Raw genomic sequence first — 62715 nt, 5'->3', positions numbered from 1 at the left:
CATAGAATGCATGTATGCTATAGATCAATCCAAGTTACGTGAATATAAGACATTTAGCTCACTACACAACCTGCAAAAAGGTTTCTCATCCAACGGCTTGGTAAAGATATCGGCTAGCTGGTTCTCGGTGCTAACATGGTACACTTCGGTATCTCCCTTTTGTTGGTGGTCTTTCAGGAAGTGATGCCGGATGTCTATGTGCTTAGTGCGGCTGTGTTCAACAGGATTATCCGCCATACGGATTGCACTCTCATTGTCAAATAGGAGTGGGACTTTGCTCAGATTGTAGCCAAAGTCCCAGAGGGTTTGCCTCATCTAAACTAGTTGTGCGCAACACTGTCCTGTGGCAACATACTCGGCCTCAGCGGTGGATACGGCAATGGATGTTTGTTTCTTAGAACTCCAAGCCACCAGAGACCTTCCTAGAAATTGGCACGTCCCTGATGTACTCTTCCTATCAACCTTGCACCCGGTATAATCGGAGTCTGAGTATCCAATCAAGTCAAAGGTAGACCCCTTTGGATACCAGATCCCGAAGCAAGGCGTAGAAACTAAATATCTAAGAATTCGCTTAACGGCCACAAGGTGACATTCCTTAGGGTCGGATTGATATCTAGCACACATGCATACACTTAGCATAATGTCTGGTCTACTAGCACATAAATAAAGCAATGACTCTATCATAGACCGGTATGTCTTTTGATCAACAGACTTACCTCCTTTGTTGAGGTCGACATGCCCGTCGGTTCCCATCGGTGTCTTCGCGGGCTTGGCGTCCTTCATCCCAAACCTCTTGAGAAGATCTTGAGTGTACTTCGTTTGGGAGATGAAGGTGTCGTCCTTGAGTTGCTTCACTTGGAATCCAAGGAAGTAGTTCAACTCACCCATCATCGACATCTCAAACTTTTGAGTCATCACCCTGCTAAACTCCTCACAAGACTTTTGGTCAGTAGAACCAAATATTATGTCATCGACATAAATCTGGCACACAAATAGATCACCATCACAAGTCTTAGTGAAAAGAGTGGGATCGGCTTTCCCAACCTTGAAAGCATTAGCAATTAAGAAATCTCTAAGGCATTCATACTATGCTCTTGGGGCTTGCTTAAGTCCATAGAGCGCCTTTGGGAGCTTAAACACATGGTCGGGGTACCTGTCATCCTCAAAGCCGGAGGGTTGTTCCACGTATACCTCCTCCTTGATTGGCTCGTTGAGGAAAGCGCTCTTCACATCCATTTGAAACAACCTGAAAGAGTGGTGAGCGGCATAGGCTAATAATATTTGAATAGACTCTAGCCTAGCCACAGGAGCAAAAGTCTCCTCGAAATCCAAACATGCGACTTGGGCATAACCTTTTTCCACAAGTCGAGCCTTGTTTCTTGTCACCACCCCGTGCTCGTCTTGCTTGTTGCGGAACACCCACTTGGTTCCCACAACATTTTGCTTGGGATGTGGCACCAGGCTCCAAACTTCATTTCTCTTGAAGTTGTTGAGCTCTTCCTGCATGGCCAACACCCAATCCGGATCCTGCAAGGCCTCTTCTATCCTGAAAGGCTCAATAGAAGAGACAAACGAGTAATGCTCACAAAAGTTAGATAATCTTGAGCGAGTAGTTACTCCCTTGCTTATGTCAACCAGAATCTGATCGATGGGGTGATTTCTTTGGATAGTCGCTCAGACTTGAGTTGGAGGGACCCGTGGTGCTTCTTCCTCCATAACTTGTTCTTCTTGTGCTCCCCCTTGATCACACTCCTCTTCTTGAGGTACCTGTTCATCATCTTGGGTTGGGGGATGCACCTGCGTCGAGGAAGAAGGTTGATCTTGCTCCTGTTGTTCCAGTGGTCGCACATCACCAATCGCCATCGTGCGCATTGCGGCCGTTGGAACATCATCTTCATCTATGTCATCAAGATCAACTTGCTCTCTTGGAGAGCCATTAGTCTCATCAAATACAACATCGCTAGAGACTTCAACCATACCCAATGATTTGTTGAAGACTCTATACGCCTTTGTATTTGAGTCATACCCTGGTAAAAACCCTTCTACTGCTTTGGGAGCAAATTTAGAATGTCTACCTTTCTTCACCAAAATGTAACATTTGCTCCCAAATACACGAAAGTAAGAAACGTTGGGTTTGTTACCGGTAAGGAGTTCATACGAGGTTTTTCTTGAGAAGGCGATGTAGGTAGAGCCGGTTTATGGCGTGGCAAGATGTGTTCAAAGCTTCCGACCAAAACCGCTCTGGCGTCTTGAATTCTCCAAGCATCGTTCTTGCCATGTCGATAAGCGTCCTGTTCTTCCTCTCTACCACACCATTTTGTTGTGGTGTGTAGGGAGTGGAGAACTCGTGCTTGACGCCTTCTTCCTCAAGATACCTCCTCCACTTGCAGATTCTTGAACTTGGACCCGTTGTCGCTTCTTATCTTTTTCACCTTGAACTCAAATTCGTTTTGAGCCCTCCTTAGAAAGTGCTTTAGGGTCCCTTGGGTTTCTGATTTATCCTGCAAAAAGAACACCCAAGTGAAGCGGGAAAAATCATCAACAATAACAAGACCATACTTACTTCCCCCGATGCTAAGGTAGGCGACGGATCCGAAGAGGTCCATGTGAAGAAGCTCCAGTGGTCTTGATGTTGTCATCACATTCTTGCTGTGATGAGTGCTTCCCACCTGTTTCCCTGCCTGACAAGCTGCACAAGGTCTATCTTTCCCGAAACATACATCGGTTAGTCCTAACACATGATCTCCTTTTAGAATCTTATGAAGGTTCTTCATCCCAACATGTGCTAGACGGTGATGCCAGAGCCAGCCCATACCAGTCTTAGCCATTAAGCATGCATCTAGATCGACATTCTCTTTCGAAAAATCAACTAAATAGAGCTTGCCGTCTAATACACTCTTAAATGCTAATGAACCATTACTCCTAAAGACAGATACATCAACATTTGTAAACAAACAATTGTAGCCCATGTGGCACAATTGACTTACAGATAGGAGGTTGTATCCTAATGACTCTACTAAAAATACATTTGAAATAGAGTGCTCGCTTGTGATGGCTATCTTTCCCAAACCTTTGACCTTGCCTTGATTCCCATCTCCAAATATGATTGTATCCTGGGAGTCCTTGTTCTTGACGTAGGAGGTGAACATCTTCTTCTCCCCCGTCATGTGGTTTGTGCATCCGCTGTCAATTATCCAGCTAGAGCCCCCAGATGCATAAACCTGCAAGGAATTTAATCTTTGGTTTTAGGTACCCAACTCTTGTTGGGTCCTACAAGGTTAGTCACAATAGTTTTTGTAATCCAAATACAAGTCATGTATCCTTTGCATTTGGATCCCAATTTCCTAGCCACTGCTTTTGCATTCTTATATGAAAGAACAAAAGAAGCATTACAAGCATGGTAAATAGTAGAAGGTCCATTGCACATTTTTATAGGAGTATGAGACACAACATGATTTCTCCTAGGCCTACTTCTACCATGAACAAAAGTAGAACTAGAGGCAATCATAGCATGTGAGTTATAAGCAGTATGATCATAACTCCTATTGTAATGAATGCGACTAGCAATCTTCCTATCATAAATAAAGGCATGATTCCTTTGAGGACTACTAGCCATAGGGGCCTTCCCTTTCTCCTTGTTGAGAATGGGAGCCTTTTGGCTTATTAAGTTCTTGGTTTCCTTTTGAAAACCAAGTCCATCCTTAATGGAGGGGTGTCTACCAATAGTGTAGGCATCCCTAGCAAATTTTAATTTATCAAAATCAATTTTGCAAGTCTTAAGTTGAGCATTAAGACTTGCCACCTCATCATTTAGTTTAGTAATAGAAGCAATGTGTTCATTACAGGCATCAACATTAAAATCCTTACATCTATTACAAATAACAACATGCTCTACACATGAACTAGATTTATTAACTTCCTCTAGCTTGGCATTTAAATCATCATTTAAACTCTTTAAACTAGAAATAGATTCATGGCAAGCAGACAACTCAGAGGATAGCATTTCATTTCTTTTAAGTTCTAGAGCAAGAGATTTTTGAACACTAATAAATTTGTCATGCTCTTCATACAAAATATCTTCTTACTTCTCTAGCAATCTATCCTTTTCATTTAGAGCATCAATTAATTCATTAATTTTCTCTACTTTCGCTCTATCTAAACCTTTAAATAAACTAGAGTAATCTACTTCATCATCGGAGGATTCCTCATCACTAGAAGTAGAGTACTTAGGAGAATCTTGAACACTTACCTTCTTCTCCTTGGCCATGAGGCAGGTGTGGCGTTCGTTGAGGAAGGGCGACGACTTGTCGAAAGCCGAGGCCGCCAGTCCCTCATCGTTGGAGTCGGATGAGGAGCAGTCGGAGTCCCATTCTTTTCCAAGATGAGCCTCACCTTTCGCCTTCCTATAGCTTTTCTTCTTCTCCTTCTTCCTATGTCTTTCTTGTCCCTGGCCATTTTCATTATCGGGACATTGAGCAATAAATGACCAGTCTTACCGCATTTAAAGCAGGAGCGCTTTCCCCTTGTTTTATTCTTGTTGGGGTACTCCTTGCGTCCTTTAAGTGCGGTCTTGAAGCGCTTGATGATAAGCGCCATCTCATCTTCGTTGAGGCCGATAGCCTCCACTTGAGCTACCTTGCTTGGTAGTGCCTCCTTGCTGCTAGTTGCCTTGAGCGCAATGGGTTGCGGCTCGTAGATGGGCAGAGGGCCGTTTAAGGCGTCATCTACATACCTTGCCTCCTTAACCATCATGCGCCCGCTTACAAGTTTTCCGAGTATCTCCTCGGGCGTTATCTTTGTGTACCTGGGATTTTCACGGATAAGGTTCACAAGATGGGGATCAATAACTGTAAAGGACCTGAGCATGAGTTGGACAACGTCGTGATCCGTCCATCTTGTGCTTCCATAGCTTCTAATCTTGTTGACCAGGGTCTTGAGCCTGTTGTAGGTTTGTGTTGGCTCTTCACCCCTTATCATGGCGAATCTCCCTAGATCGCCTTCCACCAACTCCATTTTGGTGATCATGGTGGCGTCGTTTCCCTCATGAGATATCTTGAGGGTGTCCCAGATCTGCTTTGCATTGTCCAAGCCGCTAACCTTGTTGTATTCATCCCTGCACAGAGATGCTAGCAAAACAGTAGTGGCTTGGGAATTTTTATGAATTTGCTCCTTAATAAACTTGGCATTGTCAGTACTATCAAAGTGCATTCCTTTTTCAATAATCTCCCAGATACTAGGATGGAGAGAAAATAAATGACTACGCATTTTATGACTCCAGAAAGAATAGTCTTATCCATCAAAGTGGGGAGGTTTTCCAAGAGGAATTGATAGCAAATGAGCATTAGAGTTGTACGGAATACGAGAATAATCAAATGAATAGTTTTGATTAACCGATTTTTTCTTTGACGAGGAGTCATCGTCGTCGTTGTGTGGTGAAGAAGACGAGGCATCACTGTCATAGTAGATGATCTTCTTGATGCGCCTCTTCTTCTTCCCGTCTCTTTTCTTGTGACTCGAGCCTGAGTCGGTTGGCTTGTCGTCTCTGGGCTCGTTGAGGAAGGACTCATTTTCCTTGTCGTTGACCACCATCCCCTTTCCCTTAGGATCCATCTCTTCGGGCGGTTAGTCCCTATGATACCAATTGAGAGCACCTAGAGGGGGGGTGAATAGGTGATCCTGTAAAAATCAAACACTAATAGCCACAAAACTTAGTTATGAGTATTAGTATGGCTAAGTAGCTTGAAGCGAGTTCTTGTGAACACAAACAATCACAGAGAGATCAACACAAGACACGCGATTTTTATCCCGTGGTTCGGCCAAGTAACACTTGCCTACTTCCACGTTGTGGCATCCCAATGGACGAGGGTTGCACTCAACCCCTTTCAAGTGATCCAATGATCAACTTGAATACCACGGTATTTTCCTTAGACTTTCTCCCGTTTGCGAGGAATCTCCACAACTTGGAGCCACTCAACCTTACAATGATGATCACAAAAGAAGCACAGAAGTAAGGTAGGGGAGAGCAACACACACAGGACTCAAATCCACAGCACAACCACGCACACAAGTCACAACTCGAGATCGAAGTACAACACACGGAGTTCGCAACTCAAATGGAGCTCAAATCGCTAACATAGAGAATCAAATGCGTGAGAGGGGAGTCTGGATGCTTCTGAATACTCAAAGAATGCTTGGGTCACTCCTCCATGCGCCTAGGGGTCCCTTTTATAGTCCTAAGGCAGCTAGGAGCTGTTGGAGATCAACATGGAAGGCTATCCTTGCCTTCTGTCGAGTGGCGCACCGGACAGTCTGGTGCGCCACCGGACAGGTCCTGTAGATGGTCTGGTGCTTGATCTCCTTCCAAATTTGGCATATCCGACCGTTGCTCCTCTGGGCTGATTGGCGCACCGGACACTGTCCGGTGCACCAGCCGACCGTTGGAGCAGTCCACGTGTCGCGCGAAGATTGCGCGGCCGACCGTTGGCGCAGGCGACCGTTGGCTCACCGGACAGTCTGGTGGCCTTTGCTTTTTCCGAGGGCGACGAGTTCGCCGTGGATGACTCACCGGACAGTCCGGTGCACCACCAGGCGGTCTGGTAAATTATAGTCGTACGCCGCCGTCGAATCTCGAGAGCGGCCTTTTCACCGGGGACCAGCTTGGCGCACCAGACACTGTCCGGTGCACCACCGGACAGTCCGGTGTGCCAAGCCGAGCTGGAGTTGGCTGCACAAAGCCAAGTCTTTTTCCAATTCTTTCTTCCCTGTTTCTAGCACTTAGACAAAATATGTTAGTACTCAAAACAATGTACCAAGTCCAAAAACGTACCTGTTATATGATTTGCACTTCTTGCTTGTTTAGCACATAGCAACTCGCTCACTATGTGATGGACACTTAATCACCAAAACATTATAGAAATGGCCCAAGGCCACATTTCCCTTTCACTTGTCAATTTTAGAAATCAAACTAGCATTATCATTTCTGAGTTTGACAAGAGAATCATCACAAACATTTAACTTCTCAACCTTAGCAATTAATTTAATATTCTCATTTCTAAGGTTGGAGATAGTATCATGGCAAATGCTAAGCTCACTAGTCAAATTTTCACATTTTTCTACCTCCTGAGCATAAGCATTTTTAACCTTAACATGCTTCTTGTTTTCTTTAATAAGGAAGTCCTCTTGGCTATCCAAGAGTTCATCATTCTCATGAATAGCACTAATTAATTCATTCAATTTTTTTCCTTTTGTTGCATGTTTAGGTTGGCAAAAAGAGTAAGCAAATCATCCTCATCATCACTAGAGCTAGCCTCATCACTAGATGTTGCATATTTAGTAGAAGCTCTAGATTTTACCTTCTTCTTTTGCCGTCCTTTGCCATGAGGCACTTGTGGCCGACGTTGAGGAAGAGGAGACCCTTGTTGACGGTGATGTTGGCGACGTCCTCGTCGGAGGAGGAGTCGGTGGAGCTCTCATCGGAGTCCCACTCTCGGCATACATGGGCATCGCCGCCCTTCTTCTTGTAGTATCTCTTCTTCTCCTTCCTCTTTCCCTTCTTGTCATCGCCCCTGTCACTATCACTTGATAATGGACATTTAGCAATAAAATGACCGGGCTTACCACACTTGTAGCAAACTTTCTTGGAGCGAGGCTTGTAATCCTTCTCCCTCCTTTGCTTGAGGATTTGGCGGAAGCTCTTGATGATGAGTGCCATTTCCTTGTTGTCGAGCTTGGAGGCGTCGATGGGGAGCCTACTTGATGTAGACTCTTCTTTCTTCTCCTCCGTCGCTTTGAATGCGACGGGTTGCACCTTGGGTGTGGAGCTGGCGCCTCGCTCGATGATTTGTTTGAAGCCCTTGATCATCAATTCAAAGCTCACAAACTTTTCTATAACTTCCTCGGGAGACATTAGCTTATATCTAGGATCACCACGAATTAATTGAACTTGAGTAGGATTAAGAAAAACGAGTGATCTTAGAATAACCTTGACCATTTCATGGTCATCCCATTTTGTGCTCTCGAGGTTGCGCACTTGGTTCACCAAGGTCTTGAGCCGATTGTACATGGCTTGTGGCTCCTCTCCTTGGTTGAGCATGAATCAACCGAGCTCCCCCTCGATCGTTTCCTGCTTGGTGATCTTGATCACCTCATCTCCTTCGTGCGCGGTCTTGAGCACGTCCCAAATCTCTTTGGCACTCTTCAACCCTTGCACCTTATTATACTCCTCTCGACTTAGAGAGGCGAGGAGTATAGTAGTGGCTTGGGAGTTGAAGTGTCGGATTTGGTCGACCTCCTCCGAATCATAGTCCTTGTCCCCTTCCTTCGGTACCTGCGCTCCATACTCAACAATATCCCATACGGTTTTGTGGAGTGAGGTTAGGTGATGTCTCATTTTATCACTCCACATAGAATAATCTTCACCATCAAAAACCGGTGGTTTGCCTAATGGGACGGAAAGTAATGGAGTACGTTTGGAAATGCGAGGATAGCGGAGGGGCATCTTACTATACTTCTTGCGCTCATGACGCTTAGAAGTGGCAGATGCCGATTCGGAGCCGGAGGTGGAGGGTGACGAAGAGTCAGTCTCGTAGTAGACCACTTTCTTCATCTTCTTCTTCTTGTCACTTCTCCGTTGTGACTTGATGGTGGAAGAGGATTCCTCCTTGTGCTTATGGGCGGACTCCCTCGAATGGGTTCTCCCCGAGCTTGCGAACTTGTCACCGCCAGTCCCGATCTCCCTCTTGGTGGATGCTCCCGACATCACTTTGAGTGGTTAGACTCTAATAAAGTACTAGGCTTTAATACCAATTGAAAGTCGCCTAGAGGGGGGTGAATAGGCAAATCTGAAATTTATAAACTTTAAGCACAACTACAAGCCGGGGTTAGCGTTAGAAATAAAGTCGAGTCCGAAAGAGAGGGCGAAAACAAATCAACCAAAGAAATAGAGCGGATGACACGGTGATTTGTTTTACTGAGGTTCGGTTCTTGCAAACCTACTCCCCGTAAAGGTGGTCACAAAAACCGGGTCTCTTTCAACCCTTTCCCTCTCTCAAACGGTCACCTAGATCGAGTGAGCTTTTCTCCTTAATCAACGGGTCACTTAGACCCCTTACAAGGACCACCACAACTTGGTGTCTCTTGCTTGATTACAAGTTGCTTGAGAACAAGAATGGAGGAAGAAGAAAAGCGATCCAAGCGATAAAAACTCAAATGAACACAAATGTCTCCCTCTCACAAGCCACTAAGTCTTTGGAATGAGTTTGGGACTTGGAGAGGACGTGATCTTTTGTTTTGTGTCTTGGAGTGAAGTCTAGAGCTCTTGTATTGAATGCAATGGCTGAAAACTTGGATCCTTGAAGTGGTGGTGGTTGGGGGTATTTATAGCCCCAACCACCAAAATGGCCATTGTGGAGGTTGTCTGTCGATGGGCGCACCGGACAGTCCGGTGCGCTAGCCACGTCACCCAACCGTTAGGGTTCTAACGGTTTCGACCGTTGGAGCTCCGACAGATTGAGGCACCGAACAGTCAATGTTCACTGTCCGGTGCGCCTTCTGGCGCCGCTCTGAATCTGCGCGCGCTGTCTGCGCACTGTTCACGTTCACTGTTCACTTTTGCAGACGACCGTTGGCTCAGTAGCCGTTGCTCCGCATGGCACACCGGACAGTCCAGTGCTACACCGGACAGTCCGGTGAATTATAACGGAGAGGCTCTTCAAAAATCCGAAGCTGAACAGTTCAGAGTTGATCTCCCTGGTGCACCGGACACTGTCCGGTGGCACACCGGACAGTCCGGTGCGCCAGACCAGGGCAGCCTTCGGTTGGTTTTGCTCCTTTCTTTTTGAACCCTAACTTTAACTTTTTATTGGTTTGTGTTGAACCTTTGGCACCTATAGAACATGTAATCTAGAGCAAACTAGTTAGTCCAATTATTTGTGTTGGGCAATTCAACCACCAAAATCATTTAGGAAAAGGTTTGACCCTATTTCCCTTTCAACTATTTATGGATTATTATAATCTAGACACCTAGATTATATAATACGTCCTAATAACTTGTGTTGTTTGTTTGCCATTTAACTTATTTAAGTTGCACTATATAATCTAAAGGATGAACAAACAGGGCTAAAGTCACTCGGCCAATAACATCACATATATTTGTAGACACATTTAGGTGAACGTGTGTGCATTGCGATGACATATGAATACTCGATAAAATTATAGCGCACAACGATTATATAAAAACGAATAATACATATATTATCATCGACCTTAATATCTCACAAATTATTTTCCAATGACCAATACAAAACTAAATTCGAGATCTAGAGGGCATCCTCGCCCACTCTCGGTTGTTCAGCCACACATCACTGCCATCGCGCCTCCACCTCTCCCTCGGTTGTTCTTGCCCCACTGCCTAAAGAGGGGCATGACGGCGAAAGTCATGGCAGCGGGAAAAGGTTGATGACCTCTATGGTGACACGGGAGAATCTAGGTGAGAGAGGTGGAGGCGAGAAAGAGATGAGAAGTTAGGTCAAAATACGACCCACTGCCTGGCGAGGCGCATGGTGTAAGAGAGGCGCGACAACGATTTGAGGTGGTTGTCGATGAGGGAAGGTCGATGTCCTCTATGGTGGTGCAAATGAACATGGGTAAGGGAGATAGAGATGCAAAAGGAGCTAGGGAGTTGGAGGTTAATATACGACGACAACAACAAAGAGGAGGAAGAAGCGCTCATGTTGGTTACATTGTTGGTTATCTGGTTATTAGACGACACCTAGAGGAGAAAATAGATCTAGGCACTTCGCACGCAACGCATGACTCTGTGGTGTGGAAGAATTTGGGAGATGAAGGCGAAGATGGGGAAAGAGATGGGGACTTGGATGTTAATATACGACAACAACAATGAAGAGGAGGAAGCGCTTCGCGTGTGATGCACGACGTACAAATCTCGTGCTTTAAAGTCCTAGTAAATAAGATAAAAAGTTGGTACGGATATTGATGAAATTAAAATGAAATGTCTTGTAAAAAGAAAGATGACTAGATTCTAAAGAATGCTAATTCAAGAGCAAAGGACATCAACCAAGAAGCAAATGTATACAACACATGAAGCTATTAAGTACAGTGGTTTTATCAAGCAGATGACTTTAATGATGCTTACCTCACTAGCAGCAACATTAATATAATGTGTAAAGTTAGCACAGGAAGCACAAGCTACCAATTCAAATGTTCAGCGTCAAAGATAATGTCTCAAAAATGAATGGCACAAAACCAACATGTGCGGGTCCTCTCCTTCCCAGGATTGGGTATCGCGTCATCGACCATACAAACTTTCCAGCGACAAATGTAAACGTAGTAATTTCAAAGGAATCGTACAGAAATTTTACAGGAATCAGTTCATTTTCACAGGAAAACATAGGAAATAATAAGCGCCACTGAAGAGACAAAAACGAGGGGGATTGGGACAATCGTGGCTCCGGATGGCCATGGCGTCCTAGCTCTAGATGACTGTTGCAATCTTGAACCTCACTGCTTTCTCTCCGCTTCCATAATAAGAAATGGGGATAGCCTCTCCAAGTGTCGCCTCCGCCTCGACGGAGATCGACCGAGGCCGCAGCCGTTAGATGCGGGCGTGGGGTTGCGGGTTTGGGACAAAGTAAGGGTGCTAGGGCTTTCGCTCTCAGTTGTGACTCGTGTGGTGGCAGAGAGAACTAGCCACACGCTGATAGGACTTGTTTTGGACTATGGGTTAGATTAGAAAGAAGTGTAAAGACTTTTTACAAAAGGAATGATAGTGGAAACCATAGAAACTAGTAGAGATTAGGTGGTCCGTGTTTATTACATGTTCCATTGATTAGTGTAGAGAAGAGAACTACTATCGACAATTCTTCATTGCGACGAACCTACGCTATTTTTTTGCACCGCCGCAGTAGCCATACGGGTTCTTCTTGGCCCAGTTCCATTGGTCCCTGCACATCTCCTCGATTCCATATTGGGCCCTGTCACAGAAATACCACACAATTATTAGTTTGTCCTGATAAAGTGATAAGTTTTAGGTGTCGTTTTGTTCATGAAATATAACGTAAATGACAACAATAATAATTCACACTCGATTAGCAGTTGTAACAAGTTTGAATAGGACGGTATCAATTTCTAGAGTGATATATGATTATGGTTGGACTTAAACAAAAATAGTCTAACGTTATCGGTTACCATTAACGGTACAAATATGTGAACTAAATAGTGCCTTAGGCTATGTACATATGGCTACTCAAAACACGGTTTGCACTGTAGATGACAATATTCACAAAGTGAAGTTTAAATATGGATATGGGGTTTTGAGTAAGCTGCCCAAGATAGCCTTAGATGATGCAGATAAGAGTCAATGTTCAGTGTTCACGACCATTACCTCCATGCAAGCTCTCTTTCAGCCTTCTCAGTGGACGCGTAAACCTCCGTCGCGTCACCCGGTCTCCTGGGGCACAACTTGGTGGGAATCTCCTGCAGTTTTGCAGCCAGAGACGTCAGTTTCAGGCCCTTTTCTCCGGATCAGAGAGACACGATCCATGCACGGATAAAACCTTGCCGGAGGCCTTCTTGAACGCCGCCACCATCTCCAGAACGGATGTGCCGCGCCCTGTACCCAGATTGTAGGCCACACAACCTGTGCAACAAAAGAGCGGGACACGAGGTAGCATGGTCAAGTACGTACTACTAGATGAACATGTGGCGCCCAAGACGGTTCGGCAGCGTCGTACCTATATCAGGAGAGTCGAAGAGCTTCTTGAGCGCTGCGATGTGCCCATCGGCGAGGTCGACGACGTGTATGTAGTCCCTGATCTGCAACACCAATCAATCAAAAGCAATTACGGCCAATTCAACTCGCTCCAAATACGGGCGAACATTTCAATGCCCAGCCAAATGCTACAGCGACAAACTGTCAATGCCACTGATTAGTATAGCGAGGGCGCAGTACACGCACCGCGGTGCCGTCCCGGGTGGGGTAATCGTGGCCGTAGACGTTGAGCTCGGGGAGCCTGCCGACGGCGACCTGCTGGATGTAGGGCAGCAGGTTGTTCGGTATCCCCTTGGGGTCCTCTCCGATCTCGCCGGAGCTGTGCGCACCGATGGGGTTGAAGTAGCGCAGCAGGACGATGCTCCACTCCGTGTCCGCGCGGTGGTAGTCACGCGCCATATCCTCAAGGATAAGCTGCGGAAGCACAAATTAAGATGACGTGAAAACACGAGAAAAGCGTCTGGGCCGTTACACGTCCTCGTCAGCGACCGTGAACCACAACACGCGACACGACGCGATTGGCAGTTCCGTCATGGAGATTTTACCTTGGTCCTGCCGTATGGGTTGGCGGCCTGCAGCTTGGAGTCCTCGACGCATGGGATCACCTCCGGCCAGCCGTACACGGTGGCGGATGACGAGAAAACCAGCTGCACACGCGCGCTCGCGGCGTCAGTGTCAGTCAGATCGTGGCGGCCACCGCGCGCCGTGGCGAAGCAACGCTCGCGCGCAGGCAGGATTATCGGAGGCGATCCAGCATTAATAGTACCTTCTTGCAGCCGTGCTCCTTCATGCTCTTGTAGAGGTTGATGGTGCCGATGAGGTTGTTCTCGTAGTACATCTCCGGGTGCGCGACGCTCTCCCCCACGGCCTTCAGCCCAGCGAAGTGGATGACGGCGTCGTACCTGGAAATGGAGGACAGCAGCGCATGTGTGGCGTGAGAGTCAGACTCACGTCATTTGAAGGAAGACAGAAATTGAAGCACTGAAAGGGCTTCAGAGGAGAGAGGTCGATTTTGAAAGCGCGTGCAGCTTCATGGATGGATCGATCTAGCACCGTACCTCCTGGCAGCGAACACCTTCTCCAAGTCATCGGTGTTCCTCAGGTCCCCCTGAAAAACCCCACGCGACGGGCATGCAGCACAGCGCGATCGAGAGACCAATTCAATCAGCGTGGCGCGGGGCAAAGGCAAACAAAGGCTCATGCGAACGGACCCGCACCGCGGCTTCGGTACTTACGCGGATGAAGTCGAGGCGGGTGGAGAGCGCGGGGCCGGCGATGAGGCGGACGCGGTCGAGCGCCTCGGGGACGGAGTTGTGGAAGTTGTCGACGACGGTGACGATGTAGCCCTGCTCCAGCAGGCGCAGCACCGTGTGCGTGCCGATGAACCCCGCGCCGCCCGTCACCAGCACGCTCCTCATGCTCCCCGCGCCTCCCCCGCCGGCCTCCGACCCGCCGATCGCCATTGGACGATCGATCTGTTGTCTCTGCAGTCTGCGCCCGTGTGGTGCGTGTTCTGTTGCACTGGCACCGGCGGCGCTCGCTAGCTGGGGACCGGCCCCAGCGCGGGGCGGGGGGATATATAGTGGTCCAGTGCTGTATTGGTGCGCGTGCCGTGCGGTGCCGTGCCGTGGCGAAAGAGGCCAGCGCAACGTGACAGGCTCACGAATGCGGAGGTCAGGTGCGGGACAAACGGGTGGACTAGTGGCCGGTGTCCAAGCGTTAAGCCCTATGTTTGGCCTGGCTAGCGTTGCGGACTTGCGGTTAGCTCTGCTCTGCTCTGCTCTGCGCCCTCTACTCTGTACGGGTCGCGTTCGATTGCTTTCTTTTTTTGTCTTTCAACAACAAGGTCTCTGTGTTTTCGTTGCAAACGAAGCGAAACCGACGGCGGCCGCGACATTCGCTCTCGCCGTCGACGGATCCGTTGCCCTTGCCCGGCCGGTTCGGCAGGCTCCTGGTTGCCTGTCAGTTGTCACCCACCTCAACTCGCGTGCCTGTCGTTAGAGTGTCGTTTTGTCTCATTCTTAAGTCCGGTTATTCGCATTATACATAAATAAAATAAAATTAGAAAAAATTAAAAATAAATTTAACTTGTTTGTGATTTAAATCCACCGAATCCCACTTAATTTAGATCTTCTTTGGTTGTTCTCATTATATATAGATTAAATGTGATTGAAAAAAAAATTAAAAGAATTTTGACTTCCTTGGAATTTAAACTCACTCAATCCATATTGATTGAGAGCTAACCGAACAAGCCCATGGATAGAGAGTGATGCGTGGGAATTGGGATAAGCAAGAATCCGTTGGCGTAGGGGGAGAAACAGTTTGGCAAAAGGCTAAAAATGAATTCGATGTTGCTCACAGATGAGTATGGAAAATAAGAAAAGCAAACTATCTGATCGACAACGCCACAAAACCGGACAGGAATCGACGATTCATAAGTCCAAACCAAGACATGAAAGATAAAGCTACAGCAACTCTAGCGTCACATTAACATATATCAACTCATACATGATTTGTTCTTAACTTTTAATTTGTATAGTCACTATTTTGATTTTTCTCCCAAGCGAGAAATCTCCAAAAACAAGCTCTGCTCAATTTTTTATATTCACTTTTCGTACAGTATACCTGATGAAAACGCCATTGCCGATAGTTTGCTCTACCTTGTAAGTTGTAACTACAGAATACAGATACAGTGATCTCCCAGATCAGTAAAAAATATTATAACTGTTATTAATTGCAGCAGAAGACTGAAACCTCACAAAGAAGAAAAATCTACATTATATAGCAATTTGATTGAATTTATAAGGCAGTTACAGTTGATCAGGTGAGGGGTGCGCCTAATCCAATTATGATACATTCGCAAGGCACATATCTATACCGAGTCTTATTATCATATCCCAAATTATCCACAATTCGACACCAATTGAAGGGAAGAGAAGTTCATCCTCCTAAGCTGTGCTTCGCAGTCACCTTTCTCGTTTCCTCTTCATAGGGAGCAAGGTCTTTGGTTTTTCTGATCGCTTGTTGACTGATTCTTCATCTTCAACAAGGTGGAAACCGGGGTGCGATGATAATTTCTCCACTTCAACTTTTGCTACGTCCTTCCTTACTCCTATGTCAGTAATGTATCTGCCAGCACAGTACATCCCAGCAGTGACAGTGGCCATTCCAAGCGGACCAGCAGCCAGAAGCTTGAACGGAGTGGACAGAAGAGCTGCCAACGGCACACCAATAGCAGAAGAAGCTTGCCCACTAGTCCCAATGCCAGGCTCCTCAACAGGTAGAAGCCCAGTCTTGCAGTAGAGTGCGAAGTCTTCGCAGTTCTTCTCAAACATGTCGTAGTTTCCAAAACCATTTTGAAGCAGGTACATCGCTCGATGGACAACAACTTCTGGTGGGTCTGATTCGGCAATGGTGCAGGTCCCCCCACGAATCTTTGCAAGGAAAACTGCAGATGGCACTCCATACTCGAAGCAATAGAGGGAGCCGTTGCGGAGGAAACAGTCCAAGCAAGTGAGGACAACACCACTATTAGACAGCTGAAATCCACAATCAGGGAATGTTTGGCACTCTGATGAAATCTCTGAGATCAGGCTGGAGGTGGAGTCTGATGAATCTGAAGTTTCAGTTTCTTTCTTACGTGTAAAATGGACCACTTTGCTTCCCCCGACATAAATACCTGGACATACAGAGGAAAATTGCTTGAGAGAAAATGGAAAGGAATTTCAAAATATAGCTAACAGTATATGATTGCTTTACATATTGCCCTGCTAAAGTTCTCTTAATAACAGATAATTTGCTCGAACATGTAAAAATGCTATTACTTGAAAAAAAAATCCAGAGCCAGAGAGGATGTATGATGCATTGATGCAGGAGAAGCCAAATAGGGGGGTTTCAACAATTTGAGCAGCTTTTCATGCTGGTAGTGCAGAACCCAGATCTTGGCATCTGCCAACAAAAGGCACTGACTGTGGAGACACTGTCCCTGTAGCACAATTGTGACACTGTTGAAGGGTCGTATAAGCTTCCTAAATGAAGATCGACCTCCGTTATCTGAAAGTGAAAAGACGCAAAGCAAAAGAACCTGCAGTAAACAATAAATACATAAAGGAAGTTCCCTCAACTAGTAAAAGTGACCGAATAGTTCAACAACTTAATTGACATAGGATACTTTGGTGATCAGGGTTTACAGCAACTAGGCCTAAACTAGTCAATTATGAGGCACAGTGAAGCATGGGTCAAACCTTATGTAGTGTTTCTTTCCTGCACGTAAACTCGAGCTAACAGTAAGGCTGCTCCACACTAGAGACAACAAAGTTCAGAAACAGATAGACACGTTGGTTAGCAGTAGGTGAGCAGCAACAAGTGCCATTTGTTCTGCACGGAAAGCAGAACACAGCATGTGGCATCCTGGCCATCTGGAAGGGTTTATGTAGAGACCATGGTATCTTCAGTTTGTGTGGTATCTTCCGTTTGTGTAGAGAGTACACACAAATCACCACTAGTAATCCTATCGCGGAACAAAGCAAAAAAACAACAAATACCAGCATCCAGCGGCGGCGAAAAGGAAGTCCAGAGCGAGCCGGCGCGGGCCAGAATTCCGGTGAACAGCTAACTTGCACACTACTAGAATTCCTGATCCGTGCCATCGGCGGCAGCAATTAGGTAGTGGAACTCGCGAGGGCAGGAATTCTTATCACCATCGGAATTCGGAGGGGACTGAGGAGCGTACCGTGGTGGGAGTAGGCGTAGACGGCCCGCCAGGTGTAGATGTGGTCGCCGGGCCTGATCTCCGACCGCTCCACCCGGTTCGACAGAAGACCCATCCCAAGTCCCACCCCGCCGCCGCTGCCTCCTCTTCCCAGCTTGTCGGCGCAGCACAGTCCGTCGCAACCGCACCCCCGCCGCCTCTACAGCTCCACTACAATTACCCCATCCATTGCAGCCATCACGGGGAGGGGGGGAGGATGGAGGAGTCGTATAGAGCGGTTGTGGGGCGAGCGGCCTTCCGTGCTATATATAGGTGATTTTTCACTCGCATATCTAAGAATGTAGGCTGCGGAAAGAATCTAAATATCGTGGTAATTAAGAGCGTGTTTGGCATGACTTCAGAGCAAAATTTCAAGGAGGAGCTGGTCAGACCATGTCAAACATTCTAACTTCAGAGTTGTCAACTTTATGGAGTTTTTGGAGCTGCAATACAATTTTTTGGAGTACCTCTTTTGCTGCTCCGAAAACTCTAAAAAAGCATCTAGTCATGGAGTTTTGAGTTATTTACCCGCCACTGCCACCGGTTATTAGAAACAATAAATTCTGGAGCAGAGCTGCTCCATCTAGAGTTTTGGAGTAGAGCTGCTCTGGGGTGGAGCAGAGCCATACCAAACACGCCCTAAGTATGAAGGAAGATGAAGTAGTCTAAAGAGTACAAGATCTAGAAAGCGATGGATTTCTATTATCGTGATGATTCGATCGATTATGTGTTCACGTTAATTTTAGATAGCTTTTATTAAAACGATTTTTATATAAATGGGCTAAAAAGATGTGCCGTTTGGTGAGTTTTTTGTGACCAAAAGCTGAAAAAGACTAAACAAATAAACAAGGTCATAGAAAGCCGAGTGGAAGGGGCTAAGGGTAAGTGGAGATTTAGGGGGGCTTTTGTATTTTTTTCCACTATGGAAGTCACACATTCAAATAGCAACTTTTTATTAAAAATACAAATTCGCCAACAATAATTCTTATAAACTTGTTCAAAACAGCCATTTTACCGTGTGGTGTCTGGGCAGACGGGCAGAAAAAAGGAAATTGATGCCGCGGTCTCGTTCGAGGCAAAGGCAGGCACCACACCATCCACCCCGACTTTTGGTTTAGCTTTTTTCTGACCAACTTTTTTGAAAATCTAGCTGTGATAAGAATCTGACTGTGTAGAGAATCTAAGTATCATTAGGATTACGTGTGGAGGAATATAAAGTTGTACATGAGGCTCATGATCTATAAAGTGACGAATTACTACTATTGCGACGACTTAACCGATTTTATGTTTATGTTAATTTTGAATGGTTTTTACCCAAACGAATTTTGTAGAAGCTAACTGAAAAGTTGAGTATTTGATAGTTCGCAGCAACTTTTTATGACTAGAAACTGTGAAAAGCCGAAACTAAGAGGGGCAGCGGTGGCTAGGCTTCTCGCCTCCGGTTGAAGGCAGAAACAAGCGACAAAAAACGGGTTGCCAATGGTCATTTCCCAGTCAAGCATCAGGGTCACATGCGGAGTTGGTGAGGGAGGATCGGAGTTGGAGGGAGGGAGGACCGGAGGAGGCAGCGGCCAGCGGGACAGCGGGGATGTCGCCTCGGATCGCGTGTCGCCGTGGACTCTGTTCCTTTTCTACCGCGCCATGCGTTGCGTGACTTCCTGCGCATCAAGTTGCGCGTTTTTTTTTAATTTCTAGTGCTACAACTACACGAGCGCAACTGCGCTAGCCGGCTAGCCGCTAGGGACTAGGGTAAATAGGGACCAAGCACCGGGGACTGAGGCTGTGCGCAGCGATGAACGTTGGGCATCCTCCTACCTTTGCATGACGGCTGTAGGGGGCACTCTACGGCCGCAGCGCTGCCTCGTGCAGCGCCCCATACGCGTTGGGCCCCTTCTCTCTCCCAATAGATATAACGTGTCACTGTTCATCCCTAAACATTGTGCTGTGGGTACACAAGTAATTGTTAGTAGATAAAAAATTGATAATAGATATAGAAAATGATATTTTATAGTTGTAGTGAGGTATAGGAGAAATATTTATGGGAACCGCTGCGAGAGATGAAAAAATAGGGGGTAAAATGTTAATGATGTGACCCAAAAAAAAAATATAGGGAGAAAAATTTAGGAGTAACGCTTGCGGATAGCCTGAGACGGGAGCATGTGTAGAGCGGTGGGACAGGGCCGGCCGGGCCTGGTGCTACAGTGCAGTCGTGCAGGTAGGGACGCGCGCGGGGTGGCTAGAGAGACTACAGGGTACGCCGTACAGGACCGGCCACCAACTGCGGTCGCGCACCTAACCGGGCCGCCGTGGCACGAGCTGAGCTCCCGCCGTGCCGGTCACCTGATGTTGATGGTGGCGCTCTCGCTTTCATTTGATCGGTGCCTCGTTGCTCTAAAGCTTCATGGATGGTGATGCCACCCGATAGGTAATGGTAACATTTTTTCAATTGAAAGGGTGTGCTCGCGGCCAATGACAAGAGCATAACGGGTCGGTGCCATCTTTCTGACCTGACCAGAAGACCTTTTCTAGCGGCAATCCAAAAAGTACGATCGGAGCAGGTTGAGACTTGAGACGATGGCCGAGAATCCATTTGATGTCACCAAGAGTCCAACACACATCTCATTCCAGCACTGTTGCACGCTGCATCGTAATGTTTTTTTAGAAAGGATAATTTTGAAGAACCCTTTCGTCCTGGGCTGAACCGGACCGACATTCTGATCCACCAAGCTTATACAAGAAAGCATTGGTGATGGGAAGCTGGCTGATTTCTGGAGATCCAGCTGGATTGAAGGTCAGGCGCCGAGGAACATCGCACCAAGCTTATACAAGAAAGCAACAAGGAAAAACATAACGGTATACAAAGCTCTGAGAAATAGTAGCTGGATACGGTTATGTTCTCCCATTGATCAAGGGGAGGAGGTAACAGAATTTGTTTCCCTTTGGCAAGCCATTAACAACACGCATGGCCTCAATGATTCTGATGATACAATTTCATGGAGATGGACGGCCGATGGGCAATATACAACAAGTAGCGCCTACCAGATTCAATTTGCAACCAATTTTAGCAAAATGAAGATCAGTCCAATCTGGAAAGCAAAAGCTGAGCCGAAATGTCGCTTCTTTGCGTGGACTCTTTTACACAAAAGGGTGTTGACTGCTGACAATCTTCAAAAAAGGGGATGGCCATCGAACCCGATTTGCTGCTTATGCAACTCCTCACCAGAGACTTCGGTTCACCTATGCAAGGACTGCACCTTCACAGAAAAAGTGTGGGACAAGATAATGAACTGGACCAACCTCTCATTCTTACAAGGAACTCAGAATTCAGGATCGCTATATACATGGTGGAAAAGTCTGAGGAATCGCTGCAGTAAAGATACAAGGAAATTTTTTGATGGCCTTATGATATATTTTTGGTGGCACATTTGGTTGGAGAGAAATCGTCGAGTGTTCCAAGGGCAGCAAAGGGACATTGAGCAGGTTGCCTTCTCAATCAAGGAAGTATTTGAAAGCAGAGCATCTCTCCCGCACTCATTTGGAGGCTAGTGGTCTGAACGCATCAATGGATTTAAATAGGACAAGAGGAGTGGAGTTAGTTTATGGGGGTTCATTTAGTCGTAGCTTGTTTTTGTAAATAATGGGGTGCAGTGGTTTTGGGGGGTTTTGCTGTTTTCTTGTGTAATGCAGAGTTTGTTTTTTTTTCCCTCTTCTAATATATTTGCGTGGCAAAGCTTTTGCCACATATTTCAAAAAAAACATTCTGATCCACCAATATTTTCGATGGGCCGGGGGCCTCATGCGCTCAGCAAAGGTGACTGCGCCACGGGGAGAGGACCCATCTAGTAGAGCCCAGCACGCCAAGCCCGTCAGTTTTCCAGGTCCCTCGCTCACACGCCGACGTGCGGCATCACGCCGCCCGTTCACGCCACCGCTGCCTTCCCTTCCGCGGCGATCTCTCCGCGGTGGCGGTACCGCGACTCGATACCCGATGAATATTTATTTTATTAGAATATATATGGGCTAAATATTCTATCCGTAGGTCTGTTATTAGATAAAAAATTTCACCCAATAATTAAATAGATATTAGAACGGTTCACCTTCATCCATACCCGTTAACCTGTGAGTATAAAATACTCAATATAAACTTAACCCAAGCATTAACTTGGACTTTAGTCATCCATCTTTTTTACTATTTAACAACCTTTTAGGCCATAGTGTCATAGAAGGCTTAACGATAATTTAATGACCATGTAATGGAACATGTAATGTGCTATGTTGTATTATCCTAGTGTTAATACTTTATCTAATTATCTTTGGCGTGTTGAATGGATGGTTAAATAATGCTAGAAATTTTGTAATGGTATTTATATGGATATACTTGACATCTGTATAGTATAATATTTTGATAGATGTTTAATTTTTTGGGTACGAGTGATCCGATGGGTGATCTATACCCACATAGGTATGAGTATGAGGGTAAATACATACCCACCAGTGTATATAGGTAACCCGGTGGGTTATTTTCGTGTCGTGAGTATGGTTATGGGGTATCAGATGGGTATTTACTCATTGCCTCTCTATGGCGACAGACAAAACTGGCAACGACATTTCCTATATTACAAAGCAGGATGGAAACGGCGTCGATTAAGGTATCCACGTCGTCAAAATAAATTTGGGCCGTCCGATCGTCAATCACCGGTTGACGTCTCCTCTCGCTCTCTCGCTTGCTCTATCACCACGGAGAGCCGCACGACGCGATACGGGATCCTTCCAGAAGAAGCAGAAGGCCTCCTTCCTGCCAACACAGCAGCGCCACCCCCTCTCATGGCCCTCCCCGACGACGCCATTCACCTCCCCCCGTCCCCCGTATCGCCTTCGTCAAGTACGCCCCTCCCCCTTCCACCCCATGACGGAGTGCTCGATTCCTTCATCTGATGGCGCCACCCACCTCCCCCCGCTCTCCTCCGCCGCCGCGGCTGTCGAGGCTCACTTCCAGGCGCACTGGTCCGCGCTCGACGCTGCCGCACGCCAGGACCCGGCGCGGGTCATCGCCGTGGGGGACTGGCGGTCCCCGCTCGAGCTCCCCTTCCTGTGGCTTGGGGATGTCCCCTGGTGTCGTCTCCGTCAGGTATGCCCCTCCCTCTTCCACCCCATGGCGGAGAGCTCGATTTCTCAATCAATCGATGCCCTTCGCCCCTCGCTTTCTCCTCAACGCCCGCGACTCCACCAAGGTTCTCCCGAGGTTTCTGTAAGGTGACCAGATGTGAGCGTGAAATCATTACCAGGCAGGAATTGGCACACGGTTGTTTTGATGTCGTGTTGTCGAGGGACCGAAGCCAGATTTACACAGCCCATCACGATCTTTTGACTTCGCATTCCTTATTATCCTGTTGTATAGGTCAGTTTTTAGCTTCTGTATTGATTCGTTCGCTTTCCAACATGCCAAAAGGGGCCTGTTTGGAGCATGTAAATTTTGGTTTGTTGTCTACCATTTTTCTTCATCGGTGTCTAACTCGTGCTGCTAGGCCGAAGGGTTAGCTGTTTCATCTTTTGGTTTTGTTTCTCTAATTTTACAAATTCTTAGTGGAATTATCACCTTTTTAAAACTGTGCTGTTTCAATACAGGAGTGCTGAACCTGTCTCTCATTTGTCTCTCTTTTCTTTTTTGGAAAATGTTGTCCAGTTTGCTTGGTGCATCAGCCTTCTCGATGAATGCTTTACTGTGTAAACCCTTCCGTGAGATCATCTACAGGAGTTCCTAAAAGAATCTAAAAAAACAATTAGAAAATCAAGAGTTTTTAAGTGGCTAAAAAAGGTATGAGCATATACCCACTTTTCAGGCTGCAAGTCCACCAATTCGGCCTCATCTGCGACAACCTCGACGCAGTCAACAAGTTCGAGCCCAATTACAGGCTTATCAGAAGGTACACTACTATTGCTCCTACCCTTTTTTTCCACCCTTTGGCCAACAACGGAATGTTATGTCTTCAATGTTTAATCCATACTACCCAAGTCTTTGTAATTGACAAACTAAACAGTGCACTAATTGAGTAGACTACGATACAAGAGTAACCACATGCTTCTATTCAACCTGTCTTCAATTACATTTGATGTTAGTTACTAAAGACCAAGTAGACTGAGTCTTTTAGATTGCACATTTTTTAACTTTCATGGAAACGTTTTTAGGAAAACAAATTAGGTGTGATTCTTTTTAAAATTCTATAACATCAAATAAAAAGGAAAATAGATTGTAAATAAATGCTATAGTCAAGAACTGAACGTGTCTAATAGGTTGATTTCAGTGTTTCAAGCTTTATCTTATGTTTATTGATTATATGAGACCTTGCAATTGGAATATTCCTGCAGATTGGTATATTATATGCTCGAGTGGTGAAAACAAATAATACCATGAATCCCGATGTCTCATGCAGATTGGTATATTAATGCATGCTTTAAAGAATAGGAATATATAAGAGATAAGACTTCTTCGGTTTCCACTACTATCATCACCTGACATTTAATCAGAAGGCGTAGACAATTTCTAACTTATTCATGTACATATTTACTGTTCTGTAACAATTACTGTCCATAAGGTATACTTACTACATCGATAAGCTTTGTTGCAGGTAATTCCCATTCATTGTTCTTATTGATTAACATGCTGACACTTAAGCTAATGTGTTCAGTGTTACGAGGAACATACTCCAATAGAAATCTTCAAGTTTGAAACAGAGATTTACTACAATTTGTTTAACCTGAAGATCTAACAACTCTATCAAAACCTTTGTTTCTTACATGCCTACCTGCTTTACATTGTAGCCTCCCCATCCACCCACCCACCCACCAAGAGTGAAAAAATCTAATTCCGTCATTTTTATAAAAAATGTTATACTTTTAGTGCTTCCTTTGTTAAGCACCTGAAGTGACATCTTTATTTCTTCCAAAAAAATTGTTGTGTTATACTCGCAGGCCCCTGTTCCTCTATCCATGTTTTGAACATACTTCATTTCCCGGTTATACAAAAAAATCTTTCAATGCATTTTTTGGTGAACACGAACATATTTACAGAAATTTGTTTTAATGAGTGTTGTCTTATGTTATTTCCATGTGGCAATACTTCAGTTTTTCTCTTTGTCACCACCTTAACGTGTACTACTACAGTGTTTACAACTATAGATTCGTCAAGTATTGCCCTAATTAAGTTACATTTTAAGATATTATAATCCCATTAAACTGTCTAGGTTTCTCTTACCAATTTAATAGTTAAAGAAATTTTATGATGCATTGTATTTGTAGAAGTAAATGTTCGTATGCTATTCTTTTAATAGCCGATAAAATTTATGCAATTAACTTTAATAGTCAAGAAAAATGTTATGTTCCATTCTATCAATAGAATTAACTGTATACTGATTGTTTAAAATCAACAAAATCTATCTAGCATATATTCAAATGTTTTTTCCATCAAAATCTGAAATGTCAGTGTTACCTAGATTTAGCTTAGCAATTGGTTTAGCACTCTAATTATATACCTTTTTCTGTCGTAGATATATATCTTCTTCAACGATGTTATTCACTACGGGTCCACTTCTAGAAGGTATGTATCTGAGAAATATTTTCCCCATCGCAAGGTAAATAATAGTTATACATCTACCAAGTTTCAGATGTAGTCTTATTCCTTTTTTAGTTTTTATCGTTAATTTTTATTGCACTAATGATGTGTTACCTCTTAAGATATTTGTCAAACCAATAATTTTGAATGACATTTATCTTGGTACTTTGTCAAATCTATAAACTTGGGAGTTAGGATCACATCTGTTCCTATAAACCAAGTTCAAAGATTGTTATTTTATTTTGAAGATCACAACTCACTGTAATTGTTCATGATAATTATTTGTAAACTGAAAATCCAATTATCTCGCTATCAAACACCTTCAAAGAAATAAATTATTCTCGCGCGCAGGGCGCGCGTTACCTACTAGTTCTGATAAAAAAGAATGTGCCCCTGCGCTGCGCTGCCCAATGTCCTCCACCCGCATTCCCCGTTCAGCTAAACCCTACCCGTCTCCGGCGCCGCTTAGATCCATCACAGACGACGCTCGCCGGTCCTGAGGAGAGATGGCCGACCCGAACTCGCAGCCCCTCGCCGCCGCTACGGCGGATGTTTCTGCAACCTAACATCAAGCTGCGATGACCGCGCCGCAATCGCACCGAGGCGCTGCGGTGGCGGCGGCGAAGCAGGGAGCATGCGCAAGCGCAACCATGGTTGTGCCGTCGTCCCCGCAAGGCGCTCCCGGGTTCGCGGTGGTGTCTCAAGAGGCCGAGGACGTGGCGGCTTTATCGTCCCCTCTAGGTCCTCCCGGGTTTTGGGTGGTGCCTCAGCAGGTAGCGGTCGCGCCACAGCAAGGTGCTCCGGTAATGGCGCCGCCACAGGGTGCAACCATGGTGCCTCCGCAACAGCAGCATTTCGCGCCTGAGATGGTGCCTGGCTCCTAGGAAGTCATGCACATGCTCGTTCAAGCTACGCCCATGGGCATGATGATGGCCTCGATGCCCCTGCAAGCCCAGGCTATGGTTGATCACCAACCTGCTCAAGGTATGGCGCCATCCGTCCATGATGGAGGCGCAGCAAGCTCAACCTGGACACACGACGCATGACGACACCACAACCTCTGCCACTCGGCCCTTCGTTGACGCAGCAGCAGCCTTCACAAGCTGATACGATTATAATGGCACAACCGCCTCTGCCTTTCGGCCCTCCACCTGCAATGCTTCAGCAACAGCCTCCACATGGGAGTATGGGACCGCGATGATGGTGGCACAATCACTTCTCACTACCGGAATCGTGTTCTTTGCCGAGTGTCTAAGAAACTCGGTAAAAGCTATTTTACACTCGGCAAAGTGTTTTTTTGCTGAATACTTTTTTCGGTTTGCCGAGTGTCAAAAAACACTCGGCAAATTAAGAATCGAAAAAATAAAAAAAAACAGCAAAACATTTTTTAAAATTCTAGGAACAACTCTCCAACACTGTCTATTATCAATTGCTCTATCATTTTTCACTATTATTTTGAATCAAAATTTATATGTTTTATAAATGATGAGATTCGAACTTTCAACCTCTCTCTCTCGCGCATACACTCCTATACCACTACACTACTACACAAATTATGTCTATATTACGATTTCATTTCCCATGTACTATAACAAATCGAGAGTAATTTGACTATTTAAGGCACTAAATGAGTTCATTTAAAAATGTGACCAACTATAAAGTTGCATAACTTTTTGAGATCTACAAGTTTTATTTTAATAGTTTCTACATCCGAGACCGTTTACAAAATTTGAATTTTAAATTTGAAAACTTCACACGAATTTTTCAAAGATAAGATGATTTCAAATCAAAAAAAATTGTCAACTACAGAGTTTCATTATATTTCAAGACCTACAACTTTTATTTTGGTGGTTTTTTCATCCGAGATGGTTTGAAAAATTCAAATTTCAAAATTCAAACATAGTTTTGTATAACAAGATGATTTCAAAACAAAACATTGTCAACTACAAAGTTTCATAACACTTCAATGCCTACAACTTTCATGTTGGTGGTTGTTTCTTTCGAAGTCGTTTTCAAAATTCAAATTTTATTTTTTTAAATTCAGACGTAGTTTTCGTTGACAATATGACTTCAAATATAAAAGTTGTCAACTATAAACTTCTATAACTTCTTAAGATCTACAAAGTTTATTTTGGTTGTTTGGTCATTTGTTTATCTCACATGATGGTTCTAACAATATGCACAAATTCTATACGCCTCTCTCGTAGTTTCATAAACTACGAGAGAGATACGTTTTATGAACAAATTTATTTTTATTTTGTCATATGAAGAAATGTTCAATATATAAATTGTACATCATGATGAGTTATACAAATTTATAGTTGAAAACCTTTTCATTTGAATTAATTTACTATTTAAAAATGTGATTTTTAAATTGTTTTTGCCTAGTGTTGGAGAAAAAACACTCGGCAAAGAGCTCTTTGCCGAGTGTTGTATTTGTGACACTCGCCAAAGAGCCTGCCAAGTGTCAAAAAAAGACACTCGGCAAAGAAATTCTTTGCTGAGTGTCAAAAATAAAACACTCGGCAAAAAGTTTCTTTGTCGAGTGTTTTCTTTTACCGAGGGTTTTTTGCGTGGCACTCGGCAAATAACTTCTTTGCCGAGTGCCCGAAAAAAGCACTCGGCAAAGAATATGACAATCGGCAAAGAGCCAAATTATGCCCTCCATTAGTGATGCTGCAACACAATCCACAGGGCAACCAGGTGATGGTGGCACAGCCGCAATTCGTTGCGTCTTGACCAATATGGTTTGTGATCAACTTCTAGTTATGCCTGATTACTATTTTATTTACGTGATATCAGTCCCATATGTATGATTAACAAAAGTTCTACCATATATAGATGTATTCAAGCTGGTGTAGACTAGGACTAGATTTTTACATTTATTTGTTGTATAAATCTAGAAGAATAGAAGATAAGCCATATCAAAACCATAGGCAGTGTCTGACTGGCTTGTGTCATTTGTGCAAGACGACAGGAGCTTTTACGATTGAGGTTCTTATATGGGCTGATTGGACCAGCTGCCCAGAAAACAAAAGCTCATCTCATATTTTGTCTGTTCTGTATTTTCTTTCCTTTTCCCCCTTCCATCTTAGGACAGATATGCACTCAGCATAAGCATTTCATTAATTTTGAACCTGCAGTTCTCTCACTCTCCTCGTATGTGTTCACATAGTGGGTCCTAGGCACTGTTTTCTGCGGATCTAGTTTTCTTCTACAGCATCTCTTGAATTCCTGATATCTTGACGTGGCAACCTTGTTCTTGCTTTTCATCAGCAACTTGACTTTGTCTATTGCTCAATTGTTGCAACTGGCATCAGTACTTAACTACTGGAGGTTGCCTTGCTGTATGATATGCTTTTGTTATAATGGTGCAATGTGACAAGTATGTTCTAGTGGATTTCACTCTCAACTGGTGCTGACATTCTTGGGTCATCCACTTCACTGATTAGTATTGTCAGCTGGAGGGCTCAGATTATCTGTTGAGGGACGTGAGCTACAATTTACAGGTGTCTCAGTGGTTCCAGTCTGTTTGTGATCACATTGGTTCGCATGGTTGCCAGGGTCATTTTGATGTAAATGGAATCATGAGATTTGCCTGCAGCCGCAACTGCTGCAGCTGTAGTCTATAGAGATAAAATAACGTATAAGCCGCCCGCAGTCGGATTAAAGCCGCAACGAGAATAAATAGGAGAAGCTTACAGTCGTCTTAGACACAATAAACAAGTAAATTTGTAAGAGAGATAGGTGGGCCAAATATTAGTAGCGAAGAGCTAACTACTGGTCTACTGGATGTTATTAGTCTTGCTTTAAGTGCAACGGATGGACGGATGGACTGATGGTATCTGCACTTGCTGTCCACGGAAAGTATAGCCAGGCTATACTGCAAAGGTACATGACTGTATATTACTCTACTGGCCACCGGTGGTCGTCGATGCAAGCATTGCTCTGCGAGGACAGAGACTCAAGCAAAGGATTATATTGCACGCACAAGGCGTCGTCGTCGTACATGCGGTTGACGCCGATACGTTATCATAAGCCATTGCTGAGCACACGTGCTTGTTGCTGCTGATCAGAATTCAGAACTGAACAGGACGTGCGTTCATCTCCAAGGCCAGAACGCGCGCGCACCGGGACGACAGCGTCTGCTGCCCGTCGGAAGCAGACGAAGCTTAACTCCATGCACTGTCCTCGCAGCTGCAGCAAAGGAATGAAGCTGATGAGAGCTGCTGGTGAGCTTAGACGTCGTCGAAGGGTGCCGTAGGCTGCTGGTGAGCTTATTAGACGTCCGCATTGATTCCATACTTTGCCTGGGGACGCTGATGAGAGCTCTTGCTCGCTCCATCTCCTCAACTGTGCATGATTGGTCTGAGTCCTAATCGTAGCATTAATCCTTGAAAAACGACAGCGAGTAACCTCCGCTCTGGTACGTGTACCCTTGCCTGTACAACAGGGTTCTGTGGTAATGCTTCGCTCTGGTAATGCTTCGATCAGAGGCATCCAGGCTGAGCCTGAGCTTTTCACCGTTCAACAGTTGTGCTCGCTCTGTTGAGTAATAACCTCGCCCGGTTGAAATTCCGCAGCCCTTTTTTTATTTTTCTTCACATGAAGAATACGCCTTCATGCATGGCAGGCAGCGTGGATCGGATTTAGCAGCGCACGACACGAAGGCGCTAGCAGCTTGGTTCCCTGGTGCACAAGTGCGCTCCTGAATGCACAAGTGCAGCATCGCATGCGTACAGGATGATTACGAATTACGACCTGGGCGTGATGACGTGGTTGCGTAGCCTATGGAGAGACCGAGACAGGTAGACAACGCCATGACACGGGGTGGCCTGATCCGATCCGTGTAGCAGCTGCGCACCGCCACCACCACCATGATCTTGACGTTTTTGTTCGGTGGGCAGAGCCTGTGGTTTCCTTTTGGTTCTGGACGGCACAATCCGGATTGTTGATCGCCATACTGTGATCAAATCCGACCGGGATGTTCTCTTTTTAATTCATACTCATCCGCGTAGGGGACGGATCTTCTACGGCATCTACGAGTGACTGACAACAACACTACCCTGCGTGTGGATAGGATGTACGTTGGTAATAGACTTAAGGTATTTGGTTTCTAGTGACTAATTTTTAGAGATGACAATGGGTATAAACCTACTGGGTTTTACCGTCTCAAGCTCGTACCCGTGAAAAATATCTATGACCATTAAAAAATCCGTATCCATAACGGGTTTGAGATTTTGCCCAAACCCGTACCCATCGGGTTAGCGGGTACCCATAGGTTACTCACGGGTTTCATCTCCGATATACTTGTTCTTCTCATAATCAATAAGTATCGTAATGATTAATAATATCATGATCCAAAATCTATGTAATGAACAACGAGTTCATGATTTGGTATAAAAATTATTAGTAGAGAGAATGAAATACAAATAATAAGTTGTATAATTAAGTGACCTTGCACTAAGTTATCCATCCACCACATATATAACGTTAGTAAAAACTATAATAGCAAGCAAGCAACACTCTCACCGACTACTGATACATTCACCAATTGTTAAAAATTATGAAGTAAATAAGGAATAACAAGTTTGTTGTTCATTTATAAAATAAAATGACAATATGCACTAGTTTTGGTCGGGTTTAAAAAACCCACGGGTTCACGGGTTTAGGTACTGTAGGAACAAACCCGTACCCATAAACCCGTCGGGTATAGATTTATGCCCATTAACAAACCTGTACCCATAAACCACCGGGTATAGATTTATGCCCATTAACAAACTCATGGGTATGAAAATTGACCCAAACCCACACCCTTATGGGGTAAAAAACCATCGAGTTTCAAGTACCCATTGCCATCTCTACTACTTTTTAGTCTCTTCATTTTATTTTATTTTAGTCTAAATTGATAAATTTGAACTAATCCGTATTTACTAATTTAGAGACTAAAATAAAATAAAATGAAAAACTAAAAATTAGTCTTAGAAACCAAATACCCTTAAATTTTAAGCTATAAAATTTAATAATCTAATAATCGAATCGGACTCTATTTTTATTTATTTTTTTACTAAATTAAAAAAAACTTAAATAAATTGTGAAAAAACATTTGTATCACAGTCCATTACCGCCCTTAATCGGATGTGATTAAATCATTTTTATTCTATTTTAAATAGCAAGAGATACAATCCCTTTAGTTCGTTTCAATTCACCTCTAACCGTTGGTCAATGAAACGAGTTCCTCGACCAATTTGTAAAGACCATAAGCAGCGCACGATGCAGGATTGCCGGCATTTTGTCACGCCTAATGCAGTTCCGACCTCTAATTTAATTCATCCGACCAGTTTTGACGAGTGTGAGTACTTTTTCTCGAGCAGAAAGCCGCGTCCCCCATCCACTGCGTCGACTCAAACGCCTTTCAAGCCCTGCAGCGGCTGCAAGAAAGGCTAAAGGGAAGGAGAAAAAAAAAAGACAACACATAGGCATCTAAACAAAGGCTGAAGCCAAAGGAAAAGGATGAGCGATCGAGACAAGGCGAGGCGCGTATAACACGGAGCAGGATGATGGCTGCCGCCTGCCGGCCAGTCATTTGCGCGGCAATCCTTCTCGCCAAAAGCAGGGCACGCAGACCACCACCACAGCTGAGCTGACCAGCAGCAGAACAGAAGCAAACATCAAAAGAATTGACCACCAGCTCCTGCAGAGTTCTTCCTCTCGCCTTGTTGTTGCTCGCGGGCATAGACCGCAGCGCAGCTCGCACAGACCGGGTACCACTTGTTTGTCGAGTTGTGGGGGAAGGGGGCGAGCAAGGAAGCAAAGCTAGTGGTAGGCCGGCAAGGCGGCCTGGTGGAGACCTCGAGTCGAGTCGACCATGGTGGCGCGCGGGCAGGGCGGAGACAGGGCGGAGGAGGAGGCCGCGGCGCGGTGGGAGAGCGAGAAGGAGGCGGAGATCGACTACGTGTTCAAGGTGGTGGTGGTGGGCGACGCGGCGGTGGGCAAGACGCAGCTGCTGGCGCGCTTCGCGCGGGACGAGTTCGCGCTCGACTCCAAGCCCACCATCGGCGTCGAGTTCCAGACGCGCACGCTCACGCTCCACCGCAAGCGCGTCAAGACGCAGATCTGGGACACCGCCGGCCAGGAGAGGTACGTGCGTTGCGTGCGCTGTCGACTGCTCGTTCGTGCGCCGCCATTGTTGCGTTGTAGAGCCGTGCGTCGTTTGGATTCTTCTACTCGAAGGGATTTCTGGCTTCGTTACACTGCGTGGTGCCTGGTGCGTGCATATGTCATATTATTGTGTGCAATTGAAGGTTTAACGTTTGGTTCCTTCGAAACTAAAAAAAAAAGGAAAAGGCTTTGGCTTTTGTTGAAACTTTTTCCGATTTGGCTAGGCGTGTGACAAGTGTATAATGCCTAACTTCACGTCGTAGTGGCCGTCTGTTTTGAGAGGGGATTCGGTACGTCATGGCAATTAAGTTGCTTCCAATGGTGGCGATGATGTCAGATATATTTATCTCCGCCACGTCTCCATCGTTTTATTTTAAGAAACGGCCAGTTAAAGTTTAGCGACATAGGAATGGAGCAGGTCGATGCTGTGTGGTGTTGTCTATCCGGAGTGACGCAAAGATGATTCCAGAAATTAGGTTATTTTAACCATCTCCAACAATGCGCCTCAAACTGGTGTTTTAAAATGAAATATAAAACTCTATGTAGTAAAAACTACTTCAACAATATCTTATTTTATAGATTTTGGTCAAAAATTATAAGGCACTTGCTTCAAATATACTATACCGTAATAACTGACCTATAATATATATTTAGAGCTTTACTGGTAGAGCATAATATTTTGTTGGTACCCTAAATTTATTAATTTTTAAATTATAATACATTTTTATAGGTCATGCTGTTAGAGATACTCTTACAATTCAACAAAAAGAAACATTTTTTATACATAAGCACGCACGATGGTGGGCAGAAAGTTTAGCAATTCAGAATTTGAAGCAACTCGTACCACTTGGCACTTGGCACCTCTCTGTTTCTGTCAGATTGGTCCTCTGTTCAATCCCCTGTAGACAGAGGAGGTTGAGAACCTAAGAATCTCGCAGGAAGCATAAAAGAAATTTTAATTGCCTCTATTACAGTGAAATTGATCTTCCGAATGATACTAGTATAGTAACACTCTGGTTGGTTCTCCTCCAAATTCCAAATGTCAGTTAACACGTGGATGGTGCGAGAGAAACATCAAGCATGCTTTGGTTCTGATACCGCATTTCCTGGCGCGCGCGCGCGCGCAAAGCGCAGGTACAGGGCGGTGACGAGCGCGTACTACCGCGGCGCGCTGGGCGCCATGGTGGTGTACGACGTGACGCGGCGCGCCACGTTCGAGCACGTGGCGCGGTGGGTGGAGGAGCTCCGCGCACACGCCGACGGGTCCACCGTCGTGGCGCTCATCGGGAACAAGGCCGACATGCCCGCGGCGCGGCGCGAGGTGCCCGCCGACGAGGCCGCGCGTCTGGCCGAGGACCAGGGCCTCTTCTTCTCGGAGGCGTCCGCGCTCACGGGCGACAACGTGGAGCGCGCCTTCCTCACGCTCCTCGAGGAGGTCTTCGCCGCCGTGTCGCGCAGGGCGCTGGAGCTCGACGAGGCCCGCCGGATGCGCGGCGACCAGGGCGACGGCGGCGGCGAGGTGCTGTCGCTCAAGGGGACCGCGGTGGACGTGGGCTCCATCATGGAGACCAGCGCCATGAAGAGGAGCTCGCAGTGCGCTTGCTCATGACGATGCATGGCTCAAGCACTGACAAGTTCGAGCAACAAAGGCGCCGCGAGAAAATCTAGGACAGCATCACATTGGCAGGAGAAATCTTCGACATCTCAATCCGTACACAACAATCGACAACCCTGTGACTGTGAAGCAAGCACATCACTACAAGTCCTCGCAACTCTAGTCTCCACTCTCCACTCTCTCCAGCATGCGAACACTATGTTCGTAATGTCTCTCTTACTCTTCTCCTGCAACAGCTGGTAGTCCTTCTTTGAACCATGTGTAAAGTCCTCCTTCCAGATGGTACACGTTGCTGTAGCCATTCAGGACCAACAAGTACGCAGCTATCAGGGACCTGCCAAAATTCAACCGGAACAGAGCATAAGCTCCAACGCTGATATTATTTGCTCTCGAGAAAATAGCACGATATTTCGAACAAGTCACTTTCTGAAAAGAAGAAAAATATTGGTGGTACAATAACTGTGTGAAAGTGAATTCAACAGCTTCCTAATCAGTATTCTCAGATGAGTTGTGCATGCTGCTTTTCTTTCCTCAAGGATCAAGTTACCCGTCATCCTTCTAGACATTTGTTTTTTGTGAATTTAGTTCAAATTTAAAGAAAATATTAGAGAATGTGGGTACTATTCTGCTAAATCCAAACAGTCGAAGAAAACTCGGTTTACCTTTGCAGTCACTGAAAATTCTAATGCTAAAACCCCATCAGCAGAAAGCACAATGTAATGATGAACTACTCCCTTCGTTTTTTGAATACACGACGTTTAGTACAAGCTAATTTGTTAAAAAAAAAGCACAACTACTCCCTGCATTTGAAGAAATAGTAGGCGTATTTCATTTCGTTAGGACAACACTTTGGCATACAATTTATTTATTAATAAATGATTTTTTTCAATAGAAATTTTGATGTGAAAAGTTGGTATCGGAAAATAATTCTTATGATCACGAAATTGTATCACACAAATGACATACTAATAGAGTAATTGTTTGTCCAAATCCTGTCAAATGGAACGGAATACGCTTACAAATTTTAAAGGTTGTAATAACTAATAAACTTATCCTAGATGTTTTATTTATAAATAGCTTATATTATATAGCGGATGCAATACCGTAAGGGTTTGTTTGAATGATCTAGTTAGTATTCACCATAATACACATGGATTGAGGTGGATTGAGATCCATATGTATTGAAGTGAATATTAGAGTACCCAAACATAGCCTAACTGGGAAAAGAGACAAATGTGGCCTTTTTGCACATGTGAACAGGTCAGCATCTTCGTTAGTTCTTAAAAAATGCTCCCTAAACTCCGATTTAGCAAGTTGCTAAATATATATTATAAACAAAACCAACTTAACCTCCGACCTTAACCTCCAATAGTTCTTAATTCTTAGGTTGTTAAATATTTTTAAATTATGCTAACTCGATAGTAAATTTATTATTTCTATAACTTAAATAATTTAAATTACACCACTTATACACGGGTGCGAACTTGATGACAAACAAGTGATTTTATGAGAAAAACAGGCTATCACAAGTGCGAAACAATTTCTCAAGTTTGAGAAATAAATAGAGATATTTAGGAAGTTGGTATACTTTAGAACTTCATTTAAGGAATTATTGGAGCATGATTTTTTATTACTAACAATCCAAATTAAATTTAGCTGGTTTTTGAGGTACTACTGAAGATGTTCTGAAGTCTAGTGGTCACAAGAGCCTTAAGTAGCATTTTTTAGATCATGGTTCGACTCCTTGTGGGAATATATTCAAACAGACCTCGATTAAAAGAACATCACTCGTTGCAGTGTGATGGGCATAAGTTGTACCGGCCAACCCGGCCTAAAGTCCAACTATGAGCCTTTTAAACGCAACACCTTAAGGGTATTTGGAAGCAAATTATTTTTGAAGTTTTGAGGTAAAACTATGGTATTGAAGAGTACCATAGTATTTTTTGCCAAAAGGTGTTTGGCTATATGGTACAAACTCTGTTTTGAACACTATTGTTTTGTAGATATTATTTTTGGAGTATTTAAAACTCAACTTCAACCAAAAGTTTTTGTTTATGACTAGCCTTGCATATGTACACTCATTATCATGGTTTAAGATACTTTATCTCTAAATACGTAGTGCTAAGAGTAATGTAAAAAATACTATGGTTATGTTATGACATATTAAAACCATAGTATTTCAAAACCAATTGGAGCATGCAATGTGAATATTGTCAAGCTTGCAGTGCGAATAACAGAACATAAACATACCGAGATTGCTTCCCATCAGGGAAATTTTGCGTTGGCTTCAGTGTCCCTCCTGTAGAGCATGCCACAATTATCTTCGCATCTTTCCCAACCTTCGTATCAACACCTGCACTAAGGCAAAGCGTGTGCCTTCTGGTTACTGTATCGTTGATGATGAGTAATCACTAATTAAACAGCAGCAGCAATGTTTGCTACCATACTCTGTATGAACTCAGGATTCTCTTCTGTTCCAGCAAATATGCCGAAGAACGCAAACGCTGCACGCCTCGCAATATCCCACGCTGTCCATTCCTTGATTAATCTGTATATTTGTACATTGATGGCGCCAGGTGGATGAGCCTACATACGAATAAAAATCGGTAAAATTTTTAATGACATGAAGCAAACAAAAGATACCGTACAGCAGGAAATGTCAAGTTGGCAGAAAATATATCCGATTAGAAGTTTAAAACTGTCCAGCATGTGATCTCTATTGTAGAAAAAAACTAAGGGAGAGTTTTGAAACTCAAATCCCCTCCAGTAATCTATGAGATTGAGGAGAAAAATGAACCTCCGGGAATCCACTCAATCACATGGATTCCTTGATGGGATTTGAGTTTCTAAACTAACCCTAAAGGTGGTACTTTGATCTAAGAAATGGTAAAAATACATGCTAGTATGTTGTTAGCCTAAACCTGAGACCTAAAACTGTGGCATAAAAATACAGAGCAACTATAAGGTACCTCTTTAAACTCTGCTTCTGGCCTGACATCAAGAATGACAAAGTTGTTTTCCTTTTGAAGGCGCAGTGCTTCCTTCACATCGACACTTCGTACCTGAAAAACAAACAGCAGCAAAGCCTCTGTTATAAATGAAAAAAAAGCTAAGCACGTTAGGCTCACCATAAGCTAACAGTAGATTAACCAATGAATTAATAGAACTAAGGTAGATATGTTCCTCTAGATTACAAAGAGGGCCTATATCACAGGGATATATATTTTTTTCAGCCTGCACACATGTAGTTCAAATTCACCTCATCGTAGAACTAAAGATTTAAGTATCTCATAACAAACTTCCAAAGATTTTTACAAGGGGAAATACACGGTAGAGCGATGCAAGTTACCCGCTTTTCTGATAGCAGTTGCCGCTTAACTTTCCATTCTTCTTCAGCTGTAAGGAAAAAACAAACAGTGATATCAGAATAAGCTAACAGTTGTATAGTAGCCGAAACAATAGGAGAGCATAATCAAAGCACCAGGAGTCTTTGCAGGTTTAGTGGCAGCACAACTTATACGTATTGAGCTCACAGCACGCATCTGATGGAGTTTCATAGCATGTATGGGACGCCAGGAGTGGCTATATGTGAAGTCTGAACAGGATGATATCCTTGATGAGCAAGCGAGGTTGCTGTTCACTAGAGAACTAGCTGCAAGCATTGTGACCATGAGAGAGGAAGAGCAAAAACTATGAACTCGAGAGAGAGAGTTAGAAGACAGCTTAGCTTCTCCTAAGGCTGCATACTGTTACTGAAAGGAGATATTTTTTTAGAGGCAGAAATGTCCAAAGGACCCACTGGTTTTGGATTGGATGTAGATGCATATCTGAACCTGTGGTGGAGGTTGAGCAAGTGCTGAAATGGACAATCTGGATTGTGGGCGTGGCTTGCCCTGACCCCACCACACCAACAACCTATGTGCTTCCCATCTCATGATATATTCAAATGTTTGGCCAAAACGATCCGGACTTCTCCAGACGTTAAAAAAGAACTGGGGGAGGAGGAAAAAAAGTAACACTTTATTGGTAGCCACCAGTTCCCAGTTCTATCCTACAAATGGGGATACTTAAGATGCCCAAACAGACTGTTCACCTGAAAATCAAATGGTGAACTAAACAAGAGTGCAGCTAACGCCATATATTCTTGGGCTCCTTAAGCTCTTGATGAAACCTTCTGAATTCAGAACGAAAACATATTACCAGAACAAAACCCCATAACCAGTTCTCTTCATGCTTCAGTTCAGCTTGGTTCTACACTTCTCACTCACTCACTTCATTACCTGTCATTTTCCTTCTCATCCTCGACTCCTCGTCATTATCACCCTCCTCGCCGATCTCCGTCACTGTCTTTCAGAAAGAGTACATGTCTCACATACCATATTCTGATGCTGTTTTGAAAATTTTATGTATGCTATGATCTATATAATACCCGATTTGGTTTATGTTGTTAGTGTGGTTAACAGATATGTATAATCCTAATAAAAAACATTGGAATGTTATAAAGTGGATTCTTCGTTATTTAGTGGAGACAAATGATGTAACGTGATTTGTTGATTCTGACTTTGCTGATGATCTTGATAAGAGACATTCCATATCTGGCTATATATTTTCATTATCTAGTTCTGCAGTGGGTTAAAAGGCTTCACTTCAGTATGTTATGACTCTTTCCATTGCTGGAGCAAAATATGTCTCAACTAATGAAAGGGTTAAAAAAAACTATTTGGATACGAGGTCTTATTTCTGAACTTGGTATTACTCAGGATGTCATTAAAGTTTATTGTTGTAGTCACTATTTGTTTGACCAAGAATAACATATATCAATTCGATAATAAGCATAATGATATCAAGTATCCCTTCATTCGTGACATTGTTGCTGAAGACAAGATTAAAGTGGATAATACAGATAAAAAATCCTACAAACATGCTTACAAAGCCATCATATACTACCAAGTTCAAGCATTTCCTTGATCCGGTAGGTGTTCGTGGAGCTTAGCACCCTAGTGCTGTTTGGGGAAACAGTTCTATAGATTTAGCATCAAAGGGAGATTTATTGGAATATGACCTTAACTTTATTTTATACCCCTATATAAATAGGCCCCTTTATACATGTGCCACACACCACATAATAGACATGTTTTTCTATGGTTTTTTCCTCCATGTTGGAGGAGTTTTTTCACACTAAATTATGTGCCTATTTTTCCTGTTTACGATCCTAACAACCCACAACATGTCGATTCCACAATTATCCATGTCTCCATTAGGCCTTGCTCGATTATTCCTATCCTGAGATTAAATCCACCATTTAATCCATGTATCTCTTAAAGCTAGTTATTTTTGATCCATGAATTCTATTATAATATTGTGCAATAACTTCATGTATTTGTTCCTGAGAGCACCTAGAGGGGGGGTGAATAGGTGATCCTGTAAAACTTGAAATTTAACTCACAAAACTTGATTAGGAGTTAGCACAAATACTGCCAAGTGGCTAGAGAGGAGTCTCAACAAAACACAATAACCACAAGAGATCAATCACAGAGATGGCACAATGGTTTATCCCGTGGTTCGGCCAAGACCAACGCTTGCCTACTCCACGTTGTGGCGTCCCAACGGACGAGGGTTGCAATCAACCCCTCTCAAGCGGTCCAAAGATCCACTTGAATACCACGGTGTTTTGCTTGCTTTACTATATCCCGTTTGCGAGGAATCTCCACACTTTGGAGCCTCTCGCCCTTACACTTAAAGTTCACAAAGAAGCACGGAGTAAGGGAGGGATAAGCAACACACTCAAGACAAGAAATCACAGAAACACCACGCACACAAGTCGCAACAAGAGCTCACAACACAACTCAATGAGTTCACAACTCAACTAGAGCTCTAATTGCTATCGCAAGGAATCAAAAACGCGGAATCGATGTCTTAGTGCTTAGGAATGCTTAGAGAATGCTTGGTATGCTCCTCCATGCGCCTAGGGGTCCCTTTTATAGCCCCAAGGCAGCTAGGAGCCGTTGGGAGCATTCCTGGAAGGCAAATCTTGCCTTCTGTCGCCTGGCGCACCGGACAGTCCGGTGCACACCGGACACTGTCCGGTGCGGATTTCTTTCCTTCTGTGGCGTAGCCGACCGTTGGCGCCTGGGAGCCGTTGGCGTGTCTGGTGCACACCGGACAGTCCGGTGCCCCCACCCGACCTTGGCTCGACCACGTGTCTTGCGCAGATCGCGCAGCCGACCGTTGGCCCGGCCGACCGTTGGCTCACCGGACAGTCCGGTGCACACCGGACAGTCCGGTGAATTATAGTCGTACGCCGTTAAATTCTTCCCGAGAGCGGCCAGTTCGCCTGAGCCAGCCTGGCGGACCGGACACTGTCCGGTGCACCACCGGACAGTCCGGTGCACCCAGACATCGCTGGCTTTGGCTGAACCAAGGCAATCTCTCTCCATTTTGTTTTCACCTGTTTCCAGCACTTAGACACAATACATTAGTCCTTAAAACAATGTACTAAGTCTGAGAAACATACCTTTTGACATGATTTGCACTTTGTCCACCACTTTGCATAGATTAACACAAAAACACTTGTGTTGGCACTCAATCACCAAAATACTTAGAAATGGCTCAAGGGCACATTTCCCTTTCAATCTCCCCTGTTTTGGTGATTTATGCCAACACAACATTAAGCAACTAGAACAAGTGCAATATCAATGCAAATAAGAACTCAAATTTGTTTTGAATCAAATTTGGCATATATGGATCACTCTTTGCCACCACTTGATTTGTTTTTGCAAATCAAACTCAAATTTCTATCTCTAAGTCAAACACACTTGTTAAGACATGTCGTTCCAAGAGAAATTGATTCAAGATTTCAAAAACTCCCCCTTTTTCCCATAATCAACACTTCTCCCCACAAGAGGCCAACTTTTTGACAAAAGAGACAATAAAAGAGTTTTAACAAACCAAAAGCTCTATTCTACTATTTTCAAAATTCTCAAGTGGTAGCTGATCCATTTATTTGCTTTAGCCTTATTTTCTCCCCCTTTGGCATCAAGCACCATAAACGGGATCAATCTTGGCCCTTTTAACCCCATTGCCTCACCAAAATCTTCAACTAAGAGTAAAAGGCAATAAGATCATAAAGATGAACTTGGAATAAGTTACCCTCTCATCGGAGTGCAGTGGAAGTCTTGCATGGTCCAAGTCCACCTTTTCCCTTTCAATCCTCCTTAGAGACTAAATCAAGCAAACTCAAGCACATAGTTAGTCTCAAAGGGTCAAGTTGTAACACATCTCCCCCAAATATGTGCATCACTTTGCAACGGATTTGTGAGGTCCGGGGAGTGCTTGTACAACTTGAGCACCATAAATAAACAACAAAATGCATAAGGAACATGATCAAGGCATAAACACATGTATGCTATAAATCAATCCAAGTTCCGCGAATCTAAGACATTTAGCTCACTATGCAACTTACAAAAGGTCTACTCATCTAAAGGCTTGGTAAAGATATCGGCAAGTTGGTTCTCGGAGCTAACATGAAACACTTCGATATCTCCCTTTTGCTGGTGATCTCTCAAAAAGTGATGCCGGATGTCAATGTGCTTTGTGCGGCTGTGTTCAACAGGATTATCCGTCATGCGGATAGCACTCTCATCTCTACTACTATGAAGACTGTAAGGGGGTAGGCTGCCACTCTGTTCTGCCTTCCCTCGTTCTGCCTCCCTGTTCAAATAATGCCCGCGCAGTACAAAAAAAATACTACCGTGCCTCAGGATTCGAACCCTAGACGTCTCAAGCCTAATGCGTTCAGCCTCCCACCCTCTCGCCAACCCGACTGGTGCTGGATTACATCCAATCTCGCGTTCTTGTATTTTTAAGATGTTCAGCAAACAAGTACTTTTAACCTAGGATTTCTCTCCTGAGCCACGGTCTTCGTTTACCAGATGATAGAACCACGGTCTTCGTTCTCCAGAGGGTAGAACGCACCCTCCTCCATACCTCCACCGACGGCGGCCTCCTCCGCCTCTCCCCCTAGCCGGCGGCTTCCACAACCCTATCCCCCGTCCAGCGACCTCCACCGTCTCTCTCCCTAGCTGGCGGCTTGCACGACCTTCACTGCCCATCCAACCACCCCGTGCCGCAGAACCAGTCACAATCGGAGCAACCGCTCACCCACGACCGCATTTCCCCTGGTCAGCGGATTCCCCCCACTCCCGCGCACCACTTCCACGACACAATCAGAGCAACCGTCCAGTTCCACTAAATCTGCACGACTTCCACTTCGCCTGGGACAGCACACAGTCGATGAAGATAAATAGTGAGCATGTTCGAGGCATCACGCCTTCTCCTCTGTGTACGAGCTCGAGCACGCGTGTGTGCCAGAGCCGGAGTAGTTCCCTAGAGAGCGTGGACGACCGCGACGCGTCGGTAGGTCTGCTAACTCCTCTGATGTCTCTCCCTAACATCTACGTTCGTGAGTCTTGCTCAGTAAGCGCTATCTTTGTCAGGATATCCCTACCACGACTCCAAGGAAGACGAGGACTACGCGCGTGACGGAGAGCGAGGACGACTGCAAAGCCTCTCAACGTGCTGCCAGGTCCAGTGGAGTTCAGGTAACCACTGAAATCAGCACCTTCTTTCACTGCAACTCTAATGTTCAGCATCTATTGCATCTCTTTTCATTATAGTTCTATGGACTGCATGATTTATGGTAAACCCTAATTACATACTAATATAAAATAATGGTCTTTCCATGGGGGAAAAGAGCCATAGAGGAATTGATTTGTCTTCTGTGTCTTGCCTAATTTCATACCAAAGCCTTTACCAGGTGCAGTAGCTGCTGTAGATGGACGACCTGTAGAAGTATTGCTTGCAGCTAGATTCAAATATGGGTCATATGCTAACCCTGTACTGTTTCTACTTTCTACATTTGATTGGCAATAAGTAATGTAGTCCTGTTGTCATACAAATCATGAAGTTACAGTCACTTATTGATAAGGCGATTGAACTGTGGGGTTTTAGCAGGGAGTTTGAAGTTCTATTTGGTGCCAAGCTCCTAAACTGAGAAGGCATAACAGGCACACAAGTAACTGTTATTTATGTCCTCCAAGCTTAGATGTTCTAAGCTGTCCATGGTTAGGATAAACCAATATGTAAGCTCATAACCTGTGTTTGGGTTGGGATAGAAATTGGATCACTTCCAAATTAGTTCCTCCAAACATCCAACAACCTAGCATGGTCTATTTTTTGGATCTCTGTACATACATTGGTTCCATTATGTTTTCTTGTTCCAAATTTCCTCGAATTAATTATGTGGATATTTTATTCTGGTTGATAATGCAGTTCATGTGCATGCTAGCATATAGTTCTCTGTGGGTCTTATTATTTAGTTGGCATTATGTTTTTTGGATCTCTGTACACACATTTAGATCAGTAGTATTTTGAGAAATCTTATTTACATTGTACTAAATATAATGCTCTGATAAAATACATTGATAGTACATGATGTTAGTTTAGTGTCACTTTTCAGAGTCAAGTTCAGTCATCTACCTCTGTTAAAATATCTGGATTTCACAAGAGAGTTATAGCCAATTCAAGCTACGCAGAGATTCCTGTACTGCTGGACACATAGGTAATCTATTTCTATACCTTGCCATTGCCATTGCAATAATTTTTCTATACAGCTTACCTGCCATAATTTATCTCTTATATAAGAAATGCTTTTTTTGCGACTAGAGTATCTTCTTTCATCTAAACAAACCATTCATCATAACATAAATTTGCACTATAAGTTATTGATAACCTGGTGTGTTTTTTACGCATGCCTCTGACAGGCATCATCTTTTAAGAATACAAGAAATACTCTTTATTTGTGAAATTATTGTTTTGCTTATTTTTGCCACTTTAATGTCAAGAAGGTCTGTCCTACGCCTAGCTCCACGTGCTGCTGTATTATATGCATACAATGAAAACAAAATAATAAGAAATATCTAGAAGATGTCCTCATATATCTAGAAGATGTCCTCATATGGTTTATTAATTCGTCTTTATTGAATATTTGAATGTCTTGTTCTACTACCAAAGTTTGAACATGTCTTGTTATGTCATGATTCATTACCAACTTGTAAAATTGTAATTTGACATAATCTTTGCTTAGTGCATGTTCATTATTTTTTAATATTAACCAGTAAATGGTAGATAATTAAGCACATGCATTGTGTTGAAGACAAATTTAAAATTCAAATTCAAATTAATATATGGACATAAGTTAAGTAATGTAATGTCAAACTTGTGTGTATTGGGGTATTTATTGGGGTATAAAGTTTATATACATGCATGCTTCCGGTATACAGAGGTTGATGCTAATTTTTTAGATAAAATGATAGTTGAAAGGATGAGCTGGTAGTATGCTTTTTGTACAGTGTACTTGCACCTGTCCAAAATTTTCTCTCACCCGCTTCTCTTCATGCTTCTTTCTGGGTCTACAGTTCAACATAAAGAGAAACACCCTTAAGTGAGAGTACTTGTTATAGTTCGGTCTCTTTTTCCGACGCTCCTTTTAGTGCTTTCCTTTGAGTTTCATTCCTGCTCGTTCAACCAAGATGAGTAAACTGTGGAACATCTCATGTTCATGAAAATGATCTCTACCAATACCTTCCGCTTCAACGTCACCATCCAGAATTGTAATCTTTGAATCATTGCTTCATTTGCTTGTCACATCCACCCATGATCTTGAACACATACTCCTTGACCTCCCACAACAAATTAACATGGCAAATCTATATTTTACATAAGAAATCAGCAACCTGCTCATTAATAAGAAAATCTTGTAATTTCATTATGATGTAGGAAAACCTATTTGTTTGCTGCTAAATTCTGAGACCTTTAAATTGATAAAGGGACTTTGTTTGCTGCTAAGTTCTGTGATTTATTTATTTACCTATTTCTCATTATATTCAGTCATATTAATAAAATACAACGATATATTGTTCATCTTATTTTAGCATTTTTATAAGGAGCGACATGAAGCCAAAATTTTATAGCTACAAGATTATATGTCATTTAATCTTTTTAATGATTTTTTTGTATCTTTGAAATAATGCCATGATCGATCCTTCAAGATCAATGGTGTTATGAGGTAGACTTAACCAAAATAGGACAGTTCCAAGCCTTCGACCATTTCCTCCGTAAGTACATAGTTCACTTGTCACGCCTATATGAATGAAGAACTTAAACTAAAGTTCGTGTTTTATATAGTTTCGTGTTATTTGACGATGTTCAAGATGTCAATAACTTACCACAAGTAAAGAGTGTATTTTGGTTAAGACGGTGGCCTCTAAGAACGCCGACGAACTCCCATCCATGGTGGCATCCATCCTCACATGTTTTCTGCTGAATTCATTGGTGACCCACCACTCTCACCTAAAAGACGGTGCCCTCTAAGAACACTGATGAACTCCCATCCATGGCGGCATCCATCGGCCGGTGAGGTTCAAACCAGTGGAGTGAGAAGGAACAAAGGAAGAGGGAAGGGGCTTAAGAACCCATGGGATCTCTTCTCCTCGACTTATGTCATGGTGAGGACAACAGGGGATAATGTTTGGAGGCGACGTCACACCATGGCAGTGATGGTGACGGGTTGTCCTTAATCGACGCTAAGCGCACGAATTGAGTGGAGTTTTTTTGTCGTGTCTTGTTATTATCCGGTCTAAGTCTGAATATAACTAATATTTTTCTACACAGGTTTGGTGTCTAACTGAAAGACGTATATGGATCCATTCAGAAATAACGATGTTCGTCCTCCATTAAGAGAACTATCTAACAATACCCTTGAAGGTATACCTACTAATAAAATGCCTTATGTGACCTCTCAACAAGGTTTTAAAATGGAAAAAAATAATGGTTCAGGAGGACGTGCTAATGCAATGCAACGTAAGAGGGAAAGAGAAAGAGCACGATATGCAGCAATGAGTGATGAAAAAAAAACGAACTAAAGAAGCGTCGTGAGTCACGCACAAAAGAAAACCTTGAGCACCATAAGCACTCAAACGGTATGTTAGCTATACCTGTGCATCACTAATCTTTATAGTAATGCTGTTCTTATGTGTTGTCGGGTTACTTTATGTAGATGAATGTCCAGATATGTCTATAAGCGACGGAAGCATCATTGATTGTACTATACCGTGTGATACCACTCCAGGTAATTACATTTCTCTGATATGTTAATGAACAACAAAGATTAATAATGGAAATGTATATGACGTGTTAGGAGGACGTGATGATGCAAGACAACGTAAGAGAGAAAGAGAAAGAGTACGATATGCTACGATGAGTGCTGAAAAGAAAAATGAATTGAAGAAGCGTCGTGAGTCACGAAAAAAGGGAAATGTTATGCACCATGAGTATTCAGAAGGTATATTAACTATGCTCGTCTGTCACTCATCTTTAAAGTAATAATTTTCTTATGTTCTCTCGGGTTTACTTTGTAGTTTGCAACATCCCTGCAAACAAGGACAACAATAATCATCAAAACAATGAAATTGAGGATGTTGATGATGATTCTTATCAGTTGCATAAGAATAACTCATTTGAGGTGCATAGAAGACTTGGCAGTGAAAAACTTTCCACACATTTGTCAGGTGCTGGTTGAGATGATGTTTTATTTAGAAGTAGTTAGATTTATTATGTTTCATAATCATTGTTGATATAAATATCTACTAAAAATCTGTTATAATGACTGTTATTGCAACTATCTATTAAATCAATGTTTACATTGTGTAGATGAATGTCCACAGGTGTTTGTAAGCGACAGAAGCATCAAAAATCTGACTATACATTGTGATAACACTTTAGGTAATTACATTTATCTGTTATGTTATTTCACTATATCATGTTGTTACACTCTAGATAACATGCACCATTAGTTGGTTGAGCTCTCATCATTCAACCTATATGTACACCTAAGACCTTTGCTATTTTCAACTTTAAAGTCGCATTGGGTCAGACGAGTCATCAACATGATTCCAATCAAAGTTCAGAAGTTTTAGATCCAAGGGAACGTAAGAGAATACGAGAAAGAACTCGATTTGCAACTCAAACAAAAGAACAAAGGGCATTGCGTAATAGGGAATCATGTAATAAGATGGCAAGGAAAAACTATAAAAGAAGACAACGAGAAATTAAACTCCAGGACTTAATCGGCATTGAGGACCCGAAGTTTACCCCGGAGCTTGTGTGGAGTTCAACAGATGCTGAAGCGCCTCATGGGTCTCTATGTAGCTCCGAGGGCATGGCTATCCCTGAGTTAAGTCCAACACCTTTCGTTCCTAATCCATCACAGACTGAGGATGTCGAGAAAGACAGTATGACAGAGTCTCCTAGACGACAAAGACATAAACGTCATGTGTCGTCTGGCCAAAGACAGACCCTGGTGTCTCGTCAAAATCAGAAATTTCATTTAGCCATTGGAACAAACTTCGCTACTGCAACTAGGGATCGTGTAATGGAGAATGATGTGGATAATGAAATTGATCATCAGACTGTTTCAGAGATCGACAACAATGGTAATTACTAATCCATCCTTAATTAATTTGACACATTAATTATAGTGGTAAACTGACTTAACACAACTTTCCATCAATAGAAAGTACCGGTCTATGTCCATTCCCTCACACGGAGAGTAACAATATGACTGAAGGAGCAGACATTGGGATGCAACACCGGGCAGCCCCGACTGTCACTACCAATGGTAATTACAAGCCCATTCCACTATTAATTCCCTAAATATTCTTAGTGGTTAAATTCATGTGAAACAATAGATGATGTTGAAGATGTGCTCTTTACAGAGGATGATGATGAAGTTGTACTTTTTGAAGATGACGAAGACGAAGGATACCTATTCGCTGGGCAAGGTACTTGCGTAATGTTTTTAATATAGACTTTGAACGTTTCTAGACCTGTACGTCTTATCCATTATTCTTCGAACACAAATTTAGATGGTGAATCTGGTGAGGATATCGATATTGATGAAACACAAGATGCCTTTACTGTTATCCCTGACGTACCTGACCCGTACGACAAGGTGTATAGTAACATACCTGAAGAAACATATTTGTTGAACACTGTTGCTGATTGCGACTACTGTAAGGCAAAGAAGTTTCAATATGAACCACCTGGATTTTGTTGTCGTAATGGACAGATTGATCTAGCCCCATTCGAGACACCATCTCAGCTTAGGAGGCTGTGGGAGTGCGCAGATGCTGATGCGAGGCACTTCCGTGATAACATTCGATTTTTTAACGGCCATTTCTCGTTCACTTCTCTATACTGTTGCCTTGACAATATGACTACTAATATGGATCGTGGTATCTACACGTTCCGTGCACATGGCATGATGTACCACAACGTAAGGTCGTTTGGTAGGGAAGCTGGGGCGGAACAGAAGCACCTTGAGCTTTACTTCTACGATGATGATCCCAGCCTCGAGCATAGATATCGTAAATGTCGTCAAGAGCAACTTGATAAAGACAAGGCAGTTATTAAACAGTTAGTTGAGATACTTAAGGGAAACCCATACTCTGAGCACCTTAGGAGTATGGGGCACGTTGATAACATTGAAGACTACCATATTGCCTTGAACCTTGATCAAACATTGAACCAGAAGTTATATAATGCACCCATCACTTCGGAGGTCGCTGCAGTTTGGATTGAGGGGAGTGAACGTCGAGGTCAATTCAATAATAGTGTTATGCTGCATGGGAAGGATAGGTCAAGCCATGGCATCCGTTCATATCATGGATGCTATGATGCACTATCATACCCATTGTTCTTTCCCAAAGGTGAACTTGGATGGCATGCAAATATTCCGAAGTCCAATGTTTCCATGGATGAAGTAGAGGCGTATCGTGACCAACACAGGACAAGGGATGCAAATGATGACGATACAGGTTAGTTGTTTCTTTGTGAGTCTTATATAATCCTTTGTTAAGTATGTTTTTAGCAACACTAATTACTACAACTTGCATCTTGCAGAACGACCCAGCCATCTATGTGTGTCTGTACGTGACTATTACTGCTACAGATTCCAAATTCGCCCAGGTATATTCAATCCAATACTTCATGGGAAGCGTCTTTTCCAACAGTTCGCTGTCGACAGCTACATCAAGGTTGAGAGCTCTCGTTTGGATTTCATACGTAGAAACCAAGACAGATTAAGGGCAGATCTATACAAGGGTTTGGTAGATAGCTTGCATGAAGGCGAGAACAGAGCAGACAAAATTGGAAAGCGAACTGTGTTGTCTACATCATTTATCGGTGGTCCTCGTGACATGAGACGCCGGTATATGGATGCTATGGCCCTTGTGCGGAAGTTTGGGAAACCAGACATATTCCTTACTATGACGTGCAACCCCAATTGGGATGAAATAACAAGGGAGCTTCATCCTATGCAGTCGCCACAGGATCGTCCAGACCTTGTTGTTCGCATATTCCATGCGAAACTAGAGGAATTGAAGAAGAGATTGACTAAGCAACATATTCTTGGAAAGATCCGTGCTTATGTCTATGTCGTGGAGTTCCAGAAGCGAGGTTTGCCCCATGCCCATTTTCTACTCATCATGCAGAGAAAGTACAAGCTAACATGTCCTGAGCAGTATGATCTACTGATCTCCGCTGAGATCCCTGATAAGAAGAAGTACCCGCAGCTGTACAAGATGGTTATCAAGCATATGATGCATGGACCGTGTGGGTTGTTAAATCCTAAATGCCCATGCACTAAGGGTCGTGCTTCATGCAAACACCATTATCCTAGAGCTTTTAGCAATGCAACGTCTCAAGGAAAGGATTCATATCCTATTTATAGGCGTCGTGATGATGGGCGTAAGGAAACGGTTCGATGTTGTGAATTGGACAACAGATGGGTCATCCCTTACAACCCTTACCTCCTCCGGCTCTTCAACTGTCACATCAATGTTGAGGCGTGCGGGAGCATCAAGGCTGTCAAATACTTGTTCAAATACATATACAAAGGCCATGATCGTGCGTCTGTGGCTGTGACAGATGCAAACAAGGCTGATGGTGACGTTGATGAGATCAAGCAGTATAGAGATGCTAGGTGGGTGACCCCTCCAGAAGCCCTCTGGAGGATATTTAGCTTTGATCTAAGTCAAAACTCTCCACCAGTGATGCAACTGCAGCTCCATCTTGAAAACAAGCACATGGTGTCATTTCACGAGCGTGCTAAAGTAAATCATGTTGTCCAACGTCCAGGTGCCGACAGGTCAATGCTTACGGCATATTTTGAGGCAAATAGGCTACACGAGGAGGCTCGGGGCATCCTTTATCGTGATTTTCCTGAGTGGTACACTTTGCAACAGGGAAAAGTGTGGCAAAGGAGGAAACGAAACACGGGTGGACAGGTTGGTAGAATAGTCTCTGCTCATCCAGCTGAGGGGGAGCGCTTTTATCTTCGACTTCTCTTAAACCATGTGACGGGTGCTACCTCCTATGCGGATCTAAGGACAGTAGATGGTGACACACTACCATCTTTTCGTGAGGCAGCACAAAGGAGGGGATTGCTTGAAGCAGACAACACAATAGATGAGTGTCTCAACGAAGCCGCTATTTACCAAATGCCATCAGCACTACGAAGGTTGTTTGCAACAATACTGGTATACTGCGAGCCGAACGATGTGGCAGAATTATGGCAGAGACACCTTGACTCAATGTCAGAGGACTATCACCGTAGTACTCAAAGCAAAACCCATGTGCAGCAGATGGTCTTGATTGACATTAGAAACATTTTGCAGTCAATGGGTAAAGACATAAATACATTCCCTCTCCCTGCTATCATCGACATATATGACGATTCACATGGTACTGATAGAGAGATTTACGAGGAGGAATGTATCGAGCCGACGACAGAAGACGTTGCTATGAAAGAAACCCTAAACGAGGAGCAGAGGTCTGCCTATGATAAGATCTTATCTGTCGTGGACACCAATAACGGTGGAGTGTTCTTTGTGGATGGGCCTGGTGGGACTGGAAAGACCTATCTGTATAAGGCACTGCTTGCGGCACTACGCAGTCAGGACAAGATTGCAGTTGCAACAGCTACATCTGGTGTTGCAGCTTCCATATTGCCTGGGGGGAGGACTGCCCATTCGCGTTTCAAGATACCACTTACTATTGATGATGGTGCTGTATGTAGCTTCACAAAACAAAGCGGGACAGCAAAGTTGCTACAAAAAGCATCACTCATTATCTGGGACGAGGCATCAATGACTAAGAGACAAGCAATTGAGGCGCTAGACAATAGCATGCGTGATATAATGGGACGACCTGGGCTGCCCTTTGGTGGGAAGACTGTTGTGTTCGGGGGTGATTTCAGACAAGTACTCCCTGTTGTGCGTAAGGGGTCAAGGGCTCAGATAGTTGCTGCCTCTCTACGGAGTTCTTACCTCTGGGAATCCATGTGCCACCTAAAGCTTGTTCAAAACATGAGGGCACAGAGTGACCCATGGTTTGCAGAATATTTGTTGCGCGTCGGTGGGGGAACTGAGGAAGCGAACAACGATGGTGATGTTCGTCTTCCAGATGAGGTATGTGTGCCATATACTGGTAATGACCGCGACCTTGATAGACTGATAGATGACATTTACCCCAATCTAAATGAAAATATGTCTAACACAAGCTACATCACTTCAAGAGCAATATTGTCTACACGGAATGACTGGGTGGATATGATAAATATGAGGATGATCGATCGTTTCCAAGGGGAGCAGATGATGTACCATAGTTTTGACACCGCGGTGGATGATCCTAATAACTATTACCCATCAGAGTTTCTAAACACGCTGACTCCTAATGGACTACCCCCGCATGTTCTGAAGCTCAAAGTTGGATGCCCAATCATGTTGCTTAGGAATATAGACCCTGCTAATGGACTTTGCAACGGCACGAGGTTGGTGGTTCGTGGTTTCCAAAAAAACAGTATTGATGCTGAAATTGTCCTTGGCCAGCATGCTGGAATGCGAATTTTTTTGCCTCGTATACCCCTGTGCCCCTCTGATGATGAGATGTTCCCTTTCCAGTTTAAAAGGAAGCAGTTTCCGATAAGACTAAGTTTTGCCATGACGGTTAACAAGGCCCAGGGCCAGACGATTCCTAATGTTGGTGTGTACTTGCCGGAACCAGTGTTCTCTCATGGCCAGCTTTATGTTGCTCTATCAAGGGCCACCGCTCGATCGAAAGTGAAGATACTTTCCATTCCAGTCACCGATGAGAAGAAAAAGAAGAAGGGGGTTGAAAGGAATTCAGCGATAAATGGCGCAACATACACAAAGAATATCGTTTATAAGGAGGTCCTTACGCCGTAGCTGACATTGACGAATGCATGGCAATTAACAACTTGTAATGCACTTAATTATTTTGGTTTTTAGGCGAAGATGTATTTTTGCCTTTTATTTATCTATTTTGGCTCCTTTTTTAGCTTCCTATTGTTTAGTGGTCATTTGGTTGATACAACAAAGAAAGCAGATGAGCATTGAATAGATGTTATCGGTCTCTTTTCATTATGTTTCATGTATTGTTTAGTAAATAGTCTTGGGTCTTTGGACCCAACTTAACTAGATATAGATAACTGCATTTCACTTAAATAGAAGAACAATGTTCAGTATGCAAATCTCGTTTATAAGGAGGTCCTTACCCCCGCACGTTCTGAAGATATGGAGGGACATCATGACTCCAGGTTAGTTTTTTACTACTGCTAATTAAGATGCTAAAATTGTAATGCTGCTTATGATATACACTATAGATGCTTAATTCGGTAGGATATCTCTCATTTTTGTAATAATGCTAGATTTATTTTTGTAATATCTGCGCCCGTCCCACCGCAAGGGGGTAAGCCAACTTCCAGCTTTTTTTAGGGTCATCATGTTGATATCGCGGCTATTAGTACTTGTTGGATTAGGTGTTAGTTTTGACCATAGCCAAGCTTTTGATTCATCATAATCTGATCCCATTACCAATTTCTCTTCCTATGTGTACAGGTTCACCCTTCAACCAATGCTCCTGGAAATGGTCTAAACTTCCATTTTGGACATTTGTAGCGGTTGGGCAATATATGTAGTTATCACAGGAATTCTCCCTGCAAGATGATTTCCATGATATACCATCATCCATGTCACCGGATTCAGTGAAGCAGGGACATTTTGATCCTTCTATCTTCACCTCCATTTCATTATTGAGCGCTGAATCAGCTTTCTCCAGTAATTCAGCAATAAACTTCTCTTTAAACAAGCACTTCAGTTCAAGGAGAGCTCCCACAACCACCAAATGCATTTGGTGGGCAAGGTATGGTTCCATCTTTATTCACACTCCACTGTCTCAAGCTAGAAGTGTTGTTTTCACCAGGAACTACACTATCTATCAACATGTCATTCTGTCCATCAGATGACCTTTTGCTTATGATTTTATCATGACTAACTCCTGATAGAAAATCTTGCTTGCCTCCACCATCAACTTTGGCATCATTACCAGAAACAAGGCCTTGATGAAACTCCTGGCAGCACTGGAGACAGAGACACTGGAGACAGAGAAACAAGGCCTCCACCATCAACATGTCATTAGTAATTCTTTATGAGGATAAAAACAATTGGTCCATACCCTCTTGATGAAACGTGTGTCAACAGACACGTTCTTGAAAAAAAAGGTCCATTATTTTCTATGGCAAAATGAAAAGGCCGTCGTTATATTTTCCTTTAGATAGAGCTGTTGATCAATTCCTGCTGGAGCTGTACAGTGAACTTCAACATGAATAGTACGAACATATTTAACATTTGTCGAGTGTTGACTTCAGCCTTAAGTTTTTTATTGATGGAGAAGGCTTTCAACTGTGGACTTTATTTGCGCTAGCAAGATAGATTTTCTTTGCCTATATCATGTCGCTTTTTGTCCAGTTCGGTTGTTAATTAAATAGTTAATCTGGTAACTAGAAGTTATAAAATCGTCTGTTGTAATAAGAGTTTTTTATGATTTTGGTATTCTTCAGTATCAGGATTTCTAACCACCAGAATGAAACTTGAGCAATTCTGAAGACCTGAATTACTTGGATGTAAATTATATGCACTGCTGCACCTATACATAAGCTTAAGAACATATGTATAAATTTCTTCTAGAAGTAGGGCTTCCCCAAGCTTCTTGCTTGTGATATACCTTTTTGTTGGCTCTGGCCACCTTTTCTAGAAGAAAATAAAGCTGAAAGTGATGCCATAGCTTAAGAGGATATACTCGATTTTATTTCCTTTTCATGTCACTAACCCTCATAAAAAGCTGAAAGTGATCGCTATGCTTTTGAGTTCTGTCGCAAGGTGGCTTCGCACTACTTAAAACAACTTTTTGCAATCTACCAGAACAAGGAGGACCCTTACTTTCATCCATAGCCCTGGTAATGCTTAGTATCCCGCCAACTGCCTGCTACACTCTTTTGTACATACAGTACGTGTTGAATTGCGCTCCTGGAGAAGTAAGGACATGTTGCAATCATACTACCTTTAGTTGCAGCCTCCGCACATTTGTCTGGAAGCAATTGTCTTGGATGTGCTGCTGGGTCTGATCTTCGGAAGTGGGCTGCTGCCGAGAAACATTCGATTTGATGGTCTTCAGATTACAAAGGATATGAAGCAGCCGATTTTTGTGTATTATCAGCGGGATGACTTTTACCAGAATTATAGGAGGTATGCAATCTTTACCCAATGTCCTCTCTCTCAAACTTTTATTGTTTTACATTTTTTTAGTGAGAAGCCTTGCTATTTAGTGTGTATTTATCCATACTTAATCGAAACATTCATCACATGCAGGTATGTCAAGAGCCGAAATGATGCACAGCTAGGAGATAAAAGTAAGGCGAATGACTTTACCAATTGTGATCCTGAGGCCAAAATGGTAGATGGAAAACTAATTGTGCCTTGTGGTCTTATTGCATGGAGCCTGTTCAATGATACATATAAACTCATTCACAACAATGTAACCTTTTTAGTTGAGAAGAAGGACATCTCTTGTAAGAGTGACAGAGACCACAAATTCGGGAGTGATGTCTTCCCAACGAACTTTCAGATAGGACCTCTTAAAGGTGGAAAAACACTTGATCCAAGTATCCCGGTATGTTCATGGATCTTGCTTTGCATTATCCAATTCTATGCATAATTGGTGGCACCTCATAGGGAAATTATGCTTTTAGCATATGGTAGCTATAAAGTTTAAAGACCAAATGACTCCCAATGAATTTTCTTGTAGATTGATTAAGATAGGCTCTTGTTCATTTAGGATACCTTGTGCCCCCGAAGTCACTAACTTGTTTTCCTTCTGAGCAGTTGAGTAAGAAAGAGGACCTCATTGTTTGGATGCGGACTACAGCACTTCCGACATTCAGAAAGCTGTATGGAAGGATATATGTTGATCTCAAGGAAAACGATACAATCACAGTCTAGTTGGACAACAACTACAACACCTATAGCTTTGGTGGCAAGAAGAAGCTGGTGCTTTCTACCGCAACCTGGCTCGGGGGAAAGAACGATTTTCTGGGCCTTGCGTACCTCATCGTCGGTGGACTCTGCTTCTTCCTGGCATTCGCGTTCACCTTGCTATACTTGATAAAGCCAAGGTTAGTGATTTTTTACTTCTCGCATGTTGCAGTTACTTTCAGATGAACATGCCATATGATAATGTGGTTACATCACTTCTTGCTGCGGTGAAGGTACTCATATGATTATTTTTTCTTCTGGGCCACCCACAGGAAAATGGGAGATAACCGCTACCTGTTATGGAACAGACCCCCTTCAGGTCGCTGATGATGTGCTTTGGAATTAAACGCGATGCACAGGCAGCAACAAACATATTCAGATTATGGTCGGAATGTATCTTGTACCACAGAGAAATTTTATTCGTGCTCGTCGGTGTAGAATATATACGGCACCCTTGCACATATTGTACATTACATCGAAACACATAGCTTTGTTTTCTACAAAATTGTATACTCAAAAGTCTCAGAAGTGGATGCCAGTAGTTCCATGCTTTGTTTTTTCCCCTTCATAAAACAGCTAAATCTAACCTGCATGACTGAGCTATGAGATGAACATGAGCTCTTCGTAAGTGATCAGTTCTCGAAGGCTAGGCATTTGCAGAAATTTGGACTTTTGGATTCCAAACAATGCGCTTCGTGTTTTTGCCATTCCTAACATAGACTTCAAAGAAATATGACTTTTTTTGCTCTTCTCCTGACGTCGTTTGCTTTCCTTCCCCTGACATGCATGTGTTGCAATTGCATCTAGTGTCTCAACAGAGCAACACGAAGAATGTTTTGGAATGATGCTTGTGTTATCAGCCCGGAAAGGGGCACGCTGGCATCTTCATATTATTTTTTTTTCCTTGTTCAGCAAGGGTTGATGGACGCTTTGTTACTGTTACTGTTCCGCGCGCAGAAAAAAAAATTCAACTGTGGCTTCCTGAAAAAGTATCTTCTGTGGAGGTAAATTATCTAGAGTAAAATTTATTGTCTTGCACGCTACATACTTTTGAGTTCATATGAAGTTGGTCTTGTTGATCATCTGGGAAACAACACACTACTGCACCTGATGTATTTACTGTTTGGTTAGTGTTTATATTTTGCACCTCAGTAATTTGTGTTTCCGTTTTAATTTTAGTGAATCCTTGTCTGCATGTTAACCGGAACAACCGGAACAACAGGTTATGTACCGACCAGCATTCCAGCAATTTATGAACTATTCGTCACCACATGGTGGTGATCCTAATGCAAACATGAACTCAACTGCAACACGAATAGCAGTTGATCCTGATACACATCAAGATTTTGAGCCAAAGAGCAGAAGTTCAGACATGCCTTTGCATGCCGCTATTGCTCAGGTATTTACATGCGGAGATGAGATTCAAGAATATTTATATTAAACATTGAAGCACCTAACTTGTGGTAAAACTAGGCATAACCTGAATCTTATTGATGTATCTTTTTAGCTGCCATTCTTTCATACCATTTTTTGGCAGGATATCAAGGAGAACCCAGTCTTGATCTACATGAAGGGTTTTCCTGAGTTTCCAATGTGTGGCTTCAGTGCACTGGCTGTTAAGGTCTTTCAGCAATATGGTAAGTTAGCTCTAATTAGTAGATTGCAGGCTGTTTTGTTTCGAACGCAGGTAGTTTTAAGCTCTATGTTATTGATTTCAGGCGTCCCTATCTGTGGTAGAGACATTCTTGGGGATCTCAAGCTCAAAGAGAGTGTTAAAGCCCACACGTAAGTGGCTCTGTAGACCTCCTGGATGATGTATTTTTAATTTTTAGACAGTAAGTGGCAACACACTTGTGTCTCAAAATTGAAAATGGTCCATGGTAAGGTAGATTATCGAAATTTTGCATGATGTTACGAGGAAGGGGAATGATATTCAAGTTTGCCTTCAAGAGAGAAGAACCAGATTTAACAAACAAGAAAGAAAGAAAAAATATATAAAAAATGATAAAGAATAAATATGAGTTGTGATTATCTGGTTGACATTTCGTTTTGAGCCTCTTAGATATGATTTAGATCATCTTCATGCCAAGCAGTGTTAACAGTAACAGTTGATGTCTTGTATTACTCTCCCTGTTCCAGAATGATAATCTTATTTTGAACAGGGAAAAGTTAAACAAAATAGATTTGGGCCCTTAATTTCTCTTACAATATAATGTAATTTTGTCGCAGCAAAAAAAATTGCTGCCACCCCGTTCTGCCCTCCCCCGTCCGTTATTGTCACAGCAAAAAAATTTGATACCAGGCTCAAGAATCGAACCATGGATGCCTTGAACAGAATGCCTAAGCTCCCACCCATTAGCCAACTTGACTCATGTTGGTTTATATTCAACCTCAACTACGATATCTAAGTGATAGAGATAATTCATGCTTAGTTTTTCATTTGGTGATCCTGATATGTATAATTTTTTACCCACTATGGTATATTTAACAACAACTTACACACTTGCAGGTGATAGACTATTGCATAAATTTAATAAAATCTCAAAAATTACGTATCAGGAGGCATAGTTCACATGGAAAATTGAGCATTATAAAAAATAGTTCACATGACAAACTTGCGCGACAGGAAAAAAACGTGGATTAGTTCACATGGAAGTTTTACTCGAAAAAGGTGGTTTAGTTCACATGAAAAAAAAACGCAGGAGGGAAAATGTGGATTAATTACATGGTAGTTTTATATGTTTAGGCTCCCTCGAAATGCAGAAATTTTAGAAAAAAAATCGATTTATGATAAAGCCAAAAAGATACCCCATTGAAGCTTAATTTTCTGCATTTTACCAAAAATTGTCTGAAATCATCTACTTGGAGGACTGCGTCCTTTGTCATCTATATTCAATAACGGAGAGCATGTTTTTTCCTTGCCATTCACAACAGTCGAGGAAAAGCTTGAGCTGTATTGCAACATTAGGGTCGTAGTATATGATGTGATATCTGTCTCATAATTGTGATAGGTATTTTTAACAACAACTTACACACTTGCAGGTGATAGACTATTGCTGCTAGGTGGACGGGAAAATACGAATTAAGAGCCTTAGGTCGATTTGTACCCTGACGTTTCTCTACCGCCCGTTGCGTCATCCATTGGCTCCCACGTACACCTTCTCGACCGCGCGCCGCCACTCCACTACCATATGCCGGGGATTGCCCCCCTCCCCGAGACTGCCCTCCTCCACCTCGCATGCCTCGCAGACGGGTGACCTCGCATCGCGGGCTCGGTGCTCGACCGTGGTCCGAGTTTCGCTTCGACATCATCCTGAACAGCTTGAGAACGTCATCCTCCATCTCATCACAGTGCAATACACATTTATTCATAAGTTATCGTGATATTATATGATTCCGTTGCAACGCACGGGCACTGACATAGTTATCACATAGGAGTGGGACTTTGCTCAAGTTGTAGCCAAAGTCCCTGAGGGTTTGCCTCATCCAAAGTAATTGCGTGCAACACTGTCCTGCGGCAACGTACTCGGCCTCAGCGGTGGATAGGGCAACAGAGGTTTGTTTATTAGAACTCCATGACACCAGGGACCTTCCTAAGAATTGGCACGTCCCCGATGTACTCTTCCTATCGACCTTACATCCAGCATAGTCGGAATTTGAATATCCAATCAAATCAAAAGTAGACCCCTTTGGATACCAGATCCCGAAGCAAGGCGTAGCGACTAAATATCTAAGAATTCGCTTCACAACCACTAAGTGACACTCCCTTGGATCAGATTGAAATCTAGCACACATGCATACGCTAAGCATAATATCCGGTCTACTAGCACATAAATAAAGTAAAGACCCTATCATAGACCGGTATGATTTTTGATCAACGGACTTACCTCCTTTGTTGAGGTCGGTGTGTCCGTCGGTTCCCATCAGAGTCTTTGCGGGCTTGGCGTCCTTCATCCCAAACCGCTTGATCAAGTCTTGTGTGTACTTGGTTTGAGAGATGAAGGTTCCATCCTTGAGTTGCCTCACTTGGAACCCAAGGAAGTAGCTTAACTCGCCCATCATTGACATCTCGAATTTCTGAGTCATCACCCTGCTAAACTCTTCACAAGACTTTTGGTTAGTAGAACCAAATATTATGTCATCGACATAAATTTGGCACACAAAAAGATCACCATCACAAGTCTTAGTAAAAAGAGTTGGATCGGCTTTCCCAACCTTGAAAGCATTAGCAATTAAAAAGTCTCTAAGGCATTCATACCATGCTCTTGGGGCTTGCTTAAGTCCATAAAGCGCCTTAGAGAGCTTACACACGTGGTCGGGGTACCGTTCATCCTCGAAGCCAGGGGGTTGCTCCACGTACATCTCCTCCTTGATTGGCCCGTTGAGGAAGGCGCTCTTCACATCCATTTGGAACAACCTGAAAGAATGGTGAGCGACATATGCTAGCAAGATACGAATGGACTCTAGCCTAGCCACAGGAGCAAAAGTCTCCTCAAAGTCCAAACCTGCGACTTGGGCATAACCTTTTGCCACAAGTCGTGCCTTGTTCCTTGTCACCACCCTGTGCTCGTCTTGCTTGTTGCGGAACACCCACTTGGTTCCCACAACATTTTGCTTGGGACGAGGCACCAGTGTCCAAACTTTATTTCTTTTGAAGTTGTTGAGCTCCTCCTGCATGGCCAACACCCAGTCCGGATCTAGCAAGGCCTCTTCTACCCTGAAAGGCTCAATAGAAGAGACAAAGGAGTAATGCTCACAAAAATTAACTAATCGAGATCGAGTAGTTACTCCCTTGCTAATATCACCCAAAATCTGGTCGACGGGATGATCCCTTTGAATCATCGCTCGAACTTGGGTTGGAGGTGCCGGTTGCGCTTCTTCCTCCATCACATGATCATCCTGTGCTCCCCCTTGATCACTCGCCTCCTCTTGATGAACCTGTTCATCGTCTTGAGTTGGGGGATGCACCATTGTTGAGGAAGAAGGTTGATCTCGTTCATCTTGTTCCTGTGGCCGCACATCTCCAATTACCATGGTGCGTATTCTGGCCATTGGAACTTCTTCTTCGTCTACATCATCACAATCAACAACTTGCTCTCTTGGAGAGCCATTAGTCTCATCAAATACAACGTCGCTAGAGACTTCAACCAAACCCGATGATTTGTTGAAGACTCTATACGCCTTTGTATTTGAGTCATAACCTAACAAAAACCCTTCTACGGCTTTGGGAGCAAATTTGGAATTCCTACCCTTCTTCACTAGAATGTAGCATTTACTCCCAAAAACTCGAAAATACGAAACATTGGGTTTGTTACCGGTTAGGAGCTCATACGACGTCTTCTTGAGGAGGCGATGAAGGTAGACCCTGTTGATGGCGTGGCAAGCCGTGTTTACGGCTTCCGACCAAAAACACTCGGGGATCTTGAACTCTCCAAGCATCGTCCTCGCCATGTCTATAAGCGTCCTGTTCTTCCTCTCTACCACACCATTTTGCTGTGGTGTGTAGGGAGCGGAGAACTCGTGCTTGATCCCTTCCTCCTCAAGGTACTCCTCCACTTGAAGGTTCTTGAACTCGGACCCATTGTCGCTCCTTATCTTTTTTACTTTGAGCTCAAACTCATTTTGAGCTCTCCTTAGGAAGCGCTTGAGGGTCCCTTGGGTTTCAGATTTTTCTTGCAGAAAGAATACCCAAGTGAAGCGGGAAAAGTCATCAACTATAACAAGACCATACTTACTTCCTCCTATACTTAGATAGGCGACGGGTCCGAAAAGGTCCATGTGTAGCAGCTCCAAAGGTCTTGATGTGGTCATCACATTCTTGCTATGATGTGCTCCTCCCACTTGTTTACCTGCTTGACAAGCTGCACAAGATCTATCTTTTTCGAAAGTTACATTGGTTAGACCTATCACGTGTTCTCCCTTTAGAAGCTTGTGAAGGTTCTTCATCCCCACATGTGCTAAGCGGCGATGCCACAACCAGCCCATGCTAGTCTTAGCAATTAAGCATGCATCTAGACCGGCCTCCTCTTTTGCAAAATCAACTAAGTAAAGTTTGCCGTCTAATACACCCTTAAAAGCTAGTGAACCATCACTTCTTCTAAAGACAGACACATCTACATTTGTGAATAGATAATTATATCCCATATTGCATAATTGACTAATAGATAACAAATTATATCCAAGAGACTCAACTAAAAACACATTAGATATAGAGTGCTCATTTGATGTTGCAATTTTGCCTAAGCCTTTCACCTTGCCTTGATTCCCATCACCGAATATGATTGAATCTTGGGGATCCTTGTTCTTGACTAGAGACGGCAATGGGTACCCGAAACCCGAAACCCGATGGGTTTTTACCCCATTAGGGTACGGGTTTGGGTCAATTTTCATACCCATGGGTTTATTAATGGGCATAAATGTATACCCGACGGGTTTATGGGTACGGGTTTGTTCCTATAGTACCCAAACCCATGAACCTGTGGGTTTTTTAAACCCGACCAAACTTAGTGCACATTGTCATTTTATTTTATAAACGAACAACAAACTTGTTATCTACTTTTTTACTTTCTAATTTTTATCAAATAGTGAATGTATAAGTAGTTGGTGATAGTGTTGCTTGCTTGTTATTATAGTTATTACTAGTGTTATATACGTGGTGGATGTATAACTTAGTGCAAGGTAACTTGATTATACAACTAATTATTTGTATTTAATTCTCTCTACAAATATTTTTATACCAAATCATGAACTCGTTGTTCATTACATAAATTTTGGACCATGATCTCATTAATCATTACGATACTTATTGATTATAAAAAGAATAAGCATATTGGAGATAAAAACCCGCGGGTAACCCGTGGGTACCCGCAAACCCGATGGGTACGGGTTTAGGCAAAATTTCAAACCCGTCATGGGTATGGTTTTTTTAATGGGTGTAAATATTTTTCACGGGTACGGGTTTGGGATAGCAAAACCCGGCGGGTTTGTACCCATTGCCATCTCTATTCTTGACGTAGGAGGTAAACATCTTCTTCTCCCCCGTCATGTGGTTTGTGCATCCGCTGTCGATAATCCAGCTTGAACCCCCGGATGCATAAACCTGCAAGGCAAATTTAGGCTTGGGTCTTAGGTACCCAACTCTTGTTGGGTCCTACAAGGTTAGTCACAATTGTTTTAGGGACCCAAATGCAAGTTTTATCTCCCTTGCATTTTGCCCCTAATTTCCTAGCAATCACCTTTCTATCCTTTCTACAAATTGCAAATGAAGCATTACAAGCATGATAAATT

General features: G+C 43.4%; 5 protein-coding genes and 3 pseudogenes across 12 annotated transcripts; 5 read left to right on the top strand and 3 right to left on the bottom strand.

Moving 5' to 3' along the window:
• Window positions 1–11376: 11376 nt before the first annotated feature.
• On the bottom strand, window positions 11377–14390 carry LOC100193772 (Bifunctional UDP-glucose 4-epimerase and UDP-xylose 4-epimerase 1). Its single transcript, NM_001321930.1, has 9 exons — window positions 14023–14390; window positions 13846–13895; window positions 13554–13689; window positions 13333–13434; window positions 12974–13201; window positions 12750–12831; window positions 12573–12655; window positions 12401–12492; window positions 11377–11990 (listed from the first exon to the last, which is right to left on the bottom strand). Exons 1-9 carry the CDS (start codon window positions 14248–14250, stop codon window positions 11900–11902), a joined length of 1092 nt encoding a protein of 363 aa, NP_001308859.1. The 5' UTR covers window positions 14251–14390; the 3' UTR covers window positions 11377–11899.
• A 986-nt stretch (window positions 14391–15376) lies between these two features.
• On the bottom strand, window positions 15377–17766 carry LOC100279623 (NC domain-containing protein-related). Its single transcript, NM_001152619.1, is given in 2 exon segments — window positions 15377–16466; window positions 17520–17766. Coding segments are annotated over 2 exon segments (807 nt in total). The 5' UTR covers window positions 17614–17766; the 3' UTR covers window positions 15377–15753.
• Window positions 17767–22298: 4532 nt separating this feature from the next.
• Window positions 22299–28439, top strand: LOC100279456 (dormancy control protein - ribosome protein S24 pseudogene; annotated as a pseudogene). Of its 3 annotated transcripts, NR_148746.1 has the most exon segments (4): window positions 22518–22665; window positions 23378–23461; window positions 25082–25131; window positions 28117–28439. The product of NR_148746.1 is annotated as a dormancy control protein - ribosome protein S24 pseudogene, transcript variant 3 (transcript).
• Window positions 28440–31692: 3253 nt separating this feature from the next.
• On the top strand, window positions 31693–34338 carry LOC100285596 (ras-related protein Rab11A). The gene is made up of 2 exons (NM_001158487.1): window positions 31693–32286; window positions 33442–34338. The coding sequence occupies exons 1-2, from the start codon at window positions 32015–32017 to the stop codon at window positions 33914–33916; spliced, it is 747 nt and encodes a 248-aa protein (NP_001151959.1). The 5' UTR covers window positions 31693–32014; the 3' UTR covers window positions 33917–34338.
• LOC100282634 (rhodanese-like domain containing protein) lies at window positions 33973–37686 on the bottom strand. The gene is made up of 6 exons (NM_001155542.1): window positions 37404–37686; window positions 37272–37318; window positions 36892–36984; window positions 36370–36508; window positions 36173–36275; window positions 33973–34256 (listed from the first exon to the last, which is right to left on the bottom strand). The coding sequence occupies exons 1-6, from the start codon at window positions 37591–37593 to the stop codon at window positions 34139–34141; spliced, it is 690 nt and encodes a 229-aa protein (NP_001149014.1). The 5' UTR covers window positions 37594–37686; the 3' UTR covers window positions 33973–34138.
• Window positions 37687–42361: 4675 nt separating this feature from the next.
• LOC109939151 (uncharacterized) lies at window positions 42362–48888 on the top strand. 3 transcript variants are annotated; one of them, XM_020541341.2, is made up of 12 exons: window positions 42362–42522; window positions 43427–43541; window positions 45653–45745; window positions 45818–45960; window positions 46038–46109; window positions 46179–46322; window positions 46399–46548; window positions 46691–46762; window positions 46900–47472; window positions 47553–47657; window positions 47755–47820; window positions 47905–48888. In XM_020541341.2, the coding sequence occupies exons 5-12, from the start codon at window positions 46052–46054 to the stop codon at window positions 48858–48860; spliced, it is 2124 nt and encodes a 707-aa protein (XP_020396930.1). In that variant the 5' UTR covers window positions 42362–42522; window positions 43427–43541; window positions 45653–45745; window positions 45818–45960; window positions 46038–46051; the 3' UTR covers window positions 48861–48888. The 3 variants fall into 3 exon arrangements, with proteins under 3 accessions (XP_020396930.1, XP_020396929.1, XP_020396928.1); XM_020541339.2 differs by having other exon boundaries at window positions 42363–42522; window positions 43440–43541; XM_020541340.2 differs by lacking the exons at window positions 45653–45745; window positions 45818–45960 and having other exon boundaries at window positions 43440–43541.
• A 4154-nt stretch (window positions 48889–53042) lies between these two features.
• LOC103634257 (CDC50 superfamily protein pseudogene) lies at window positions 53043–56420 on the top strand (annotated as a pseudogene). The gene is made up of 6 exons (NR_161397.1): window positions 53043–53260; window positions 53447–54642; window positions 54766–54850; window positions 54945–55066; window positions 55279–55568; window positions 55701–56420. The product of NR_161397.1 is annotated as a CDC50 superfamily protein pseudogene (transcript).
• Window positions 56421–56935: 515 nt separating this feature from the next.
• On the top strand, window positions 56936–57377 carry LOC103633064 (monothiol glutaredoxin-S1 pseudogene; annotated as a pseudogene). Its single transcript, XR_002263850.3, has 2 exons — window positions 56936–57065; window positions 57147–57377. The product of XR_002263850.3 is annotated as a monothiol glutaredoxin-S1 pseudogene (transcript).
• Window positions 57378–62715: the final 5338 nt, after the last annotated feature.

Source organism: Zea mays, chromosome 7 (assembly GCF_902167145.1).
Source record: "Zea mays cultivar B73 chromosome 7, Zm-B73-REFERENCE-NAM-5.0, whole genome shotgun sequence".
NCBI lineage: Eukaryota > Viridiplantae > Streptophyta > Magnoliopsida > Poales > Poaceae > Zea > Zea mays.
Note: the sequence above shows the minus strand (reverse complement) of the source record. Positions and strands in the feature narration are given on the sequence as shown.

Coding starts and splice junctions, on each gene's coding strand:
- LOC100193772 (NM_001321930.1), bottom strand. CDS start 14,250: ATGGCGATCGGCGGGTCGGAGGCCGGCGGGGGAGGCGCGGGGAGCATG. Junction 13,690..13,845: donor AAGGTGTTCGCTGCCAGGAG/GTACGGTGCTAG, acceptor CTCCATTTCCAG/GTACGACGCCGTCATCCACT. Junction 13,435..13,553: donor AGGAGCACGGCTGCAAGAAG/GTACTATTAATG, acceptor GCGCGTGTGCAG/CTGGTTTTCTCGTCATCCGC.
- LOC100285596 (NM_001158487.1), top strand. CDS start 32,015: ATGGTGGCGCGCGGGCAGGGCGGAGACAGGGCGGAGGAGGAGGCCGCG. Junction 32,287..33,441: donor GACACCGCCGGCCAGGAGAG/GTACGTGCGTTG, acceptor CGCAAAGCGCAG/GTACAGGGCGGTGACGAGCG.
- LOC100282634 (NM_001155542.1), bottom strand. CDS start 37,593: ATGGTCACAATGCTTGCAGCTAGTTCTCTAGTGAACAGCAACCTCGCT. Junction 36,985..37,271: donor AACTGCTATCAGAAAAGCGG/GTAACTTGCATC, acceptor TTTGTTTTTCAG/GTACGAAGTGTCGATGTGAA. Junction 34,257..36,172: donor CCTGATGGGAAGCAATCTCG/GTATGTTTATGT, acceptor GAATTTTGGCAG/GTCCCTGATAGCTGCGTACT.
- LOC109939151 (XM_020541340.2), top strand. CDS start 46,052: ATGTCTATAAGCGACGGAAGCATCATTGATTGTACTATACCGTGTGAT. Junction 46,110..46,178: donor ACCGTGTGATACCACTCCAG/GTAATTACATTT, acceptor ATGACGTGTTAG/GAGGACGTGATGATGCAAGA. Junction 47,473..47,552: donor TTCAGAGATCGACAACAATG/GTAATTACTAAT, acceptor TTCCATCAATAG/AAAGTACCGGTCTATGTCCA.